Source organism: Equus caballus, chromosome 2 (assembly GCF_041296265.1).
Source record: "Equus caballus isolate H_3958 breed thoroughbred chromosome 2, TB-T2T, whole genome shotgun sequence".
Lineage (NCBI taxonomy): Eukaryota > Metazoa > Chordata > Mammalia > Perissodactyla > Equidae > Equus > Equus caballus.
The window spans coordinates 126,186,216-126,258,304 of NC_091685.1; the positions used below are offsets into that span (position 1 = coordinate 126,186,216).

Below are 72,089 nucleotides of genomic sequence, written 5' to 3' on the forward strand. Positions count from 1 at the left end.
TGTAATGTTTTCAGGCTCATCTATGTTGTAGCATGTACCTTTATTTGGTTTATTTTTATGGCTGAATATTATTCCGTAGTATGGATATACCACATTTTATTTGTCTGTTCCTCACTTGGTAGACATTTAGGTTGTTTCCACTTTGGCATTGTTGTGAATAATGCTACTGAGAATATTTGCGTGTAGACATATGTTTTCGTTTCTTTGGCCATCTAGGAGTGCAATGGCTGGGTCCCCCGGCAATTCGATGTTTGACGCTTTGAGGAACTGCCAAACTGCTTTCCAAAGCAGCTGCACTGTCTGGCATTCCTGGCAGCAGCGTAGGAGTGGTCTGGTTTCTCCACACTCTTGCCAGGCTGGTGACTATCTGTCTTTTTTCTTATAACCATTCTAGTAAGTGTGAAGTATATTTCATTGAGGTTTTAGTTTGCTGTCTCTAATGGCTGATAACACTGAGCAGCCTTTCATTTGCTAATTAGCCATTCGTATCTTTGGAGAAATGTCTATTCAAAATCTTTGCTCATTTTTTGATTGGGTTGTCTTTCTATTAATGAGTTATGAGTTCTCTACATATTCTAGATTTAATTTATATAATTTGCAAATATTTTCATCCCTTCTGTATGCTGTCTTTTTACATTCTTGATAATGGCTTTTAATGCACAAAAGTTTTTAATTTCTATGAGTCCAATTTATCTATTTTTTTTCATTGCTTGTACTTTTGGTGTCATATAAAGAAGGCTTGCCTAACCCAAAGTCAAAAAGATCTACTCTCATATTTTTTTCTAAGAGTTTAATAGTTGTAGCTCCTTCATTTAGGTATATGATCCATTTTGAGTTACTTTTGTATAGGGTGTAAAAAAGGAGTCCAAATTAATTCTTTTGCATGTGGCTAACTAGTTGTCTCAGCACCATTTGTTGAAAAGACTATTCTTTTCCCATTGAATTGTCTTGGCACTCTTGTTAAAAATCATTTGACCATAAATGTAAGGGTTTATTTCTGAACTCCCAATTCTATTCCATTGATCCATATGTCTATCCTTATGCCAGCATCACACTGTCTTACTTTAGCTTTGAATTAAGTTTTGAAATTGAGAAGTGTGCATCCTTGAACTTTTTCAAGATTATTTTGACTATTTGGCACAACTTGCATAGCCATATGAATTTTACAATCAGCTTGTCAATTTCTGCAAAAACCCACCTGAGAATTTGAAAGTGATTGCATTTAACCTGTAAATAAGTTTGGGAGAATATTACCATCTTAAAAATACTAAAAGTCTTCCAGCCCATGAACATGGGATATGTTTCCATTTATTTATGCCATTTTTATTTCCTCTCAACAATATTTTGTAGTTTCAGAGTATAAGTTTTGTACTTTTTCTGTTAAACTTATGTTTAAGTTTTATTCTTTTTATACAATATTGTAAATGGACTTATTTTCTGAATTTCATTTTGAGGTTGTTAATTGGCATTTGTACATTGGTTTTATAGTCTGAAATACTGCTGAACTTGCTGATTAGCTCTAATAGTTATTTTTTTGTGGATTCCTCAGGGTTTTCTATAAATAAAATCATGTTATCTCAGATAGAATTTTATTGCTTCCTTTCCAATCTGAACGTTGTTTCTCTTTCCTCCTTTCTTCTTGTTTTCCTCCCCCTCTCTCTCTCCTTTTCCTTCTTCCTTTTTTCTTTCTTTCTTTTTCTCCTAACTACCCTGGCCAGAACCTCCACGTTAAATAAAAGTGGGGAAAGTGGACATCCTTGCTTACTCCCGACTTTAGGGGGACGACATTCAGTCTTTCACCGTTAAGTATGACAGCTGCTGTGTTTTGTGTGTGTTTTTTGTAGATGTCGTTTACTGGATTGAGGGAGTTCCCTTCTAATCCTGATCTGCTGAGTGCTTTGACCATGACAGGGGGTCATATTTTTTTAAATGCTTTTTTGCTTCTGTTCAGATGATCTTGTGTTACATTGCCCTTTATTCTATTGATACGGTATATTATATTAATTGATTTTCACATGTTAAACCAACCTTTCATTCCTGGGATAAATCTCAATTGGCCATAGTATGTAATCCTTTCCATATGTTGCAGATTTGGTGTGCTAGTATTTCGTCAAGGTCTAAATTCCTTTTGTCCGTTTCCAATACACATTTTAAAATATACCTTTGCCTTGTGTATTTCTGTAAATCTCCTGCTTATGTGCTATGCTCATTCTGAATTAAGTGGACTTTTTCTTACATAAGTTTAAGATATCTCTGTATATTATAGACATTATCATCTTGTCTACCATAGCTATTCCAAATTCTTTTCCCTTAGTAAACTGGCAAAAATGCATAAGGCTTGTGGGTGTGTGTGTGAGGAAGATTGTCGCTGAGGTAACATCTGTTGCCAATCTTCCTCTTTTTGTATGTGGGTCGCCACCACAGCATGGCTTGATGAGTGGTGTGTAAGTCCACATCTGGGACCTGAACCCGTGAACCCCAGGCCACTGAAGTAGAGCAAGCAAACTTAACCACTATGCCACAGGGCCGGCCCCAAATAAGGTTTTGTTATAAAAAAAAATTATATATATATATACTTTCCAAATTATTAATCTTCTTCCTCATTTGTTCTTGCTGAAAAGATGTTTTCTTTCAGAAATTATGTTTAATTTAAATATCCTTTCTTTTAGCACTTTTATGCATTTATTTTTTATAGTTAAAATTTGACCAGTTCCAATTTCAGCGGGAGGCGGAGGTGAGAACCAAAGTAAGGATCCAATTTCACTTTTTTTCCTAACCAACCACCACTTTTCCAAACTAAAATTCACTTTGCTTCCCACTGTACTCACAGAGCCTAAACCAACACATGCCACACAGCAGGCTCTCAACAGAGATTTGAGGAATTAGTGAAAGAAAGCAGACGACTGTGTTTTGTATTAGACTAAAATTTACATAGAAACATAATGAAACAGTAGTAACAAAAAACACATGAACAAACTTAGCAAATGATTTGGTGTTCCCTAAAGATTTCAGAATATGTTAGCTACATAATATCTGTTTATATGTGTGTGTGTCAGAGGAGAGAGGAGTCGGGGACTTATTGTTACTGAGTTTTTGAATTTTTATCATTCATGTTGGGTTATTTTATATATATTTGGGTTATATTATATAATTATCATTTAATTTTTTACTAAAAAGTGTTGCTTGCAAATAAATGGTGACATTTTCCAGGTGCATGTTATAGAATATGAGTGATCAACATATGAAAAAACTGAAACTAAGCAAACTACAAAGAAACATTGAATGTATATTAGTGAAATAGACATAAAATCTGGGTTTTAGCAAAACTTCAGAATGAAGAGATGTAAGAAGTTTTGTATAGGGAGTTTTTCCTGAAAGAGTAGAAGTTTTCACATGGTTTGCATAGGAAATCAGAAGAGGCCTCTGACAAGGAAGTCACAAGTCTTCAACCTGCAAACATAAAGAGGCGTGTCTGGAAATATAAACAGGAGGGTCTCGGAGATGACTGAAGTATAGACATCGAGCCCCAGGAGGAACAGCTCAGGTAACTGTCCGTCTTGAGACGAGAGGGAGTGCATTCTCAGCCTTCGTCCCCAAAGGGCCTTCAATTTCATCTCAATGAGTGGTTTGAAAAATTTTATAGAATGTTCTCTTTCCTCTATATTTAATTTCCTTTGTTTTCTTAGCTTCCAGACACCTTTAGGATTAGAATCATAAGATATTTTTAAGAAATATATATACACATAGACAAATTTAAAAACTTCTTTTTCTTTGGAAATTGAAGATGTGGGAGGGGTAAGCTAATTCTAGGATCAAGTTAGATACTAACTTGTTTTATTTACATCCATCTCTTTGATACATCAAAATACACTGAAATCAGTAGCAGAAAATGGCTATTAATTCCTTGAGATCACTTTTCATGGAATAAAGTTGGGGGCCCTGTGGTCACCCACAGTCTGTGAATATTGCAGCTCTAGTGTTAAAGAGTTCAGCACTAAGCTGGATCATGCTTGTTTTGGAGTGTTTATGCAAAGTTCAGATCATTTGAAGCCGGATAATCATTATGAGATCAGCTGCTAGATTACTTGTCCGGCGTTACTAGTTATGACATCCAAATATTTTTCGTTCATTTGCTTTATTTATTTATAATTGTTTTCCTGTTCAGGTAAAGCTGAAATAAGAATGTAAAAGAAAATATAGGTTCTCCCCATTGCTCTCTCTGGCTGACCTCATGTGGTGTTTAATCAGAAGACTGGAGGCCGAGCCATGGGTTGGAAGCTGGGTTTTCCCACAGCTGGGTGATTTGGGCAGATGAATTAGCCAATTTGTGCCTCATAATTACACTAGCTATAGCATAGATTGTCATGGGGATAAAGCATGTTAGTATTTCTAATGCACTTAAAATGGTATTTGAGACATAGCAGCAAATAATAAATGATCCTCTACGTCTGTGGAACTCTTCAGGAAATAATCACAGACCACCTGCCAGCCGTGAAGAACACCTCCCCAGAACCAATGAGAAACCCTCGGGCTGTTGATAACTGGATGGTGCCCAGCCAAACATGTTTAAAAAAATAAAACCAAACAAGGTGAGAAAATTGGCTCTTATTTCTCAAGTAAGAGCACCAATATAATCTCATATATAAATATTACTACCTCAGAATCACCTCCCACACCAAGCTAGTGGATGGAGACCTTGCGAAGTGTAGATGAGTTGTACACTTTTGAAGAGGATCTATACATCAATATTCCAGTTTCTTTCCCACTCCTAGGTTTGGATTTACATCTCTTTTTTCCTTTCCTATTCTTCTGCTCAAAATGGAGTTTATTTGCTTACTTAATAAAGGGAAACTTTCAAAGGTCTTCTGTGTTTTTTCTATTATTTTGGAAATACTGGTTTTCCTTTTTAAGCATTCCATGTGATCTATGATTTTCTCTCTCTGTCTTTCCCTTTCTCCGTCTCCTTCTCGCCCCCTTCTGAATTTTTTCCCACTTCTTTCGATATTTCTTCTTGCAAAAATTTAAACAATGCAGTCTGTTTTCTGAAGGCTTTCTAAATATTGTCATTTCCCACTTCCCAGGGACACAGGCAGATTGCTCTTTTGTGTCTGCCCCACGAAAGAAAGGACTCGAGAGGCTCACTCTGCTTTTCTGACAAGGTTTTAATGATTAAAGCCAAGTGGCTTAGCTTCCCTTTCTGTATCCACTCAAAAGCTAAGGCTGTGTTTCCTATTTTCAACGTATGCACCCCTTCACAAATGCTTCCTGTTCTGAGGGTTAAGTATCTTATGTGCAATGCGATCCTAGGCGATTAGAGGAAATTTTGAGCTGTAACAGGAGGACATTCACATGGCCTCATGGCCAAGCCTAGGAGGATGGATCAAATCTCCTGCAGTGGAGCCTAAGGCCTCTGAGAAAGAGAGGCAATTCCAGTCATGCTGTCGACAGCAGGGGGCTTGTCACTGCCCGAGCACAGTCAGTGTGGCCAAGGGAGGGTCCTCTCTGGGTAACAGCCCCACCACTCGCCATGTATATAAAGGGCTTTTATTGCAAAAAAAAGACCAGCACCTACAACTTTGGATGAACATAGATTGTAGTTTCTTGAACAGCAGTGTTGATGGTTGTGCTGAAGTCCATGGCCACAGCCCACTCTGCTGACTCCAAGTTATAGCTCAGAAAATTTTGAAAACAGGGTCCAAAGATGCTTCTTTGGTAAAGGTTTCCTTTTGAAAATTTTGTGTAAGGGGCCGGCCCATACTGTTAAGGTCAGTGTGTTCCGAGTCAGTGGCACAAGTTCACAGTTTCAGATCCCAGGTGCGGACCTACACCATGCTGTGCTGGTGACCCACATATAAAGTGGAGGCAGTTTGGCACAGACGTTAGCTCAGGGCTAATCTTCCTTCAGCAAAAAAAAAAAAACAACATAAAAAAGTTTGTGTGAGTAGTGACAGCCTGACTCCCATATGACCCAAGTCCTAAGATGTGGGACAAACTGGTGAAATTGTCTGTGAATTTGCTCAATTCTTTGTATAATGTTGCCCCTGGAAATAACACAACACTCAACTCTTTTTTCTAAGAACTTGTAAAACCAGTCTTCGAATGAAAAATACAAAAGGAACTGGAGAAAGAACTTGTAAAGACCTGAAAGAAGTAGCAGATGCAAGAAAGAAAAGAGCTTGAAAGAAGTAGCTTTCCAAAAAAATAAAAAGTTTTTTCCCAAATCTTGTCTTTTTTTGAAATGTGTAATGGTCTTGATAGGCTCAAAGCATTAAGAATATTCCTGCAGAAGAGTTGCTAATTGGAAATAAAGTGCCTGGGAATGATAATCATACTAGAAAAACCAAGAAAAACCAAGAATTCTACAGTGAAGGACCCCCACAAAATGTTAAAGTGAAACTGCCTGTATATTGAGGGCAAAAATGAATCACTTTAAATTCTTAAAATTCAGAGCAGTCACTAATATAACGGCCAGAAAGTAATGACACACTTGCTTTTTTTTTTTATTTGCAAAACGGCCAGTATTTAGCAACAGAGATTTCTGTAATGCGGTAATTCAGAGAACAGAGAGAGCCACAAACCTTGCTTTCATCTCTCATGTTCAATATGGCCATGGCTAAGACTCGTTTGTAGTAATTGTCTCCTTTTGCAGATTGGCAACTAGGCTTAACAACGTCACAGATGGCACCTCTCGTTTAAGTATCAGGAATTCTGAATGCCTGAATTCAGCAGCTAATAACTTAAATTACAACGTGTTTTAGTCACTCTTTGCTACCTATCCATTGCGCAGCAATATTGAAAAGATAAGTTTTAAACTTAAAAATTCCACCAAAATTATTGAGAAATGAATTCTTTGATAATATATACAGTAAAATAATTGCCATGGAGTAATATACTTAATACAGGAAACATATACTATTTCTTTATGGAGTTTTTCATCCCATCAAATATATTAATATAATTACAGTATAATTAATTAGGATATTATTCTATCTTGTTTATGATCCTAAAATTCCCAAAGATTTTATTGGGATTTGTACCTCCCAAAGAGTATTTTATTAGAACTATAATAACACCTTAAATAATAATTATCAAATCTCTTTTACTTAACAACTTTGGTATATTTCTAGGTAACGTTAATAATGTGAAATTAAAGTTACTATAAATTGAACATCACCTACAGTGCAGATATGACCCGCACGGTCTTCCTGTCTCTTTATTGTCTCTGTAGTTCCTCCACGATTATAGTGCTAATGTTTATTAACTGTTCATGGCCAGGTATTATATACATTAATATTAAGTCTAAAATAGCTTCTGACCATTATCTTGAAATTCGTGAGTTGAAGAAGGCGTGGGAACCACTGTGTCACATGGACACACAAACACATACACACACCATCCTGAATACACACCATTCTCCATTCTTAAGTCACATTCTGAATCCTTATCTCTGGGGGAAAATACCCCTGAAAGTTCTGCATTTTAAATTACACACTTGAGAGAGTAATTCTATGCTGTTGGGATATCAGAAATGTCACATTTACTGAATCAGAATATCATTACACAGATTTTAAATTAACAAACCAATTTGATTTATTAATTTTCCATTCAACTCCAATCTTTCTTATTTTAGTTTTTTAAATTTAATTATTTTATTTATTTTTCTTATTAGCATCTCCATAACTGTGAGAGAAAAATGAATAAGTATCATATTCTCTCTTATTTGAAAGGTTTAATTAAAGAAGATTTTTTAAAATATTAACTAAATTCACAGTGTTTTTCTACTTTTCCTCTCATTTTTAATAATATAGATTGCAGAGCTACTCTTATTAAAAATATGTTTCCAGAGACTCTAGACCCCTTTCGTATGCCCATGTTGAACTTACACGACTTAGTAGATTTTGCAGAGAGCTGTATGCTGAAGATGTAGCCTCTCTTTTCAGGAAATCTGGAGAACCCAAAACCCTGGAAATCTCTCACACTGAAAAGAAACCATATTCTGTATAAAACATGCTTTATAATGCATTTCTGGGGTCATAAAGAAGTATGGAGAATCTCCCAGATTCATGAATAAAAAATAAATTATTTAATAAAACAGATATTTGAACTACTGTCTTTGTGGAAGCATTGCACCTTAGACAAACTCAAAAGAGACAGGCTTGAGGCAAAAGATTGTATTTGCTAAGCCTTTGCCCTTTGGGGCAGTGTAGGAACTAAAACTCTAGCATTGATTCTGGAGATGGGAGAGAGCTCAAATTATCCCAGATTGATAGAGTCTTTTGGCTCTTTGAATAAGCAAATATGAGCCCTTTTTTTGAAGAATGAATGTATTATAGCTCTTAAGATTGCTATCACTTATGATCACCCAAAATAAACTTACAATCAAATATCACAAACACACATAGAAACAAACGAGATTAGGATCCAAGGATTTCAGACATTGGAAGTATTAGATCATACACAATATAAGACAAAAATGTGTGAAACGCCAAAAGAAAAACAAAGAAGGAATCAGAAAGTGAAAAAGAAAAACCTGATTATGAAACGCAATTTTATAAAGCCAGATTGGGGGGGGAAAGGCAAAATAGGAATTTATAATTAAAAATATAATCATTGAGTTGTAAATTCATCGAATGTCTTCTTGTACAGGTTAGAGACAACTAAGGAGAGAATTTAAGAAATAGAAGATACGTAGAGAGAAATTATCCAAAATGAAATACAGAGAGACAAGATGGGAACTTATAAAATGAAAGATTGATATATATTTAGGATAGAAGGGAGATGTCTGGTATATATCTAACTAAAGTTAAGAAAGGAGATCATAGGGGTAAGAGAAGAGAAGCAATGTTCAGTTAAGTTAAGAAGATGCCACAAATGGAGGCATGCATAGAGGCAGCCAAACATATATTAAGACATAAAAAACTAATGAACTAGCTCCATCCTTAGGAATAGTGACATGAAACTGAAGATCAAAAAGCACAGTGAAAAGATTAAAATAGCATTGAAAATAGAAAATCATTTGTCAAACTAAGAAAGAGAAACTAGACTGAGAACTGATGGATCACAGAACAATAGAAACCAGCAAAGGACAGCTTAACATCATCATACTACAAAGAGAAAATAACTCCAGTTTAGAAAAACATACTCAGCAAAATGATATTTTAAAAAATAGGGAGAAAATAAAACATTAAAAACAATTTAGAGATCTTTTTCAACACAGAGTTTATACAAGAATGTATAAAGAACACCTTAATAAGGAGGAGGAGGATTCCAGAAGGAATGTTTGAAAGGCAAGAAGAAATGGAGAACAAATACAGTCACAAGCAGGCTATTCAATGAACACGCTGTTGGGTAAAAGAGTAAGTATAATAATGAATTTTCTTTAAAGGAACAGAATTAAAGTCTATTCACTGACAACATATGAGTTCCAGCTGAGATGATGAGAGTTGAGTTAAGTCAGTGGAAGTGTCCTTGAATTATTCAGGGAGGAATTTCAGATATTAACTAAAATAAGGTCAAGGCTAAACCCAAAGATAATTTTATAGGTAAACTCTAAAAAACGTTTAAAACTATACACTAAAACTAAAAATATTTTCTAATTTTTAAAACAATGGAGAACAAAATGGAATAATCTGAAAGACAAAACAAACCAAAAAAAAGTTAATCAATCCAAACAAAGCAAAAAAAGAAAGCATAACAAATGTGAAACAAATTGGCAGCAAAAGTAATATGGTAGAAATAAGTACAAATATAACAAATATCAGAATAAACATATATGCAATTAATATGGCTGCAAAAATGTCATATTTGACTGAAAAATTCTAACTCTATTCTTTTTTATGATAGCTAAATACCTAATTACCTAAAACTTCAGAGCATGGATTAGTGAAAGTAAAACTCTGGGAAAACTTTTATTGGGCAAATTTTAATAAAATGAAAACAGGGATGCCTATATTAATGTCAGAGTAAATAGGATTAAAGGGAAAAGCACTGTCATACACTGATAATAAGGTTCAAGTCATCGTGAATACATGTACAATATATGTATGTATTAATATATATAAATTCACATTTTGTCAGCACAAATAAAATTGGTTCATTATATATCACGCAAATATTAATAGAACTACAACACAACTACAAATACACTAATCCACCGCTATGATGGGAAATTTACATTCAACTTTCTCTATTAATATAAGGTCAAGATAGAATGGGTATAAAAAAGTAGAACAAGAAATTTAATAAGCATTATATAGAACTCTAATTCCTACAATTTGAAAATAAATATTTGGTAGTATGGAACATATGGACCACTTGCAAATATTGATCCATAAGAGGACAAAATGTGTCTCAACAAATTTTAAAGAATTGTTATCCTGTACACTATGTTGTCCAGTACAATGAAATAAAGTTAGAAGTTACTGACAAAATCTAAATTAAAATTCTCTAAACTAGTAGATTAAAAAATGTTATTCTAATAATTTTAGGGTAAAAATAAATCATAGCCAAGATTAAAAATAATCAAAACTAAAGAATAATATAATGATACATATCCAACTTTTAAAATCAACAAACATGACAAATTGGTGGAAATTTAAATCATTATATGTTCTTATTAGAATATAAGAAAGGCTACAAATTAATGAACACAGAGACTAACTCAGGTATTGGAAAAGGGAAGGGACTAATACAAAAAAATTGGAAAGAATGTGATCACAAAGAGCTGAAATTATTGAAATAGTAAACAAAGAACCATAATTTCTTTGCAGAGATTACTAAACAATGCAAATATAATATTATATAAATCAAGAAAAATTAATATAGACACAAAACAGAAAGAAGAAATAGACATAATAACAATTTCTATAAGGACAAAAAATGTAAGAGAATAACACGAGAAATTTTGTGCTAAAAATAAATGTGAAAACCTAGACAAATTAGATAAATTCCTGGTAAAATATAACATCCAATTTGAATGTGAAGAAACATCAAGCCTGAACAGTTATAGGGTTAATTTCTTTGAAGTTAAAGTTAATTTATTTGAACTTCAGTAACAAAACTACACAAGGACAGTAAAAGAATGGAAAATTTAATACCTAACTAACTCATGAAACTAGATGTAAATATGTTTAAAAATATTAGCAAACAGAATCCAGTAATTTCTATGTATTGGTATATTATGACCAAGTTGAATTTATTTCAGAAGTTCAAGAGTAGTATGATAACAGTAAATTGATAGATTTATTTTACTACATTATAGAATGGTGGAAATTGCAGTCATCTTACCAGATACCATAAGATACATTTGGCATAACTCAAAACCTACTCATAATTCAAACTATTTATAAAATGCAAATATTCGGGAGGTTTCTTACCAGGGAAAAAGCATATCTGCCCAAACTGCAGAAACCGTCACGTGTTGGTGAAATGTGAAGAGTGTTTCCTTTGAAATCAAGAGCTGCACAAGGCTGTTTTGTTATCCTCTGTCCACAGGGCACAGGAAGTTTATGAGTCTCAGGAAGACTAAAAAAAGGGAAAAAGACATAAAATGTGTTAATAACTGAACAGAACGAAATGAATGAGGTGACTGTTTACACAGAAAACCAAAGAGGACCTACAGGTAAATTATTGGAAGTAGTAAGAGAGGGTTTAGCAAAGTGGTTGGAAATAAGATAAATATACAGCAATTGGTTACATTTTACACACTATCAACCACTAATAAGAAAACATTAGTACTGCTAACAGTAATAACGATGATGGCAAACATCGACAAACAAACCCAACACAAGATTTAAAAGAAAACATACAAAACTTTATAAAACCTTATCGAAAGAGATTTTTAAAAGACCTACATAAAAGGAGAGATATATCATGTTTGTGGATAGGAAGAGGTAATATTGTAAAAAGTTAATTCTCCTCTAATTGATCTATATATTCAATGCAATTTTATTAACCTTCCTACTGCGTGTGTGTGTGTGACTTGAGAAGCTACTTCTGACATTTATGTGAACCAGTACAAGGGCAAGAGATCAATAACAGCCAAACTAGTCCAAGAGCGAAACTTGCCCTCTACAATATCTGCAGGAACGAAATACCTCGGACTGAGTGGCTCATAAACAGCGAAAGTTTATTGCTCCCAGTTCTGGAGGCTGGAAGTCTGAGATCAAGATGCCAACACAGTCAGGTAAGGCCCCTCTTCTGGGTGGCAGACCCTCATGTTAAAACAGGCTCACGAGCTCTGTGGGGTCCCTTTTATAAGAATATTAATCCCATTCACGAGGGCTCCACCCTCACGAGCTAATCACCCCCAAAGGCCCCCTATCGTAATACCATCACCTTTGGTATTAGGTTACGATTCAACACATGAATTTAGGGGCACAAGGACACTGAGACCACAGCATTATAAAGCTTGTCATACAGATTAAATAAATGAGGTGTGGTGGAGTCGATTCAGCTAAAACTACTGACAATTACAGCAGGCTAGAGAGACTCGAATCCGACCTGGCCATGGAGACAGGCGTTTTTCTCTGATTTCTCCCTGCTCTGTTCCTATGCCCTGGAAGTGTGCCTGACACAGAGAGGCGCTCAGTAGCTGCTTGTTGAGTGGAGTTTGCAGATCTGTGGCATATGCAGCACTGCCGAAGCTGTGAGAGAGACACAATGATTCCATGAAGGATTCTGGGATGATTGTTGACTTCTGTATAATGGACTCCTTACCAATTATTATACAAAAAGAAAATCAAGATGCATTAGATATTTAAATGTGAAAAGAAAATGTTGCAATTTTAGATTTAAAAAAGTGGGAAAGCACAGTCATGATCCTAAGGAATATTTTTAAACAAGATACAAAATGTTCTAAGTTTAAAAATGAAACATTTAAACATATTGAAATTAAGAAATTCTGTTCATCAAAAACCATATGACAAGCCAACAAGCTGTAAATTGGAGAAAATATTTGAAGCACATACAATTGAGAAAAATAATTACAGATCATATAAGGAAGTCTCATAAATCAATAAGAAAAAGATAAACAACCCAATATAGAAATGGGTAAACTACAGGGGCCGGCCCAGTGGCATAGTGGTTGAGTTTGTACGCTCCACTTTGGTGGCCCAGAGTTTCCGGGTTTGGATCCTGGACGCAGACCTACACACCACCAATCAAGCCGTGCTGTGGCGGTGTTCCACATACAAAACAGAGGAAAACTGGCACAGATATTAGCTCAGGGACAATCTTCCTCTCCACAAAAAAAGGGTAAACTATACAAAGAACAATATTTATAAACCCTGAAAAGCAAATAAAGATATGAAGACATGCTCACCATCCTTAGTAATCATAGAATTAGTAATAAATGTTACAGTGATCCACCATGTCATATCCACCAGACTGACAAAACTTATGATTGAAAATACGTTACAGTAAAGATATGGATGGATGAGAACCTTCATAAGTTGCTAGCACGCATGTAAATTAGTACAATCCTATTGGAAAATAATTTGGCATTATCTTTTAAGTATGAACATTCTTATTCCCTCCAAATCAGCAACACCACTTCTAGATCTATACCATAGGGGACATTTGTGTGTTGCACCACAGATCCCTGAGAGAGTATTCAGAGAACCATCCTTCTTAATAGCAAAACCTTAAGACAACCCAGACTTCTACTGACAGGAGAATGGAAAAATAAAATGAGGAAGAATCATAAAGTGGAATGTTAGATTACAGGGAAATAGTGAACTACAACCTTATGAAACCACATGAATGGATTTTAAAACCTATGGAGTGATACATCACCAAACTACCTTTTATAAGCAAAGAAATGGTGAACACCAGCTTCAGGTGGTGTTACCTGTGTTGGGAAGGTGGAAGGGTGGGATGGAAGAGACACATACCCACTGTGGCCACGGTAGTGAAGATGTTCGGTTCCATAAGTAGACTGGTGGACTTACAACTGTCCTTTTTATCTTGCTTTATAACCTGCATTAGTGTGTACCAAAGGTTACATAATTAAGGCTGTTTTAGAGAATTCATCAAAGCTGCACATAAGGACAAAAATAAAGTGATCTGACATAGAACAAATTCTTAACTACTGTACATATTCAACACACAGACTGTTATATGTTCCTTCCAACTTGGAGATAAAAATAAACTGCCTTTCTGTATTGTTTTGGGAAGGAAATTTCATCTTCAAGTACTGATAATAAAATTTTAAATTTTTGAGGTAATAACATGTTACTACGTCAAATGTCGTCTTCTGAGACGAACACCTTGGTAATTAGTACCATCAAATCAATAAGAAAGCTTACCCTGAGAAAGTGGAAGAGAAAATCTCTGTGATGTTGCTGACGTGAGGTTGCTCTCTCAAGATTCCCACGTCTCCCAGCATCTCAGAAGAGCAGAGTGAACCAGGGCTTTCAAAATGGCATATTTTGATGTCTAGAAAACTGTAATTATTTTCTGTGATAATGTCTGAAAGCAACTTAGTTCTAATTTAAATTAAGAAAAAGATAAATGTAAATATTGTTTTATTCCAAAGCTGTTAACTCAGATTTTCATAAATGGAAAACTGTGAACAATACTAAGATGTAACAATTATAAGATCAGGCCCTCAGGCTTCCAACTGTTTTTAACTTTCTTATTTTTCATTTACAGACTCCCACAGTCCTTTAGAATAGATTCCTTCTCAAAGTCTTACAATTTTTATGTTCAAAAAGGGCTCAGTTAAACTTCTGCTGATTTTAAACATTATTTGACTTATGTAAGCTTGCTAAAAACACTCGGGCTTTTTCCTCGATAGGGCCACTTTTCAGCAGCGTGATCTCCTCCTGGATCTCTAACCTGACCCTTAACTTAGCAATCATGCTCCGTTATTTAATAAGAAGTGTGTTTTATCTGCACTCAGGCATGAGCATATTTTCTAAACATAAAACCCAAGAGAAATACAATAATAGATAAGACAACAGGTTTTACTACTTAAAAATATAAATGGAGGAGAGATGAGGGAGAGATAATCAACGTTTCTGATTTTGGCACTTCAGTTAGTGATGTGGCCACTCACTGCGAGGAACGAGATGAACTAGACGGAGGCGAGACTCCAGCGGGAAGTCGTCACTTCAGTTTGACTGTGAAAACCTCTGAGACGAACCAGCAGCTGACGTCTGGTCTCAAAGATGAACTCTGAGCTGGCGATGAAATTTCAGGGGGCAGGTGTACAGCAGAAGCCATGGATGTGGAAGAGCTTTTCCAGAGAAACGTTACACCTGAGAAGAGCCTGAGAGGACCGGGATGAGAGCAGATGTTGTGAGGGCTGGCTCCTGGGTCCCAGGCCACAGAGAGCTTCACTGAGCAGGTCTGGGCTGAAACCCAGAAACGAGTTTTCATCAAGCAGATGTTCTCTGGGCTGTACGTAAGAGAGGACACATAACAGGGAGGGACCACTCTTGTTTCCTTGTGTTTCCAAAAACCAACACTGCAAAACACATAAAGTCCACAGGCGGAAATTATTTCTCTGAGTCACGAGTATATCTCTGAGGATTTTGGTGAGAAACGTGTGCCCAGTTCACTAAGAGCAGCTTTGTGATAAAGCACAAAATCACTTATTCAAATGAATTACAGTAGAATCACGTGATGAGACGATCAACTTATCCACTCCTCTAATTGTGGTGGACCTAAACAATCTGGTAGAAAGAATCTACTTTAAAAGATTAAAAGAAAAAAAGATAATGCCCCAAGTGCTCTCATTGAACAGCATTCTACTCTACTCTGGTTCAGTTTGAAATTTAACTATTTTGAGTGAATTGGTTTTACCAAGAGAAACACTTCAATTAAGAGAAAATCGTGGGATTAGTAAGAATTGCATCTTTTCATATCATTGCAAACTTGAATTTTCTTATTGGAAAAAAGTGTGTATTCATGATTGTCCTTGTGCTGTTAATAATATGAAAGAAATAGAATGATGAGGTATAATAGGAATTGAATTCACTGCCAAGCAAAAAGAAGTCATGGTGAGAATAAAATATTAATAGACGCTAGATAGAATATAGCTAGATTTTTCATTTTCCTAATAGAAGATTCTAAAATCTGGTATATTTTGGAAAAGTCCTTGATGGAAGCACTCAAAATTACAAAGGACACTTTTCTGTTTAACCTTGTCCCATAACAAGATGAGGACAAGGAGATAATTGATAAAACAGGGGCAGTAAATTCAGAACAAATCGAGGTAAATAATGCCTTATGAATGTGGATAGCCAAACTGTGAAATTCATTGACCACAGAGGTCACTGAGTCAAATATCACGGCTGAGTTTAAAGAACAGCTGGGTGATTTCACAGCCTCTAACAGCTTTGGGAGCCCTGCTCAGCAGGCGGAGATAATGCTGAAGGTAATCAAGCCTCTTGTTTCAGGACGTGAGTTACCGACGGGGGGTTGTCCAATTTCACGTCTTCCTTTTCTCCTCTGCACACTTCTCATAAACACCCACCTTCGGGGCTGACATCCATGGACGCTGGAGCTGTTGTTCAGCACTTTCACGCTGACGCTGATCGACGCCTGCGTCTTCCTTCAGCTTCGTCCTGTAAGGCAGGAGCAGCCGAAACTGGTTTGGGAAATGGAATGTTCCCTGGTCATGGCAAGACAACCTATGCTTTATGCTTCAGCAGCTGCCTTAGGGAATTGCTCTCAGTATTCTTGAGTTGACCAAACTAAAACAGTTTGAAACTGTCAATCACTGCATTTTGGGGGACGACACTTGATAGTGCTAACTTTGGTAAAGTGGTCTTGGTGAAGCTACCCTCCCTTTAACATTTCATTCTAAACGTCTTGTATCTTTAAAGGCAGCATTCCATGGAGCTTTAAACTGTGTTCCTCTTTAGAAATACTATCGACTGCATTATGCTGCCTCTTATTTTTAATCTGTGTCACAGACCAAGTCTTTTTATTTACTTTGTTTTTATTTAATTTAGGTCAAAATTCAAGTTTTTTTTTTTTTTAAAGATTTTTTATTTTTTCCCTTTTTCTCCCCAAAGCCCCCCCGGTACATAGTTGTATATTCTTTGTTGTGGGTCCTTCTAGTTGTGGCACGTGGGACGCCGCCTCAGCGTGGTCCGATGAGCAGTGCCATGTCCGCGCCCAGGATTCGAACCGACGAAACACTGGGCCGCCTGCAGCGGAGCGCGCGAACCTAACCACTCGGCCACGGGGCCAGCCCCTCAAAATTCAAGTTTTATCATTCAAGTCAATTTTTCCAAAGTACAAAATTTTGACAGAAAAATAAATAAAACTTAAAACCACCTATGATCTTAAAATCCAAACTAAATATTGCTGAGTGTATACAGTCGTACACACGCACACACACAAACATATATATATCTTCTGCTAGTTTGGTTACATAAAATCAGGAGCATATTACACATACTATTGTATAACTTATTCCTTAAAAGAGTGATCTTAAATTTGTTCTGGTTTTATATAAAGTAATCTGAACCTGCCTTTTGCTCTAATAACAAATATTTCCAGATTAACTGGTAAAATATTCTTTCCTTTCTCCACTGATTTAAAATCATATCTCCATCGTGTATCAAATTAACGGCAATAATTAAACCAACTTCTGAGGTTTATTGATTTTAATATCTATTTTTGCACTTCACATTAATTTTATATTATATTTAAATATTTAATAGTAAGAATATCTTCTAATTATTACTTTTCTCAAAATGTTTGGATTAATCTCGTTTCATGATGAAATTTTAAATTATTTTATTCATTTTAGAGAATTAAAAAATAAATACAAAAATTTTATTTTAATCTTGTTTAGTACATTTTGTAGCTGTATCATTATTGTTTCTGCACATTTTTTATGTTTAGTACTGAAAAATTCACAATTTTGTATCTATTACGAATAAAATATTTCTTCTATCTTATTTTCTAATTGGATATTGGTGGTATATAGAGAATCTCTTGATTTTGGTTTCATTGATTTTCTCTATTAATTTTGTGCTATAAATTTCTGCTCTAATTTTTATTGTTTATTTTCTTCCACTTACCTTCGACTTCATTTGCTCTTTTTTTTCTCGTTTCCTAAGATGAAGTTTTCGAGCTCTGATTTCAGGTCTTTCTTCTTTCCTCATACGTGCATTCAATGCGCTTTATCTCCCTCGGCTCTCTTTCACTCCGTCTCACAAATTTCGACACATTTATTTTCATTTTAATTTAGTTCAAAATATTTTTAATTTCTCTTGAGATTTCTTCTCTGACCCATGTTTTATTTAGAAGTGTGGTTGTTTACTCTCAATGTATTTGGGGATTTTCTAGTGATCTTTCTGTTATTGACTTCTAGTTTAATTTCTTTTTTTTAAATAAATGCTTCCTTTTTTTTTTTTAAAGATTGGCGCCCAAGCTAACAACTGTTACCACTCTTCTTTTTTTTTTTTTCTTTGTGCTTTTTCTCCCCAATCCTCCCCCAGTACATAGTTGTATATTTTAGTTGTGGGTCCTTCTAGTTGTGGCATGTGGGATGCCGCCTCAACGTGGCCTGACGAGTGGTGTCATGTCCGCGCCCAGGATCCGAATCAGTGAAACCCTGGGCCACCATAGTGGAGCACACAAACTTAACCACTCGACCATGGGGCCGGCCCCTCTAGTTTAATTTCTGTCATCTAACAGCAGACATTGTATGATTTCTATCCTTTTAAATTTGTTAAAGTGTGTTCTATGGCCCAAAGAAATAAACATTTTTAAACTCTCTTTTTAATATTTATAACTGTCTTCTTTTTTTCTTTTTCTTTCATTTTTATTTATTTCTTTTTCTGTTTTTCTTCCACTTTTCTTCTTACTTTTCTTTGTATTTATTTATTTATTTGACAAGTCTAACCATTATTAAAAGCAATCTCCAACCAGTGAATTCTGTTTCTAAATATTCAAGTATTTAACAGTTATTTAAGTCTGGGGCTAAAAGATGAGTTTTACGCCAAATTCTTTCACAAACTGGAGATAAAGTGCTTTAGTAGGTCAGCTCTTTCTTAATTTATTGGTGCCCTTGAGCACACTGAAATTCCACTTTCATAGTGTTGTGATTTTTTTCCTCAAAATACTGACATGCCTTCTCCAAAAAATGGATGAAAAAGTACTCAGACCAACGAATGTGGATTCTATTATTTTATGTCAGATTTTATGACTCCTTATAAATTTCTTACTAATTTCCTGGAGTCAAAAGGAGCCAGATCAAAAAAACAGCGTTGTTTTGGGGCAGGAGCGAAGGTTTTCCCACGTGATTCAGGAGAGACACAGCTCTTGGCACCACCATCCTGTGGAGCCCTAGGAACTTGAGCAACACGTGGGTGTGTCAAATCTGCCTTCCTTCACTGCTCTTCGGGGACTCTCCAGCCTTTGAGAGGCGTTCGTTTGTGGACTTTTCCCTGGGTTCACATTGGGGGTGTAGAGCTGATTCCCATTCCGGGCTGCATTTCTCCAGCAGAAGTGGAATTATCTAGCTGGGAAGAAAATGGAGGAGAGAACAGAAGGTCCTTTTCCCTCTCTCTGCAGCATACACATGTGCAAATGCTCAGTACGAGGAAAACTGTTGTTGATTAGTATGTGTTAATGGCTTCACAGATGGTTCTCAGGAACGAGGTTAATGTAGGTCTTGCCTATTTTAGAGTTGAAGTGTCAGGAAGAAAATGAGTGTCCTCTCTTGCATCTTATCCTGTATAATTTCAAATATAAGTTGTTATTCACATCTATCTCTCATTAAATAAGAGTGTATTACTCAGCAAAAGTCACTCTGTCAGTTTCATCTGGAATTCCCTTGATTTCCTAGAACAATAATAACTTACTTCTGTTTTCTTCTGCAGAGTTCCAAGAGAGGTGGCGTGAGGTGCTCTGGTGAGGATAAGAATCAGTCTAATATGCATCTACTCCAAGGAGCCAATTTCTAGTTTCTTAATAATCTAGGTTTAAAAAGGGAATTATTTGAAACTTTGTACCACATACTTCATCAGTTTTATGATATCTATTATATGAGAAAAGCTTGAAATTGTTTCTCATAAAGCAAGAATTAATTTTCTTTCGATTTACACACTAACGCTGGGTGTACATTTTGAGGCAAAGAATATTCAGAAATGTTTTTATCAATGAACAAGATCTTCAAGACGTGGTGCTAATAAATGAAGTAAAAAGTAATTTTAAGAAATGAGTAAGCAGAATCTACTGACCCAGTAACACACTGGAAAGGAAATGAAGATAGATTAGGATACGGTGGTCTACACCCACATCTTCTTGTACTTCTTTGACCTCAGTCTCCTTAAATCACCTTTCGTCTCTACAAGAAAACCATGGTTAGTAAGCAACATTGGAGGAGGACTGATGAAGTCATGTCTATTCTGCAAACATTTAAAAATTCCCACAAGCCCTAAGAATCTAGATGTTAATGTGGAAACAACTCCTGGGTAAATGTGTTTATTAATTAGTGTGTTAATATCAACCGACTGTGGCTTTCATTGTCTTTTTCATTTCACTCAGGAGCCTGGATCGGATGATTTGTTGCTAGTGGGTTACAAGTCAAGTATGGATGCCTTTCTCAAGAATCAAATAGAATTTGAAAAATGTTTCTGTGATTTTCTCATTTAATGACAACAAAATCATCACTGATATTGCCAGCATCAGCACCAGCACCTGCACCTGCCTCCAAGAGTAGTAACACGCTGAGTGAGCACCGTGTTCCAGCCACTGGGAGATTTACTACTCATGGGTTAGCTCATCCAGTCATCACAGAACCCCTACATACAGGTACTAACGTATCTAGGAATAATTGAGAGGATGGGTAGACTGCAGCCATAGGGACCACAAATTTCACAAACACGAAGTGGATAATATACAACTGAAAGTGAAATAATCTCAGCTAGTCCCTCAAACAGCAGTAGGGAGAAGAGATAAAGAACCTGGATTCTCCCTCACAGTTGTGTTGGGATGCTTGAAGAGTAGAGCTTAAGAAGGACTTTGAGGTCGGCACGTTATTTGGTGGGATAGGTTTACTGACACATGTACACACATTTTCCAGGGAGTAATTGCCTTCCTTCCAGCACTGTCAGAACTGAGATTTTTCTGCAGGAAACAAACAGTCGCTCGCCCTGTGGGAGGGAGGGTGTGATTGGTTTAGGAGTGGGAGCTGAGCAGAGCCAGGATGGCAGGTCCGGGAGACCGGCTGGTGAAGACCATCAGTGGCCATGGACCGCACGGGAGGTGGAGGAGGGACTCTCAGTGAGCAGAGGGAAACTACGCGCTGCATTGCAATGAATAAACCCATAAGGATAGGAGAGAATCTTAAAGGGCAGTTCGCACAAAGAACAGTGGTGGCAGCTCCTGGTCTGGACTCAGGGGGTGGAATGAGTGGAGAGAGAAATTGCAGAGGAATTTTGAAAATCATGTTTAAAATAATGTACGGAAAGGAGATGTAAGTGTATGGAGGCTTGGCGACAAGGACGTAAAGCCAGAATCCACAGCTCACAGTGACCACAGCCCAGCGCTGAGGACCCCCAGGTTGTCTTGTTCAGTTCTGTGAAGTGGGTAAGCTCAGTGGTCCAATAAGACACACAGTGCAGAGGTAATCTGCCCAATGCTGAACTCTCATAAGGAGATCACCCCAGGTGTCTAACCCGAGACACTGTCTGTAACTAGTGAGCATGGACTGTATCACACTCCCAGAAAGAGGAGAAAAAAACAGCAAAGCATAACATAATCAAGACAGTAAGACAAGGGCCCTGTCTGTCTCTTCCTAAGGAGCACTGGTCATTCACTTACAGCCATCCCTCTCCAAAAAGGGTGAGAAAGCCTCCCTGTGGGGGCTCAGGAGAGGCAGCAATAAACCCATAATGAATTTAATTATTGATAATGCTCTCTATACAGCAAATCGACGGCCTTGTCATTGGATATGACTTAGGCAAATACTCTTTGTTGCATCCCCAAGTTTGAGAAGCCTATACTAAAAATGTTGATTCTAAAATTCCAGGAAGAAAATCTTCTAATTTGGTCACAGAAATAGAGCCCACACTGGTATGCACAGCCCGCTGGTGATCTGCTCCCCATCCCCAGCATCCGGACACAGGAGAGAGAGAGCAGTTGGATGCAGACAGTCTCTGCCACCTGGGAGGGCTGAGTCCCTCTCATATTCGCAGTCCACAGATCGCACGCAGCAGCCTTTTTCTGGGAATGAGGAATTACAAAAGCTCTTATTTAGATGATGGAATTTACAACCATGAAACAAACAGCTCAAATTGGTTGAAAGGTTAGATAACTCTCAGGCCATCTTCCAGGAAGACCAAGCCATTAACACTCCCAATCAGGGAGAACTTTACAGCATAAATGTCCCCCTGAGTAAGAAAAGTTATCTGTTTTCACTGTATTTCCTGGTTCAAAATTATATTAAATTACCTACGAAATGTTAGTGCCATTTAAGTGATGACTCATTCCCCCATTTTGAATCTAAGCAAGGTTGGGGTATTCTTTGCTTTTTGGAAGGGTTATTTTTTCCTTTTCATTGGATTTATCTTGTTCGTTTCAGCACAGTAAACAAAGTCTCAGCAAGACTTTCAGCTTGTCTCTTCAGAAAGAACTTTTTCATCAGCTGGGGAGAGGTGAGCGAATGTTCGCTCCCTGACGTTTCACTGGGAAAGAAACGGTCAGGTGACACACTTTCTCCTTCACTCACGGAAATTTCACAGGGGCCTTTTCGTCTGCTGGACCTGGGAGATGCAGAGCTGAGGCGGGAACGCAGTCTCTGCAGTCACTGAGTGTGGCTTCCATTCAGGGAGACAGATGTCAAGCAAGTGTGCGTGCAAATTATTTCTATAACAGTTGAAGTACACGTAACAAAGAAGGCCACTTGTTTCCAGCACTGGACACTGACCCGGACCCATCAGCGGAGCGGGGCGTAACCTAAGCCAGGCGAGGCTTCACTAAGGAAGAAATGTTTATGTAAAACTATGGAGGATAAGGATCTAGAGCAGAAGAGGCGGGGAGCAGCCATGGTCTGAGGAAGGAGCTGTGCAAAGGCCAGGAGGATGGGCAGGAGGCCACAGGGCTGGGGCTGCCGGAGCGCAGAAAGCAGGGGTGGTGACGCTGGAGGCGGCTGGGCCAACAGCCTGGCCCCCTCCTCACAGGACCTCCAGGAGTGCAAGAGGGAAAAGAGGCTGATCTTTGATCTACAGAGCCCTGGGGGCGGGGGGGCAGCCATCTTAAAAGCATAGGCACTGTTAACTGATTGCAAGAAAAAATTATTTTCCTTCTAGCCCCACTTTAATTTTACTGTTAATCAAACCAGTGTTGAACTCAAAACAGAAAAAAGAAATTTAGTTGCTAACTCTGTTGTGTTTTTGTAGGAGTCAATTTATATAAAGTGCTTGAAGGAAGCTTGAAAATGTTGCGCTTTCCGTGCCGTAGAATTGTAGGCATCTTTCTCACGGCAAAAGGGATAAATTAAAGGGCTGAAACCTGAAACGAGGACGAGATCACGAACGCCAGTTGCCTGGGTTTAGAAATAGTACCACTCAGCGCAGAGCAGCTTGAAGAAATGCAGTTACTTAAATTAGGACGCACCAGTAGACTTTAAGATTTTAGTGTTTTTTTTCCATTAAAGAATGTTTAAATGATGAAGGTGGAAAACGAATCTTACCGGAAAGCTGGCTTTGACTGTAATTTCGTCCTGAGCCTACAGCCAATCCCACGAATCGTCCTTCCGACCGAACGCGCTTGCCTTTTATTCCGTCTCGTTAGGTGTAGTTCCAGGTGAACCCAAGCTCCGTGCGCTTGGCGGGTAAGACGAGGAACACAAAAACACCGACTCATCCAAAAACTACCTCAAGGGGCCGCCCGGTGGCCGAGTGGCTAAGTTCCCACGCGGTTGGGCGGCCCAGGGTTTCACCATTCGGATCCCGGCACCGACCCGGCCCCGCCCACCGAGCCAGGCTGAGGCGGCGTCCCACGTGCGACAACTAGAAGGACCCACAACGAAAGTATACAACTATGTGTATGTGGGGGGGGGGGGGCTTTGGGGAGAAAAAGGAAAAATAAAAACTTAAAAAAAAAAACTATGTCGAACACGTATGGTATGTTGATCGCCTCCAGGTGGTGTGGAGACGGATAAAAGACACAGCGTCCACCCCAAGACACGTGGGGGACCCACACCCCTGCACGTAAAATGCAGACGGCGGGATGTTACAGACGCCACGTGGAGCGCAGCATCCTCAGAAGAGGGAACGCTCGACCCAAACGGACAAGGCGGGGAGAGGCCTCGCGGAGAGGCGGCGTGGGAACCACCTGTGAAGACAGGACTGAAATGTTGATCAAGTCTAGGCAAAGCGGCCTCTGCTGACTGTCTCGGGCCACGACGCGCCCTACGCACATTTCCTCATTCACTCCCCACAGGGTTCCTTGACATAGCGCTGCGTTCTCCACTCCCCGAAGAAGAGACTGAGGGTCAGAGAGACAGCGGTTTCTCCTGGGCCGGAACCAGCACGCTGGGATTCCGGTGCGTCTGGAACGAAGCTGGCATCTTAGGCGGGGGTCCAGCAGGGAACAGACGTGGAGGGCCCACGCCGGTCCCGGAATGCCGGGCGTCCTGTGGGTCAGAGCAGAGCGTGGTCGGGAAGCAGGTGAGAGCCCGGGGTGGCGGCGGAGAGGGGGCCTCACAGCTAGGAAAGCACGCAGAGGCCACATCCTGGAGCCTCGAGTGCCGGGCAAGGGCTGTGACCCACACTCGAGGGAATGTGGAGCGATCAACAACCGCGATGAGCGAGCCTGGGTGAACGTGAGTTCAGCCGCGGTTAAGGCGCTTGCGCAGAAGGCGGATTGGGAGGGAGGAGAGCGCTGCCTCGGGCTGGAGAAGGATCCTGGGGTCTGTGCGCCGCGCAGCAGAGGGAATAGAGAAAAATATAGACAAGAGACAGAGGGAAAATACAAGGAGGAAATGGCAGCGAGCAGCTTTGAAAGGTTTTTAATTCAAGAACCCATTATTTTTTAATGTGTTGGGAGACATAAAAGGTCTCTTCGCAGAAAAAAAAATCATCTACTGGGGCTTTTCCTTCCCATCGAAGGAGTCTGGGTTTACAGAGTCGTCGCCTTTATTCGGGAATGCCCAGGCCGTGCGTGCGCCTCCTGCCCGCCCTGGGCCCTGCGCGCCGCGGGCGGATGGATGGACGGCTTCTCCTCCTGCGTCATCACCACGACAGCAGCGGCAGGATGCACCGCCGCGGATGCGGGGGCAGTAACCACGCGGCCCACTCAGGGAGCAAGAGGCAGTGTTTTTTTTTTTTAAAGGAAAACTGGAAAGGTGGAGAGGGGAAAAGAGAACTGAAAAATTAAATACTGCCTCTTCAAAGGCTCCGAACAACGGCTGCAGGGTTGGCAGGAGGCAGGGCGAGGAGGCAGAGAGCACGGAGAAGCAGAATGCTGTGGATAATACTGACTCACTCTGGGAATCACAGACAGAGAAATCAATTTTAAGATTAAAAAATTGAATTGGTAATTTCTGACCCACGCTGTGATTGAATTATGTGGATCGTGGATCTTAATTAGGGCTGCACGCCCATCAAGTAAAACCCTCGGGTGTGTAGGAAGCAAAAATAGCACTTAAACCCTTTGTAAAAATAAAAGACTCTAAACCTGACTTGAAAAAATTATTTTTCTAAAATCACCTTATTTTTAGTTTTTATTTTTCAGACCATGAGAAAATTCTGAGTTCTGACTGTTAAGTTAAAATATTGTTGCAGCATATGAGTTGAATACTGGTCAGGAAAATTAATAATGCTATAGGTCTCAATTTTTCTATTTGAAACATTGACAAAAGCCAGATTAATATTTTAGGATAAAGGCTGTGCTCTTTAATTCAGTCTCCCCACCATCCCCTGAGCCGACTCGGTATCTCCCTTAGCTAGAGATCCCGGATTGCTTAATTTTCAGATTTACAGCTGTGGCTTGTAAAGAGTTTCTCTTCCCTCCCTTATACACAGATGGATTCCCCTTGGGTGCTGGTATCTTAATCATATAATCATTGGGGTTGGTAGGACCTAGGCTGGGGCACTAATCTATCCTGGTGACTCACAGCTGGATGGGTTTATTATTACTAAGTCATTCCTGATCAGTGGGGGTTGGGTTTCGGCCTTGAATCTCTCCAACAATGGCGATGCCGAGCCTCCTCTGGCAGCTGATGCCACTCCTAACTATTCACATTGTTATAAAGTTAGTCCTTGTGTTTAACCTAAATTTTCCCTTGTAGGGTTGAGGCCTAGTACTTCTTGTTCTGTCCTCATTGACTAATGAGAATTGGTCCCTCTCCTCTTTATAACATCCCTTAACAAATCTGCAGACGGTTATATTTCCCCTGGTCTCCTCTTCTCCAGGCAGAACATGGCCACTTCCCACACCATCTCCACCGAGGTCTTACTTTTCCAAGCCCTCTGTCATCTTTGTGGCTCCCCCCTGGCCTCCCTGTTCTGTCTACCTCTCTTCTGAAGTGTGTGCTACAACCCAAACGCAGCCTTTCACTGAGGCCAAAGCAACAGACGGCAAAGTAGGATAGTAGCGTTTTGCTGTGTATGACAATTTATCTTAATTATTGCCTTTTAATAAAACAGCAGAAACTGAATGGGTGTAAGTAGAGTCTCCCCAGGTCCTGCTAAAGGCATGAGGTGAGGCGGTAGCCAATCCCTTGATATTTGCTTGTGATCCCTTAAAGAGGCCGTTGATGGAGGAGTATCGTTCCACAGGAGAAGCATCCATGAGATGCTCTGAACTTGGATTTTCTTCAAGGCTCAACTATCCGCTATTCCCAAAATCAGCAACAAAATAAACTGCAGAACCGCTGCCCGCGAGCGCTGTCCCCCAGGCCCCTTCCGGCCGCAGACCGGTGCTCGGGGCTCGGGCCGTGCGCCGGGGAGCCGGGCTCACGGTGGGAGTCTGTTCGCCGTGTTACTGCCTTCGCTAACCGTGTTGATAACGGCTGCCGCAGACAGCGGCCGCGTCCGTCAACGTGTCTGCCGGGCGTCGTTCTGTCCCGACGCTGAGGCCCGCGGCGCGGACGCCGGGAGCGAACTACTCACGGCACTGCGGCTCCGCCTCGTCGTGCGGCCGGCGGCCCCCCTGGAGCGCGCCCTGGTCACGGGCCGCGCAGTCCCGAGTGTATGTGGGTTCCTGCTGAGACTCCCCGCCTCCCTGGTGGTGAGGGCTGCCCGCTCCAGGCCTGCCCCTTGTGTGCCCCTCCCCCAAGCTTGCCGAAGCTCAGCTCCTCTGGGGTTTAGTTAACCAACCCAGCCTTGACCCAGGGAGCCAGGCCTTCCACCAGCGCGCCCCGGGGCCTGCCTCTCTCGCAGGCACCTGCCTTGACGCCGCACGTGGTCCCTCGGGCGAGTCACGGACTTTCCTTCAATTCCCTGTGGTCTGTCGTTGAACCCAGCTCACCACCGGACGCCCCGGGCTCCCCGGAACAAGTGTTCACTCAGTGGGGTCACAACCTGGCTACATCCCGTCCTCACAGGTGTGAAATAGCTCCTACTGATGGTTTAGTTGGTATTCCAAGAATTTCTGATGACGTTGAGTACTTGCCTTTTCAAGTGTTAGCAAACATTTGAATCTCTTCTGTAAATAGCTACCAGAGTATTTTGCCCAATTTTTCAGAGTTGTCTTTTTTCACAGACATAGGTGCTAGTCCTGCATGTGTTATATGTGTCTCAAATATCTTCTACGTGTAGCTTGCCTTTTATCTCTCATTATGATATATATTGATGAAAAAATCTTAATTAGGAACTTTGTGTGTATGTGTGTGTGTTTTGAGGAAGATTAGCCCTGAGCTAACATCTGCTACCAATCCTCCTCTTTTTTGCTGGGGAAGATTGGCCTTGAGCTAACATTCTTGCTTGTCTTCCTCTGTTTTGTATGTGGGATGCTGCCACAGCACTGCTTAATGAGCAGTGTGTAGGTTGGTGCCCAGGATCTGAACTGTGAATTTAACCACTACACCACTGTGCTAGCTCCGTTCATTTTCTTTTTAAGAAAACATACCTAGACATAGGCTGTTAAGATATCATTCTGTATCATTTTCTAAAAGTTGAGTAATTTTGACGTTCATGTCAGGACTGTACTTTACCTGAACTTGCTTTTCATATATGGCAGGATGCAAGACTGCAATCTCATTATTTCACAGCGGACATCCAGTTCTGCTGCCGGTATTTAGAGAACAGCCCACTCTTTCTGACTGACCTTGCAGTCAGGCCTCCGTCACAAATGAGGTTCCCGAATATGTTTAAGAGGGTGTTCACAGTCAGTATCTAGTTTCATGGGTCTCTTTCCAAATACTACACTGTCATAATAAGGACAGCTGACGCCGTGTTGTCACTTGGTCCCTGCTGTCTTTCCTCTGGTCCTATTTCATCAACAGGATCTTGGCCTCTGATCTTCTGTATGTATTTTAGAAATCTAAATGAATTTGGGGAGAGCTGATATCTTTACAGTATTGAATTCTTCACTCTATGATTATAGTATATATCTTTAGTTAGTTTTTTAAAAAATTTCACTCAATACAATTTTATGATTTCATGACAAAAAGAATGGTGAACTAACTCAAACTGTTCAAAGCTCCCATTGAGAACAACTAGAAAACTGGTGATATAAGTTTAAAAAAATATGTAGATATTGGAGAGCTACCAGGGGTTAAGAGAGCAAATTCTGAAAAGGAAGAACTATGGCGTAAGATAAGCCAACATTTTCTGAGAAATCCAGGAAAACAGCTAATAAAAAAAGGATAAAGAAATGAGAAGTAGTTAGTAAGTCTCATGGAACCAGAGGGAAAATGTGCAGACAAAAGAGTAGAAGTTGGAAAACTGATTCTAGTTATTGTGGAAGTTTATCTTAATACATTTGCTGCATTCAGAAGCATGGCATACAGGCTGAGCTCCTAAGAAAGTCACGGTGGGGTGGTGGTTCTGGGCTCTTGTACAGGGAACGACTTAAGTTGGGGGTTCTTCAGCACCTTGCAGATCCTGCTCCGCTGATCCCAGCCTGTGCAGCTCTGACAGGAAGTTTCCAGTTCCTCAGGTCACTGCCCCCTCCATGTGATGTGCCGTTCTCTCGGGTGCTTTCAATGTGTTCTGTACTCTGGTGTGCAGTGGGTGAGATGCTGTACCTAAGCAGTGTTCAAGTGGAGTTTATACTGTTTGAGGTTCAATGTGTTCTGTACTCTGGTGTGCAGTGGGTGAGAGGCAATGTTCAAGTGGAGTTTATACTGTTTGAGGTTCAATGAGTTTCTTGAATTTGTAAGTTTCAGTCTGTAATCAAATTTTGGAAGTTTTTTTTTTACCATTAGTTCTTCAAATATTAATTCTTTCTTATTCTGTCTTTTCTCTCTTTCTGTGGCTCCAAGTACTCATATGTAACTTTTTGTTAAGATTGTTTTTTAATCCCTGAAGTTCTGTTAATTAAAAAAATTTTTTTTCTCTTTCTTCTTCATATTGAATGTCTTTGAATCTATCACCAGTTTCACTGACTTCTTTGTAATTTTAATACTCTTGCTGGCTTTATCCAGTGGACTTTTTATTTCAGATATTATTTTTCTGAATAATATTTCCATTTAAAAAAATATTTTCTGTTTCTTTGCTGACATATCCTATCTTCTCATTCATTATGAGCATGTTGTCTTTAACTTCAGGGAGTACAGTTTTGTTAGCTGCTTTAGAGTCTGTCAGTGATCATTTCAGCATTTGGACTACCTTGGGGCTGGCATCTCATCATCTTTCTCTTTAGGAATGGCTCACATTTCTTGACTTTCTGCATGTTGATAATTTTGGATTGACACTGTCAGTAATAAATTGAACAGCCCCTGAATTTTATAAGTATTCTTCCGTTGAGTGTTATTTTTATTTTAGCCAGAAGTTAACTTAGCTCGAACTTTAAGTTCCACCATGCTCACTGTTGGTGGAGTCCCATATCTCAGCGCACGATGCCTTAAGTCTGCTCCACTCTCGTGTGGTCCAGGAGTCGGCGAGAGATGTGAGCATTGTTTATGCACAGAATTTGAGCTTCTCTTTTTTGGCATTCTCTTTTCCGGTGTTCCCCGCATTGGGCAATGTTTTCCTAAACCTCTCGCACAGACATGTGCTGACCTTTCTCCTGTAGCTTTGGTTTCCCTCTGCATTGTCACCGCTGCTGTCTGAGACAGGTCACGGGAACAGAGAACTTCCTGTGCACTTTTAACTTACTCCATCTTCAACTCTTTTCTTAAGTCTACATGCCTTGATTGCTTTCCAGAGCTCTTGGGTCATTGATTTTTGCATTTTTCCAGAAGTCATAATTACCTATGGAAGGTTCCGGAAGTCACTGTCCTGAGACAGCATCAGAACTCTCTTCCTCCACCCCCCCATGGAACCCAGGCATCCGCTGCTGGACTTCCCCATCTGTTCAAACACGGAGTCCAGTTTTCCACTCTGTCCTTTAGCATGCATGTCTCAGTTACAGTAAAGCCTTTGTCTATTTATTCAGCACCTGGGGCTCTCTGGATCTCTTCCTGTCAACTCTTTCTTCTCTCTTAATTTGCAGCCATATATCCTTCTGTGTTTACGTGTATCATAACTTGATATTATGCTAGACTGTATGTTTCAAAAAAGGACAGGCTGGAAAAGGGCATGGCTCCTTTTCTGGCAGGCTGCCCACCAGGAGCTGAGCCCCTGGCCGCTGCAGCAATGGGCCTGAGCTCCATCACAGCTCTAGCTAGATTCCCTCCACTGCATGCTTCACAAATCTTGAGGGCAGGATCAGGATTTTATTTTCAGCAGCTCTCCAGTCTCAGCACTTGAGAGACCTCGCACATCTCTTTGTACTTTACAGCCCAGAAGCCAACTCCCAAACTGGTGGGAGACCTTCCTCTGTGTTACAGCCTAGCTGCCAGCTTTTCTGTGCCACTGGGGGGTTATTGTTGCTCCCCAGACCTCCCTGGGGCTGGTTTTTATTTAGGACTCTCTCCACCCTGCTGCCCTGCCCCTCGCCTTCGGAGGCCATTTCCGTGTGCTTGGTGAAGGCTTGGTGGCCCCAGAGGGGTTTCTCTCAGTGGCCCTGGCTTGTCCCCAGCCTTCAGAGGTATGCTGCATTTTACTCAGCACTGTGTGCCCCAGAGAGACTGCCTTCATCTCTTGACCTGTCCCCTGCATAGACTTGGGGAAATGCACTGAAGAGAAGAGATTTTTTTTCAACTCTCTTGCCTTCTCCCTGAACTTTGCTCATCCAGTGAAGGCCTGTGGGGGTTGCTGGTTGGATGCAGACTTACTATGTTCCTGGGCTCCTTCAGGAGCAGACCCTTCATGCCAGGTACATGCTGACATTAAACAGTGCCAAAGGAGGGCTGGTGTCTCCACACCCCCTCTCTAGAGAATGCTTCCTCCTCCTGTCTGGAGGCAGTCCTGAGTCTCTTCTCTCCTAGGAAAGACACACTTTATGCATCTTCTGGAATGTAGTTATTTTAGAGTCTTTGTCAACTCTGCTCAGTTATGGTAAAACAAAACGAAGAGCTAAATGGTTTCTATAACATCTAGCTTGTTCTTGTTGTTAGGATAGAAACAGCAGTTCCATATGATTCTTTTATATTGTACCTGGGAGCAGAATTGTGACCATGTGTTTCTAGTTTTCCTGTGTTGTTTTTTCTGGTTTTATGAGGATGTACAAAGAGATTAAGAATCTAGTTTGTGCCACCACCATGTTCCCAAAATTCCTGCTCAATTTCCTTTCCTAATTAATTGTAAGAAATGTTCAAATATTGGAAAAAATCAAACTGCTACTTTTCATATTTATTGCAAATTTTTGAATAAGCTTCAAACTTGGAATGGAAAGTAACATGAATGAAAACTACATATTCCCAACATTATATATGGAAAATTGATGTCTTAATTTTTTATTAAATGTTATGAGCTTTAGAAAAACTATATTCAAGATTAATTTGAAAGTAGCTGATATCCATTTAGATTTAATTTAAAATAATTTATGATATGTATCTATTTCAATCCCTTTATATTTAATAAAGCATTTAAAAACATAGTACATCAAAGCATGCAAAGAGAAAAGAAAATAAAAGAAGCTTCGTGAACTAAAGCTAGAAGTAAGGAGAAAATAAAACATACATGCCAAAAAATCCCACAAATACTTGATAAATAATATCGATATTAGATATAGAGCAATATCTAATGTTGCTTAGATAATATGTTCTGAGATTTCTACATGTAATTATTCAGTTATCTTTTTCATCTCTTAAGGAATAGCAAGCAGAAAGGGACAGATTGGGAGAGTCTGGCATTTGAATGGTGTCTCATTTATCAATCTATTTGCTCTCAACTCCAAACTCACCCCTTATCTCGCTGGAGACACTGGAGCCCTTCTCCTACCCCGCTGGCGTGATGTTAAGCTTCCTCATTAGGGGGCCCCTGGTGCGTGATATTCTTGGCAGGCTCCCATGCCTCCCTGTGGTCGGCTGCTCTGCCAGCCCAGAGAGTGGCTTCCGAGTGGGTTCCACTCCCAGTGCTAACTCCTGGGGCACGGCTCCCCGGCATCGATGCAGGTGGCTGCACAGTGAGTGCTGAGGTGTGAGACTCCTCCATGAGTAGCTTGCCAGCAAGCACTGGAGATGTGGCACTCCAGTGACTTCTCCACCGTCCAGCAGGCCACGGCTGCACTCTCTGCAGGGGTTCTGAATCTTAGCCCTGGACCATGCCTTTCCCAGACAGTTCCTCGCTTGGGTGCTCTGCAACAGCCCTGGGGGAGTGGCTGCCCCACGTAACTGCTGTTCCTGTGTTCTCGAGAATGTGCTTTGTAGCTGGTCACACAACTCCAACCTCCTGTTCAGATCAAGGAGTAAATTCCATCTCGTGCTGGGACCCTAGGTAGTTCAGGGGGTTCTGCCAAAGCGTGGGGCAGGCGCTTGGGAGATGGTGTCCACTCTGGTCTGCAGAACTCAAAAGGAAGAAGAGTATGTTAATAAACAACGTTCCTAGAATGTTGTGGACATCTAAGATGGCAATATTGAGAAGTCATGAGAATTAAGAGAGATACTACAAACAATCTGGAGATGGGGAATCTAGGAGCAGTTCATACTCAGAGACACAGGCAAGCAGCTTCAGAGAAGTGTTTTAATGAGGATTAGGGATCAAAGAACTGGATTAAACACAGAGCCATTCCCAGCCACTAAAAGTAGGCAATCACCCATTCTTAACATGGCTGGAGAATTCGTCTAGTTAGCAAGACGTATTCAAGCACAAGGGGAAAGTTCTGGGCACAATCATTAGAATTACAAGTGATTTTTACTTTCTATTTATACATTTATATATTTTTTATATTTCATATAATTAACATGTGTTACAAATGTAATTAGGAAAACATAAATTTAAGGAAATTTTTTAACAAATGGCCTGAGGTATAAAAATTTACATTCTGTCTCATAGCAAGGTAAAAATGCAAGAATTAGGGCTGACATCACAGCCATTGGGTACAAAGAGCAAGGATGCCTTAGTGCTGACAACAGCAGTGTTAACATAGACAACGGAACTGTTTCTACCGAAGCTACAGATGGACGAGATTAGGCTGGTGTGTGGAGTTACCAGGTGTCTCCAGAATTGTGGTGGAGGAGGCACAGTGTGGAGAATAATGACAACCAGGTACCACACCTGACAGTTTCTCCTTATCAATAATCCTTATAATAAGCTGGCACAGATAATGAGGGAAAAGATATACTTACCAAAATGGCCCTTTTATACCAGCAATGAACCCAAGAATGTGAATCAAGGTTTCCTGTAATACATAGCGTTGAAGGAAAAAAAAGCCATTTGTCCAATTCCCCAGCCTGCCAACTTCATTTGACTTTTTTCCAACTTTTGGAATACTGTCCTAGAAATCCTGGATCTACTTTACTTTTATGCCTAAATATTCTGGACTTGCTACATTAAAACGGAGCCATAAATACCTTCTCTGGCAAGCCTGAACTTTTCAGCTGGCAATAAAATTGACAAAAGAGATTGTGATGTAATTATTAATCCATCGACAACCATGTATTTTGTCTGTCTGCAGGTGCTAGGACCAGACACTGTGTTAAGCAGGGGAGCCATAGCGCTGATCCCCAGGAATGTATAATCTTTGGAAGAGATTAGTCTGGAATATATAAAATTCAATCCAGACTTAAAATAAAATGATCTTTAGGTGGTTAGGGAGAAATTTAGGGATTACTGAAGTATGATTATTTCATAGAATTTGGTTATGTTTTGAAAACTGTTTCTGTAATTATTTATCTGAAAAATTCCCAACAGCAGCCATGAGATGAGCAATAGGCATCAGAGGTTCTTTTCCACCGTTCGCCTCCTTAGCTCTTCTGCAGCTGCTTCTGCATCTGCACCATCAGGTCTGCGAGGGGACTGCCCGGGTCCCCTGCCTGGTCACAAAGCCCCTGGTTTTGTAAAGCCAATCAGTGTCTCGTTACAATTCCACTGATTCTCCCATAACAAAAGGATGTTCTCCAAGGTCACTCCAATCTCCACCGAATGAGTTTAGATTGCAGTTTTTATGACTAAAAGTAAAATAAGTCTCTGCCTCAATAGATATCCTATTGATATTATTATACATGAGGATACATGTGTACATCATTATACATCATTACACATGATCAACAAGTGGGAGGAGGAGGAAAGGCCAGGTGTCTCAGGAAGTCTCTTCTGGTGAACTCCCCAGTCCTCTCAGGAACACCTTGCTCCAGAGAACAGAAAGTTCTGTTATCAGTCTACCAGGCCGATGACCATCTAACTAATTTAATGCCCTAGAAATCAAGCAAAACAGTACATTATATTGATCTTTTTCTTGGCCCAGGAGTGTTTTTTAAATGAAATGACCAAATTGACTGACCCGGGTTTTTTTCCATCTTATAAAAATATCCAAAATAAAAGATGGCATAAAATCATGAAGTGATTTTCACATGGAGAGAATCAGTAAACTTAAAAGTGACAAGGACAAGAATTACAAGACTCACCTGACCTAGAAGTTAGCACATTTAAGTCAGTATAAATCAGCGAATAGCCTCTACATAGGATATGTGAAGATGGCCCTCGTGATGTCTTAAGAAGCAACCATTACATCAGTCAAGCTCTGCCATCCCTCTCATTGTCCTTGATGAGGAAAGGATAGTTGGCTACTTTGATTTTCTCTTTAGGCAGAAATAGAGAAGCCACAGTGTAACGCGTGCGCCCTAGTTAGCGCACTCTGCAATGGCGTATTAAACTAGAGGGGGTATCGCGCGACTTCCCTTGAACGGCCTGTGGAGGTTCTGCGTCCTTCTGGTCCTTTTTCTCAGAGCATTGATTCTTCCACTGGCGGGAATCCAGTCCAGATAACACAGATTTTAACCTAATTCTCTCTAGAACCTTTATATTTTAAGTTTGGCCCGAGGACAAGCAGCATCGTTATCACCTAAGAACTTTTTAGAAACGCAGAGTGTCAGGTCCCATCTCAGACGGATTCAGTCATAACGTGCGCTTTCGCAAGGTCCCTGGGCGTTCTGAATGCACATCTGTTTCATCGTATAGGACTTCCTTCTTATCCTCACTCATTTAAAAAACAACAGAGCTTTCCACTGACAGACGACGACTGGGCATGGCGTGCAGAGCACACAGGGCGATGGAGACAAGAGCTAAATCGCGTGGTTCTGAAAGCACAGCCCCAGATCTAGAGGAAGACTGGCCCACATCCCCAAGTGGGGTTTTGTCTTTGCTGTAGTGGAAGTGCAGAATCCTGGACAACTCTCCAAGTCCTACCAGCATGTTCCACCGATTTCCTTCAGATGCAATGAGGGAATCTTTGTGCGGGAGCTGAGCTTTGGCACTCTAATCTTCCAATATTTTGAGAAGAATGCAATGCCCTGAGAACAGTGGGAGCCAGGCTCTTGTAACAGAAGATAAACTGTGACACAGGAGACATGGATTCTGGTCCTGAAACTCCAACTACCTGGCTGTTTAGTCTAATACATGCCTCATATTTGACTTTATATTACATATGCTAAGACCCTTGACTAGCACTTAATAGGCATACAGTTACATTTTTGTTGAAAAAAATTAAATAATGAATCAATCTTAAGCAATACATTTAATCTCTCTGGGTTTTAAGTTTTATCAAATGGTTACTAAGAGGGTTACTTTTAAGACCTCTTCTAGACCCAGCTTTCCAGGATTCTGTGAATTCTGCTGTTGTTTTGTGCAGTGACATTTGGGGGGAAATTATTATTATTGAATTAAATTGTGAAGTTTTAAAAGTCTACGTCTAAGTGATGCATAAATAGCCAACTGCAAAAGGAAAACTTACGACTATTTGCCTTTTAAAAAATGTTTGTTTTTTTTCCCATTTCCTTGTCTAGTTTCTTTTTTGATCCTTTGATCATGTGTAGACAGACAGAACTAACACGTATGCTACAGGTGAGTGATAATTAAGACTTTAACCTGTGGGAGCTGTGGGAGCAGGCAGCGGCCCAGCGGCTGTCCCCTGACGCGGGGACCTGAGCAGGTCGAGCCTGGCCGCTGCGGGAGGGGCCTGGCTGTGGCTCAGTCGGTTAGAAAACGCCTTTTCCCTCAAGGGCGGAATGGCCCCTAGCGCTGCCGGGCGGTCGCGGGGACCTCCCTCGGTGCTGCGAGAGAGAGTTCGGAGGAGGCAGAGGCTCCAGCGGCCAGCAGTCGGGGTTTCGGAAAAGCGATGTCCACCGGGTCCTCGGGGGCCTCAGCTGCAGGCGCTTCTGCGCCTGAGCTCCAGGCGGAGGTCGCCAGGCCTTTCCCTCCGGGCGCGGAGGGTCCCCCGGTCCCGGGCCGGGGAGGGGGCGCACGGTCCCCTCCTGGTTCTCCTGCGGGCGGCGCTGCCCCGCGGCGCGGCGTCTCCAGGCGGTTCCTGGGCCGGGGCAGCGTGTCTGGAGGTGGGCGGACTTGGGGGAGGCGGCCTTCCCCGGTGGCCATCTATGAGGGGCAGGAGCTGCTGGCTGGGGGAAGTTCTGAGTCCGCCTGCTGAGGCCTGGCTCGGGAGAGACCGACAGAGTCGAGCTGAGCGATCGCAGCGTGGGCACCTGGCACAGGGGCTGGCGAAGTTCGAGCACCCCATCAACCAAGTATGTAGCTTCTGGGCACATGGATCAGGCTGAGTGTAGGGACGTTTTGTGGACGGCAGCCTTACAATCCTCGTAAAGTCCATCCTCACAAACCTGGAAGGCAGGTGGGCCTGGCTTGGTTACACTGGGAGGGCCGAATGTAATTTGAGGCTGGTATAAGTGGCTCCTTTAAGTCCTGCTTCCATTGACACCCTTTAAGGTAGAGAAAGGTGAGCTCTGGGTCAGAATCCACGCCACGTGGTGCGCTGGCCAAAGCCCTGCTAACAGGGCCCACCTGAGCCAGGATGAGGGGGATGCGTACCTGTAGGTCCAGCCAATGATGCTCTCATTCCCCTGTGGCCTAATATGGGCCCACTCTGCCGGCGGGTGTGGCGTCTCTGGAGGAATAGTTGTGTCCAGGGCTGTGTCTGGTGCTCTGGGAGGTGGCTCAGGCAGGGCCTTGGAACAGGTGTGTGATCTGGTTAAGGAGTCTTCAGTGTTATTGCTGTGTGCTTCCCGTGTTTGCTGGTGTGTGTGTGCAGAGCATGAGTGACCATAATTAGCATAGGTGAGTTGGCTCTTTCTTTCCAAATGGAGGCACCCCAGAGAGGGTCTCCTGCATCATGAAATCATCCTTTGTCGTCGTCCAGACCACACGGCAAACCACTGGCCACTGCCCAGGAGTCTAAAAATGTGAGCCCTTGGGAGTCTCACTTTGGTGGCCTCTTGTATGGAGCCAGGAGCTCTGCCGGCTGTTCTGCCATTCGGGCTGAGACAGGAGAGTCCTCTTCACCTGGGGATACGCTGCTCACAGGATGGTGAGCGGCCGCATCCCACAGGGATGCATGCTGTGCAGCGGTGGCTCCGCCTCCCTGGGGAATGCCCACTCCCTTTCCGTGTCAGACAGTTGGTCTCAAGGGGCCTCCAAGACGCTGGAGGGGCCGGCAGGAGGGGTGCCACCAGCTGTACCTCAATGTCAGTGGGCAAGGGTCTGGGCCTGGGGGAGCCACGTCCTCCTGTAGTCTGGAAAGACCCCTGACATCTGGTTTAGCTCTTTCGTGAAGGTAGCAGTTCTGTTTTAACACCGAGAGCCCGGTGGCCATGCCGATCCTCTGCTGCACTGAATCCCTGACCTGAGGTGGGACCGGGCTCGTGTGAGCAGCAGCACAGCTGCGAGGCTGCTAAGAACTGTGTCTGCAAAAGGGTCTGGTTTGCTGTTAGTGCCGTGGAGTGCATTCCCACTCCCAGTGACCCTGTGGGCAGCAGAGCGGAGCCCTGCCGGTCTTTCTGCTCCACCCTCCCACCTTCTGGCGCTGTATCAGATGATGCTCTGCTGCTATTCACAGGGTTTTCACAGCCAAATTTTTCTGAAGTGAGTGGAGGTCCTTCCTCCTAGTCTGTCTAGTCTGGAAGCTCCGCTGAGACCTGTCCACCATGGGTGACCCTGCTGGTATCTGAAATCCTGGTGGCACAGCTTTCAGTGTCCCAGCAACATGCAGCCTCCATAGTACAACAACCGACAGATGGGTGGTGTGGTTGCCTGACCGGGACACTAACCCGGGATGCAGCAATAAGTGGGAAGCCTTAACCACTAGACCACAGGGCTGGCTAAAGGGCTCAGTGGGCTGCCAAAATTTGGTGCTCAATGATGTGTCCTGGGCTGCTGTCTAGGTTTGGTCCAGAGACCCCACAGGGCACAATCAGGCATCACCAGTGACTCGCCTCTGAAGTTTGCACCAGGAGGGACTGAGGGCAGGGCCTGTCCCTCGGTTATGTTAGTGAAAACTTCTAAAGGATGTATGACACATGTAGGGCAGCTTTGGAGCACCCCAGTGGGAGAGCAGCTGCAATGAACACTTGGAAGATCTCATGTGAAGAGCTCTGTAAGCTGAGGAAGAAAGAGGCCTTAGGTGGAAGCATGCCTGCTGGGTTTATCAACCCCCAACCCCGGAGGAGACTGGGATGTCTGGGGCAGAGAGGGCCAGTGGAGAGTGTGAGAGGACGGTGGCACAGGAAGAGAGGAGAGGCGGGGTCACAGGGCCCTGGGGGTCATGTGAGGCCTGGGCTGACCCCGGTGGGGCAAGAACCCACTGGCGGAGGTTCGGCAGAGGGTCCAAGGACGTGGCTCTTACTTTAATGACCACTGTGACACAGGACAGACTTCCGGGAAAGGAAGGCAGCAGGAAACAGGCTAACGGTATGGCGTCTACTCGGGTGAGGTGCGTGCTCTGGACAGGACCTGGGCCCTGTGAGGCGGAGCACGAGTGGGATGGAGAGGCCCCGACCGAGAGGAGGGCAGGGAGGCTCAGCCCCCCCCCAGCCGAGGGTCCATGGAGGAGGGGGTCACGGCTCTCCTCCAGGCTCAGGGGATGCGCTCACGTCCCTTCTCCATGCCCGGGCACAGCGCAGTCCCAGACCCACGACACAGCCAGACATGGGCAGAGAACCAGAGGCAGACGGGGATTGGGCTGCTGACTGGGCACCTTGTGCGACTTCAGTCCAGCTAGAGAAAATAAGTTGCTTTTCTTTTACACCTGAACTTGTTGGTGGACTTACGTCCGATATGTATGTGTACCGGGGTTGTGCGTCTCAGACCTCAGAGGCAGTCTGCAACTAGTCATACCGAGGGTCACCACGGCCACTGAGATCAGAGGAGGGTTGCTCAGTGGTGAAGACTGAAGAACGATGGATGATGGAGAGTTATTGCTTTCTCTGTATTACAGCGCTGTGTACAAGGCTCACGTAAGAGTTTTGTAATTTGAAAAGAAAAATGAAAAGTTAAAAAAACTAACTGCAGTTTTCTAGAATGTGTTATAATTGTTCCATTTCTAGATTGACCTTTTTAAGAATTAGTATTCTATGATGGGCGTCACATACTCTGCAGATGTGAATACATTCCAAGTTACTTATTTTTTAAAGTAAATATGACTCGAATTTTGCCCAGTTACATGTTTTTCTCATTAACTTCACTGCCCTGAACATCCTGTCCCTATTGTAATTGTTGTCAATGACTGAGGCAAAGTAGCTCTTGAGAAATTCACCCTCACCTTGAGGCATTCTGCTTTTTCTTCCTCCCTGAAAAGCAGGGGGCCCACTGTCCCCCTTTGCGGATGTAATCTATTCTCATCTCCGACATGTTCCCTTTCTGTCTTCCGTTAACGCTGCAATGGCTCTTCTATTTTACGTGTCCCTGGGATGCCCTTACTAATTATTTTTTCTCTCAGCATCGTTTCTTTCAACTCACATTTATTCTCTTTAGGTGATTGCCTGCCTTCTTTTATTCTGTTAGCTTTTTTATCTGTTCATTAGATAGAGAGGAAATATTTAAATGAATAAAAATTAGGGATTTTTCCAAGGAGAAATTTCTTTCTTCTTTGTTTCTGGATAATAAAATGTAGGTCTGCATAGTTTTCTTGAAGGGGTATCTACCTTCAGTATGTTCTGTCTTTCAAGTCAATAAGACAAGTTTTTCTCATTTTGTACCCCGCACCATCCCAGTGACTAAAAAATTCTATAAGAAATGCTCAAACAGTCATCAGGGGAGCTGTAATTTTGTTGTGAATGAAGGAAAAAATCAAGCCATAAAAAATGTTTTTTGAACTGCTTGTTGTCAGTACGCTGTGAAGTTTGGGTTCCCACACGAAATGCCCTCTAGGTCCTTCTGATACTTGAGGAGGGAGGAAAAGAAGAGGTGAGAAGAAGTGAACGTGGGACAGGCTGGTAGAGAAAGGGCGTTCTGCCATCCGGCCACAAGGAGGGCAACATCCAGGCTGTGAGGAGCTGAGAATCCAACCATCTTAGGTAGACTACAAACACGGGTTGAAACCTTGCACCCATAACTGGCACGTATGTAATTTTATCCACATACAATTTCCTGCCTGGAATTTATTCTTTTACTTCTCTATGGTTATTTACTTTCATTTGGGAGCTTCTGAAAAGGCTACGCTTTAACCTTAATACATAATAATAGTGAAATTACGAATCCTGTGAAGGGCTAAGTAGGAAGACACTCTCATGGAAGGGATATGTATATTTTTAAGTAGACTTTAATTTCCAGAGCAGGTTCAGGTTCACAGCAAACTTAAGTGAAAGTACAGGCATTCCCATATCCCCCTGCCTTCCCACACACAGCCTGCCCACTGCCAACATGCCCCACAGAGTGGTGCGTTAGTTCCAATCAATACACCCACATTGACACAGCATCGCCCGCAGCCCGCAGTCCGCAGTGTACTTCCATCAGGGCTCACTGGCTGTCGTACCGCGGTGCATTTGGGCACGTGTAACGGCAGGACCCGTCGTTACGGTATCACACAGGGAAGTGTCACTGCTCTAAGACCCCCGTGCCCCGCCTACTCTCCCTCCCTCCCCAGCCCCTGGCCACCACTGACTTTTACTGTCACCAGAGCTTCTTTTCCAGAATGTCCCGTGGTTGGAATCATACAAATGTAGCCTTTCCAGATCGGCTGTTTTTATTTAGTGAGATATATTTAAGGTTCCTCCATGTCTTTTTGTGGCTTGATAACGCATTTCTTTTTAGTCATGAGTAGAATTCCATTGTCTGGATGGATCGCCGTTTGTTTATCCATTCACCCACTGAAGAATATCTTGGTTGCTTCCAGGTTTTGGCAATTACAAATGAAGCTGCTGTGAACATCTGTGTGCAGGCTTTTGTGTGGACGTAAGTTTTCAACTCATTTCAGTAAATACCAGAGTGAGAGTGCTGGCTCATACCACAGGTAAGACTATGTCTAGTTTTGTAAGAAACTATCAAACTCTTTTACAAAGTGGCCGTCCCATTTGCATTCTCACCAGCAACGAGCACGAGTTCCTGTTGCCCCACGTCCTCGCCAAGTTTTGGTGTTGTCAGGATATTTTACGAGTGTCACCTGTGTGAACAGTCGTTTCTCTGTCAGGGGGGAGGAGGGAGAAGAACGAGGTGGTGTCCATGCTGGAGAAGCAGCCGTGGCCCTGTGCTGACTTGCCTCATTTTAAATTCATCCCCACGAACTCCACACGGGCCCGTGGTGCTTCTGGACCATCCCACAACAGTTCTCTGGAAGAGGAAAGTCTCCTCTCCCCGGTGAATATTTAACACCCTCCTCTCTTCTCAAACTCCCAGCACATTTCGTATCCCTCTCTCTCCAGGGAGGGCCTTGCCTCTTAGTTTTCTGATAGCTTAGAAACAGTCAGGAGGGGAATTCTGCATGCTGGGATTACCCAGTGTGACACCCATCTCCATTTGAGTGCACGTACCTCAGTTCCTGTCTGTTTTGAGGTGAACTGTCTGGGCTTCTATAAAAGGCACTGGAAGCCCTTTCACATATTTAAGGATCTTACTTCTCTACATCCCCATTCTCTCTCTTCTGAGTGCTCGGTTTTTCCCATTCTAAGTCTTTATAATTGGTGTGTGTATATATATATATTTCATAAGTATATACATATATCTATGTATATAAGTATATATTTATATTTGCATATGTCTTTACAAGTAGTATTTTATATATATATATATATATATATATTCCATCTTTAAAATCAAAATAAAACAAAGCTCCTTAGCCCCACATGCCATTTCAGCTACTGCTCCCCTTTGTAGCAGACTCTTGATAGAATTGTTAATAGTAATGGTCAGTTTCTTCTTTTCTTCTCTTCTTTTGTTGTCTCTTGAACCTACTCCAACCCAGCTTCTGTCCCTGTAGCTTCACTAAAAATGTTCCTATCAGAGTCAGTCACCCCCACAATGCTGAACCCAATGGTCAAATTTCAGTCCTCTTTCTCTGTAAAGTATAGTCAACATTTGATCCAGTTAACTGATCCCACTTTCTTGAAATGCTTCTGCACTTGACTCCTGCATTTCATTTCTCTCTCAGCTTTCTCCTTACCTCACAGCCACTCCTTTTCAGTCTCTTCTGCTGTTTATGCCACATCTGTCAGACCTCTTAAAGTTTGCATTCTCTTTCCCAATCAGTACTCACTTTTTTGGTGGAAGTGTCCATTCCCAGGATTTGAGACTCCTTCTTTATTATGAGGACTCCTGGATTTGTATCTTTAGCTTTATATCTGGGACTCCTGACCAACGCTGTAGACTTGTATATGAAACTGCTTCCCTGACATCTCCACGTGGATGTGCAGTGGGCACCTCCAACTTAACGTGTCTACAGATGAAATGTTTATTCTCTCTTTGATTATTTCAAACTGCTTCTTTTTAGTCCCAACCGTCTCATTAAGTAGTAACTCCATTTTCCTGATGCTCAAGGAAAAGTTTTTGGAGTTATCTTTGGCTCTCCTCCTTTTCTCAGACTATTCATCCAATCTGTTGGACAATCTCATCAACCATTTTTGAAATGTATCCTAAACTTGGCCATTTTTCACCATGTACTGCCACCTCTCTAATAATAATAGCTGATATTTATTGAGCCCTTACTGTGAGCCAGGCACTTGTCTAAATGTTTTATTACAGCAATTGCCTCATTTAATTCTTATAACAAACCTATGAAGTATGTGCCGTTATCATCAGAAGCGTATCACAGATGAGAAAATGAAGGCACTGAGAAAGTCAAATGTTTGACCTAAGTACCACAGACAGAAAGTGAAGGGGCCTTGGAGACCTTGCTCTCCGTCTCCACGGGGAAAGGCATCTCAAACTGGAGCTGTCCAACCGAGCTCCAGATTCCTCCCCCAGACAAACTTGCTTCTCTACAGTCTTCCACATCCCAAAGCTGGACGTTCCTCCATCCACTAGCTCAAGCCATAATACTCATAAACATCCTTATCTCCCTTTTTCTCTCACATACAAGGCTGAATCCATCAGCGAATTTTGCAAGCTCTACCTTCAAAGTCTATCTTACTTTTATTATTAAACCCACTGCTCCCATCTTGTTTCAAGTCAGACAGTTGGAGCGATTTTTAATTAGCCTCAATTCTTTTACCATCAATTCCTTTCAGTCTATTCTCAGTAGAGCATTGTCTGTGGTTCTTGAAAATGTGAGTGACAGTGTGTGATTCCTCTGCTTAAAACCTCCCAGCAGTTTCCCATCTCACTAAGAAAATCACCTGCAACTGAGCAACCCTAGCAAATCCCTGCTCTGTCTACACTGTTTCCATCCCTCTGATCTCATCCTCTTCCACTTGGCCCCACTCGTTCTTCTCCAGCCTCACCGTTCCCTGTGCTCATCAAACATTCTCCTCCGTGCTTTCTGTAGCCTCGGCCTGGAGTAATCTTCCCCATATGCCTCTGGCTACCATCCTCACTAGCTCCCCATCTCCACCATGTTGTTGTCAGACTACAGAGAGACTGCCCCTGACCACACCGTGTGGAACAGCCTCCCATCCCAGTCCTGTCACTCTCTGTCCACCCACCGCCGCTAGTTGTTTCTTCTCAACCACTTCGTTTTCCATCGTAGCACTCACCACTGCCTGGATGGTGTATGTTTGTGAGATACTTTCTAGAATATAAACTCACAAGAGCTATTATTTTTTTGTCAAATCATTTGATTTTTTATTATTGCCTGGCCATTAGTTGTCATGCAATAAGTGTTTATTGAATAATAAATACAGTATTTGCTGAAATATCTTCCCAGTCTCCTCCTTTTATCTCCACTGAGTATAAGGGTCCATGTAATCTGGAAAAGGCTGCCTTTCCCTCTGCTCAGTCCTAGAAAAGTTCTTTCTTCTGAGTGAGACAGTCCTTCAGGATTGCTACAGGGACCGTCTTTGGTGGAGACAGTCATTGGAATGGGCATCAGCCTGCTCTCTCACCGTTCTCCTTTCACCCACTAGAACACGTCACAACAAAGGGCAGAGCAAATGATCTGGAGAGTGAAGGCCCAGATCCCGTGTGTGAGGCTCGAGGAGTCGTGGCATGTGGGTGCCGGAGGTGACATATTTTATTAGTAGATTGCTGAGGACACCCGAGAGCCGCTCCCTTAGCTCAGAGAGAAGAGCTTGTATTTCGCAAAGGCCATGTTATGAGGGCAGTTCCTCATTGGGGTTGAAGGAGTGCTGAAGAGGTCAGTGGACACAGGTGTGTGGCCAGTGGACGTGGGCACAGGAGACGACTAGGGCTGTTTGCCTCAAATCCTAACCAGATCCAAAAGGTTGGTTCTCTGGTCATTTCTCCAGGAGACACAGCCCTTACAGGACAACATAGTCATCTACGTGCTCATTACCTAGGATGCCAGCAGGACACCTGAGAAGATGAAGGTGGAACCCAGAGGGAAGCGACTCAGGGGCTACCGGTCAGCTCCCGGCAGAGCGTCTCGGAATAGCCTGAGAGTCCTGGGGAGTTTCCTTCTCCCTACTAACCCCAATCTTTGCTTACTCAATCGTTCATCAAATATTTGTTGTTCACCTATTATGTGCCTGTTACTCTTTCAGGCACTGGAGAAAGAGAAAATAAAATATGAACAAAATCTTCTAATTTCATTAAATTTACTATTGGGAAGAAATAGACAATTAAAAATAATTATTTATGTAGCGTTCTAGAGGATGAAAAATGCTAAGAAGTAAAGCAAAGCCGAGGTGGAGGGCTGGGCTGAGTGTGTGAGGAAGCTGCTGTTGGAGGGGAGACGCGGAGCGAGGGCAGGAGGCGGGAGGGGGCCGTGGGAGCAGAGGCTGGAGGATTCTCCATTTGTGGCACAGCGGCCGCTCAGGCTGATGTCTCACCAATTTGTGACTTTTCTGTTTGTAATCACACAATAACTTCTAGACTGAGACAGTTCTTTAATGACAACAGTGTGAGAAAAATCGTATTAGAAGTTTTACTTTCATTGTTCTGGAAAGCAAAATCTTTTGATTGTTACATGTGGAAAATATTGGTTTCTGGAGACTTCAGATGTGTAGAACCAAGGTGTAAAGTAATATATTTATGGATCATTTTCTTTGTTAAATTTCCATAGAATGTGCTTCTAATCATTGTCAAGCTAAAATGAGGCTTGGTTTCACCGCTGACGTGACTGTGTTACATGAATTCAGGTTTGTATGTTTTCAGTAATTTATATTCTTTCTGCTTATAAAATGAAAGTGAACATTTAGGGAATACATTAAAAATACTAAAGAAATTTGCTTCTGATATATATGTGTATATATATATATACATATGTGAAGTTTTAAGAGGCGTCAAGTCTGCACTAGCCCTGTCTCCTGGCTTTGCTTTCCCGCGTGGTGACTCTTTCTCTCCCGTGATTACAAAAGAGTTGCCCTCAGCGCTAGCTTTGTATCCTGCTTCCCAGCATCCCCAGTAAAATAAAAAGAACACGTCTTCCCTGTTTGCTCCAGCAGAGGTCTCAGAATTAGGTCTCGGGCTCTGACTGACCGCCCATCTCTGAAGCCAGCCCCGTGGCAAGGAACGCAGGGCTTCAGCTGGTGCTTAAATGAGCCCCCTCAGAACTCTGGGGCTGGGGTGAGTGGCCCTGGGCCCGAGGGAAGCAGGGTGCTTTCATCCGGGGTAATGTGTGCAGAAACAGAAGCTCCTAGTGTGCCCTGGTACATCACACACAGATCACAGACACTCTGTCTGTCTCTCTCACACACACACACCCCACTACCACCTCCTGACCAGCATCCCTTTATGCTCTCCACTTTTATTTCTGGGAGTGGAAACATCTAATTACATGTCAAAAGAAAATCTAATATAAGAATGAGGATGGAGAAGGGAGAGCATTCTTGTGTGAGTCCCTCAATATCTCGGCCCTCACATAGTGAAGGAACCTTGGCCGTAGTTTTTGCTTTGTTTTGTCTGAGTTAAGAGTACATAGTGAGGAACTGGATGTTTTTAGAATTTCCTTTTACACCAAAGAGTTAGATAATGGAGATTTCAGCCTGAACCGTAGATTGACATTGCGCACCAATCGACGTAACCACTGCTGTGTGTCCCCAGCAGACAGACAGAGGCTGAAAGCCCACAGGAGGGGAGGCTGCCTCCTTCCTCTGCCTCTTCTCGTTCGAGTTTCCATTCCCTTTGCTCTCTGAACCATTCGTTCCTAAGGCTGCGAAGTGGAGCAGAGCCCGAGCCGTGCACGGAGGGCGTTCCCAGGGCGGGGACAGAGGCTGCGTGGGAGATGGGTCACAGACAGGTGGATCAACCAAAGAAGCAAAGAATGGTGAATGGGGACCAGCGTCTCTGCCGCCAGAGAAAGGAGAACAAACATCTGGAGGGAGACAAAAATGAAGCCGGTGGTGATGGACTGGAAATGGAAGAATTGAAGCATCAGCTTCCATGGTTTCTGTGGACGGATGGACAGACAGACAGGTGATAGACAGACGATAGAACAGGTGTAATGTGCGTGTGCACACACTCGTATTTCCCAAGCTCCATCTACTGAGAGGGCTGAGGAGCATGCACGTTGCCCAGACATTGGCTTCCAAGTACCATTCCTCATCAAAGGGATCAACGACACTTGGAGAGGGCTGATTTCACATCTTGGGCAGAAAAGTGGAAGATAAGCCTAGAACATTTTATTATGCCAGAAATTTAGGCAAATTTCCTTACTTTTATGGCTTTATTTTGGTTATGTAAAAAAACAGATTATGAGAAATAAACCCTTAAGAAATTTTGAGTGATGGGGCATCAGATCATCAACTCATTCTCAAACACTTTGGGAGAAAAAAGCCTTTTGTGCTGTGCTTCCAAGTTTTGTGTAAGTCTGAGATTGTTTAAAAAGTATTGAAATCAAAGAAAGTCTATTTGTACAGGAACTAAAGAGAATATTGGAAATGACCCAAGTGTTTCCACTGCTGGGAATGACTGAGGCTCCTGTGCTGGAAGCAGAGGGAACTCTGATAGCAGATATTCATACAAAATCCCCGTGAGAGGACTTCTCTTAAGGGAAGGGGAGTCTGGGGCTGGGGTGGGGGGCGTGGACCAGGGCAGGAGGCGGCCCAAGCACAGCAGGACACCTGTGGCTCAGATCAGTTCTCCTAGCCTCTTGGATCAGTTGTCTTTAGAGGATAAGAAAGTAAGGACTGCAAGTAAAATCTGATAAATGATTTCTCTGAATCTCTGAGAAACCTGCTAATGCCACGAACTCTGTTTTTCTCCCTCTAACTCAGCCCAAGTGTGGAAGTCAGCCTGGACTCGCTGCTCTTGTACCATAAATTCAATGACTACATCCTGTCAAATCTGCCTCTAAGTTTTTCTCTGAACCTTTCCATTTATTTCTATGCCTACTTTCTTCTCCTAGTGAAAGCTACGTTCACATCTCTTTTGGGCTCCTGGCCCCAATTCCCATGTGTGTGTGAGGGGGGCTCCCACACAGCACCAAGCAATTCTCGAACACCAGCTGAGAGTCCTACAGTTCAAGCCTACGGAGACAGCATCAGATTCCATGGGTTACGTGTCAGTCCTGGGGCTGCCCCCTCCCCACTTCAGAGGCCAGTTGCAAGCCGAGGTTATCACCTGTGCTTCTGACCAATGGGGTACAGATTAGGGGTTCCAACAATCCCCTCCTTGGACTTCAGATGCCGGCCACAAGTCCAGGTTGTTACCTGTACTTCTGACCAACTGGCTATTGATCAGAAGTTCCCACGACCCCTCCTTGCGTTCGGTTGATTTGCTGGAGCAGCTCATGGAACTCAGAGAAACACCTTCCTTACAAGATCACCAGATTACTACAGAGGATATAACTCAGAAGAGCCAAATGACAGAGGTGCACAGGGCAGGGTGTGTGTGGGGAGGGGTGGGGGGCGCCAGCCCTGAGCTCCCTGAATGGGGCCTTCATGGAGGCTTCACTACAGAGACGTGACTGATTAAATCAGTGGCCATTGTCCCTTGATTCAACCTCCAGCCCCTCTCCCCCGCCCAGAGGTCAGGGCTGGGACTCAAAGTTCCAACCTTTAATCATGGGGTCAGTTTCCCGGGCAACCAGCCCCAGCCTTAGGTGACCTAGGGGCTTTCCAAAAGTCACCTCATTAACACAACAAAAGACGTCTTTATCCCTCTGGTCACTCAGGAAATTCCAAGAGTTTTAGGAGCTCTTTGCCCACACTGGGATGAAGACCCAAACACGTTTCTTACTAAGACGCACAGCATGGCATTGTCTCATGGACATTTCTGCAGGGCCTCCTCTGTCCACTCTTGGCTCCCTGACCACTTATTCTCCACCCTATACCCAGAAGTCTCCCTCCACATGCCGTCACTCCAACCTCGCAAGGGAGTTGACCCAATTAGAAAAAAGATCCAAATCCTTACCAAGATTCCTGAGGCCCCATCTAATCTGGATCTTGTGTACCTTTTCAGATGCATCAGGCTCCCCATCTCCTGTGCTCCAGCCGCACTGGCCTTCCTTCAGTTCCTTGAGTGCACAGACGCTGCTTCTTCTGTTGTCTTGGGGTCTTTGTGAAGATGGTCCATCTGTTGAGAGTAAGACTCTCCTAGAGTTGGTGTTTTTTATCCATGTCTGTGTGTTATACGGGCCTCTGCTTAAATGCTCTTTCTCAGGAAATCCTGCAGTTTAGATTACTTACCTTTGTGAGCTTCCCTGGTGCCTTTATTTCTCTTCTAAAGCGTATCAGCTCCACCGAGGCATGAATTGGGATGAAGAAGTTCACTTTGGTATTGCCTTAATTATTTACCTCAGTGGCTTAATCAAAACTAGCTGAATAAATGTTAAAAATTAATAAGTTCAAAATGCAAATATAACAGTCCTTTTTCTTTACCGTACAGCTTCTACACTATGCTGGTCCTTTCCGCTGGATCTGCAGTGCTGAGCATCACGCCCCACTGCTGTCGGAGGAGCTGGGGACACTGGACGGCGAGCACAGGACGGAATTCACAGTAGAGTGGCCGCAACTGCAGTCTGGGCAGCAAGAGACGAGGTGGCCCAGGAGCCACAGACACAGGGGCGGGGCTGGCACATGCCGCCTGCAATGTGGACGGTGGTTATACCTCCAAATCCTGAGGAGAGGTGTGGTGCGTCCCGAGAACTCAGTTTACGAGCTGGAGGTATGGGGAAGGACCGGAGTAACTGAGTCCATAGAGATGGGAACCAACCCTGAGTTCTGCTCAAAATACTGTGGGCTCAGCGAGCCGAGGAGTCGAAAGAAAGATTCCTTGGGCTCTCAAGGTCTGGCAGTAGTGCTCTTTTATTCAGAGAATAGTATGGAATAGCATGGGGACAGGGCCCATGGGCAGTCAGAGCTGCTGCAGTGTGTTGAGGGTTAGAGCTAAATTTAAGGCATAGGTATGTGAGTTATCTCTTTACAAGACAAAGGAAAGAATATGTAGAAAAGTCATTAAAATGGTATCAGTGCAGGTGGGGTCTGGTTATTGAGTAGACCTATAATTTTTAGATGGGAAATCAAACCAGATTAAGTAAATGGCTGAAGCCACCACCTTAAATATTTTTAGCTAAAGACAAAGGAGGACTTTGGGGGTGGAGGGGGAATCTATCCTGGGAGATTACCACACAAGTGCAGTAAACAAGATGCAGATTTAAGTCCTTGCCTTTGGCATTGATTAAGTTTCTAGAGATAAGGTCATCCCCCCTTCTTCCTGTACAGAGAGGGAGACACCTTTACAGATGGAGATTTCCTTTACAATGTAAACGTCTCTTAACAAAGGGTAAGTAAATTCTTCTCCTCACAGCCTCCTTCCTGTCTGCAGTTTTTAAAAGTAACCAGCGCAAAATAGTCCTCATCAGTACTATGGCTGCATGTGAGGGTGGAAACAATTCAAGTTACATTTTTCTCTGGTTTTGGCGCTCTACACGGTGCAATGGGATTGCTCTAATCCTGTTTGCGTTGCACTTACTAAAAGGAGATTTCTCCCAGGTTCTGACAGTAGGCTGGCTGTCATTTCTAGTTCCTAGTTTTCCAGGTGCTGTGTTTTTTAACCATTTTTTTCTATCATTGCAATTTTAGGTGAAATTGCATATGGCAGACAATGATTATTGCTTTTATTTTACTCATTACATAAGCGATACAGGCTCACTGTAGAAATTTGGGGAGAGAAATAAATGAAAGGTAAATAAGAATCAATCCTCTTATGCCATCCACAATGGTTACAATTCTTAGTGTTTTTATCCACCTCTTTTACCCTAAACATACAGTAAGACTGGGAGAAAATATTTGCAAAAGTCACATCTGAGACTGTTATACAAAGAACTTAAAACAAAAATAAGAAAACCCAATTAAAAAATGAGCAAAATGCCTGAACAGACTCCTCACCAAAAAAGATTTACAGATGGCAAGTAAGCATATGAAAAGGTACTGAACATCATATGTCATTAGGGAACTGTAAATTAAAACAACAAGGAGGTTCCACTACACACCTATTAGGATGGCCAAAAGCCAAAATACCAACCATAATGAATGCTAGCAAGGATGTGGAGTGGTAGGAACTCTCGTTCACTGATGGTGGGAACGTAAAATGGTGCAGCCATCTTGGAAGAGTATTTGGCAGTTTCTTATGAAACCAAACATAGTTTTCCCATTTAATCTGGCAATCACACTCCTTGGTTTTACTCAAATGAGTTGAAAACTTATGTCCACACAGAAACCTGCACATGGATGTTTATAGCATTTTAATTCATAATTTCCAGAACCAGAAAGCAAGCAAGATGTTCTTCAGCAGGTGAATAGATAAGTAAATTGTGCTCCGTCCAGACAATGGAATATTATTCAACATGAAAAAGAAATGAGCTAGCAAGACATGAAAAGGAAACTTAAATGCATATTACTAAGTGAAAAAAGACAATCTGAAAAGGCTACATACTGTATGTCATCCTGGAAAAGGCAAAACTCTGGGGACAGTGAGCAGATCAGTGGTTGTCAGGGTTGGGGGAGGGAGAGATGAAAGGGTGGAGCAAAGAAGACTTTTAGGGCAGTGAAATTATTCTGGATGATACTGTGATGGTGGATGTATGTTATCATACATTTCTCCAAACCTGTGGAATATACAGAAGCCAGAGTCAACCATAATGTGAACTATGGGCTTTGGGTGACAAAGACGTGTCAATGTAGGTTCATCAGTTGTAACCAATTTACCACTGTGCTGTGGGATGTTGATAGTGGGGAGGCTGCACATGTGTCAGGACAGGGGGTATATGGGAAATCTCTGTACCTCCCACTCAATTTTGCTGTAAACTTAAAATTACTCTAAACAATAAGATCTATGAAAAAAAGGGAGGGCTGGCCCTGGTGGCCTAGTGGTTAAATTTGGCGCGCGCTTCTTTGGCAGCCTGAGTCTTGTTCCTGCACGTGGACCTCCACCACTGTCAGTGGCCATGCTATGGTGGGAGCTCACACACAAAATAGAGGAAGAGTGATACAGATGTTAGCTCAGGGCAAATCTTCCTCAGCAAAAAGAAAAATGAAGTTCTGATATGTGCACAACCTGGACAAACCTTGAAAACATTGTACTGAGTGAATAAAAAGAGATCCAAAAGGACACATACGGGATGATTCCACTTACATGAGGCATCAAGAAGCCAATCTATGTTCACAGAGTAGACGAGAGGCTGCCAGGGACTAGGGAAGGAGGGGAAGGGTGTACCTCTTAATGAGCAGGGTTTCTGTTTGGAGCTATGGAGAGGTTTGGAATTACGGATCATGGTTGCACAGCATTGTGAATGCAATTAACATCATTATATTGTACACTGAAAAATGGTTACAATGGCGAATTTTATGTTATATATACTTTACCACAATATCATTAAAAACAATTTTTTTCAGTATACAATTCAGTGGCTTTTAATATATTCAGAAAGTTATGTTACCATCACCAAAATCAGTTTTAGAACATTTTCATCACCCCAGAAACCACATCCCAACAGCAGTCCCCTCCTTTCTTTCCCTCCCCACCCCTCCCACCCCAGCCCCAGCCAACCGCAAATCTACTTTCTGTCTCTATGGATTTTTCTACTCTATAGATTTTCTAGACTCTAGGTCATTTCGTATAAATGGATTTGTCACTGACTTCTTTCACTCAGCGTAATTTTTTCAAGCTTCATCCATGTCATGGCTTGGATCTTTTGAATGGCCATATGATAGTCCATTGTGTGTACATGCCACATTTTATTTATCCACTCATCCATTGATGGGTATTTGGGCTATTTCCACCTTTTGGCGACTATAAGTAATGCTGCTATGAACATTCACCTACGAGTTTTTATGTGGACCTGTTTCCATTTCTCTTGGGCATATACCTAGGAGCGGAATTGCTGAGTCATATGGTAATTCTATGTTTAACCTTTTGAAGAACTGCCAGACTGTTTTCCAAAGTGGCTGCACTAATTACATCCCCACCAGCAGTATGTGAGGGTTCCAGTTTCTCATCCTCACCAACACTTGCTGTTGTCCCTTTTTTGTTTTTTGTTTTATTGTGTCCATCCTAGTGGTGTGAAGTAGTATCTCATTCTGGTTTCATTCTGCATTCTCCTCATCACTAATGATGTTGAACACCTCATGTGCTTACTGACCATTTGTATATCTTCTTTGGAGAAGGCCTATTCAGGGCCTTTGCCCCCCCCCTTTTTTTTTTTTTTGGTGAGGAAGATTGGCCCTAACATCTGTTGCCAATCTTCCTCTTTGTACTTGAGGAAGATTGTCCCTGAGCTATCACCTGTGCCAGTCGCCTTCTATTTTTTGTATGTAGGACACCACCACAATATGGTGTGATGAGCAGTGTGTAGGTCTGCACCCAGGATCTGAACCTGTGAACCCCTCTCTGCCGAAGCAGAGTGGATGAACTTAATCACTACACCACCAGACCGGCCCACCTTTGCCCATTTTTAAATCAAGCTATTTGTCTTTTAATATCAAGTTAGAATTCTTTACAAATTCCAGATACAAATCTCTTATCTGATATACGATTTGCAAATTTTTTTAAAAAGACCACTGGAAGGACAGTTCAGCCTCTGACGTGGAATACAGAATATTCATCAAGGCAAAACCGTAAGGAGAGAGGATGCTCACCTAGAGATTTTTAGTCCTCTTTTCCTCGTGTATGTTTTTATTGCGTTGTGGCGTTTTAACCACACAGCCTGAGCAATTTTGACAAAACATGCATTCTGTAACCATCACTCAATCAAACTATATAATGTTTATATCAGATATTTCTAATCAGAATTTCTTTCTGAAACTTTCCAGTCAAACACCACCACCACCAGAAGCAACCACTGTTCTGGTTTTTTATCACAATTGCTTTAAATCCTTTCAACATCCTTTGTTAGCATATCAGTGACAAACTGGATTTGAAAGCCGTTAAGGTAAGATTGAGTCAGGAACAAAAAAGAAAAGCTGTGGAGACACAGAAGAAAAGCCCCTACCTCTGGATGGTCCAAGGCAGCATCATCTGGGTTGTGGCACATTAAAGTGAGTCGAGGTGAGAGGGAGGCAGAGGGAGGGAAGCCCTGTGGTTAGCGCTCCTAATCTACTGTACCACAGGACTGCTGACTGTAGGACCCAGGAGCAGCTCAGAGCCAGCTGGTCAAAGGCAGCATCACGGATGCAGGGTATCCGTTCACAGGCTTCTGAAAGGGCTGCCAAAGCCAGGGCAAAACTGGGGGAGGTGGTGATCCTGGGGGTCTGTAGGGCTGCCCGAGCCACTTTAAGTCCAGTGAGCTGACGAGGACGGGAGAAAGCACCACGCCAGCCGAGGGAAACCAAGCACAAGTTCGGCAGCAAAGGGCAGCGGGCAGACATCTGCAGGGAGCAGGGCTGCTGTTCTGGAGAAGATGCAGCCGCACCAGCCCACAGAGGCGCAGAGGCTCCGGGACGGGCATGCTGCCCTCAGGCTGCAAACCCCCGTGGTGCTTCTCTCCTTCCAAACGCCTCATCTTCTGGGGTAGGAAGCTGGCCAAAGACATCCCTCTGGGAGGCCCCCTACAGGACTGTGTAGGTTATCCTCTGCGGATTAGACATTCGTTTCATTGTCTCCCCTGCTAACCAGCGATGTGGGGGCTTCCAGGGAAGTCCAGGTTAGCTGTTGGCAAAGAATAAAATAGTTATGTTTTCTGTGAATGCTGAGGAGCCTTGTAAGTTAAATTTGTGGCCTGCTGCCATCACATTAAGGTCTGGGTTGAATAAAAATTATGAACCCTGTCTTTAAAAATTGGAATCATATCCAGCAAAGATGACATAACCAAACTAAACTGCTTTTACACTCTTTTCTGGATCAGCGTCTGTACCAGAATTTTTGTACGTTCATACCAGTCTTAGGCTTATACCCTGGCTACTTCCACTTAAAATTATGCAATGAAAATTTTACATATTTAAATATTCTCTAAAAATATGTTTTTAATATCTGTAAATTATTCAAATGGACTTACTGAAATGTCCTTACATGTTCTCCCATGTTTGTACATGAAATCAAGTTTTGCAGTTAATAAGAATAATACAAGTGCATAGCCAATTTATGCTATATCTCTAAATACCAATTTAGTATGTTTTTCCTAAAATTGAAATTTGTGAGTCAAAATAGATGAAGATTTTAAAAGTGAGTACTGCCAAATTGCTTTCCAAAAGCTCTGAAATTTACAGAGCTTCTAGTAGGAAAGAAAGTGCCAATCACGAAGAGCATCTTTGCCAGAATTCTATAATGTCATTGTGTGTCTCTGCTAATTTGACAGGTCAAACATTGTATCATCTTTAATCAGAATTTTTTTTTTATCAGTAAGCAGTAAGATGATAGATGGTTACTGGAAGGCACCAAGGAAGATGTGCTTTCTGAATCTGCAGTTCCTAGCGATGCCATTACAACTGGATTACAGGCACTGGCTTTAACCTAACAGTGTTCTACTGTTCTCTTTACTTACAACAAGCCATGGCAAAATTTTATAAAATAGAATCCTTTTTCTTTTTGAAGTCTAACATTCATTGACCCAGATTCTAAGTCATTAAATGATACATTTAAAAAAATTGGGCTTGATGTATTTTAACTGTCTATCTTTTGACGTAGTTTGAATATTATTATTCTTTTATTTAGGGAACTTTTTTTTAATGCAACTTGTGTGCCAGGAACTGTGTTACGTGCTGAAATACCTGACACAGTCTCTGTTTTCAGGAAATACACAATCTGGGGGGTAGGAGGCAGCAGGGGACCTGTGAATATATAGTCACCTATGTATAATTCTATTAATATTCATGAGAAGAAAAAGAGAGTAATTTATAAGGACTTACAATTGAGTGGTGAACTGAACCGCAAGAAGGCAGTTTACCTCCGTGTCCCCAGACCCAGCAAATTTCCTCGTACACAGATGACACCACACATAGCATATGGTGCCGCATCAGAGGTCATGGTTGACCATAGGGATAAATATAAAGCTTTTGTTAGTGTGCTTACAAATGACAATATTTTTATGTTGTCAATATGCATATAAATAATAATTATTGGAGAAGGCACAGATATCAGTCAACTATCAACATGCATGCGTTTCCTATGATATAGGCACACTTGTCAGGCGCCCCCCCCCCCCCCCCAGCCCTTCCTCCCTATAATTGACCACTGAGAAAAGCCAAACACAATTTTCTGAGGGACAACTTGAATTTATCAGATATTTAGGGCTATTCAAATGGAAAGCGATTTCACAAATTACAAAAATAATATCTTTATTTCCAAAATTGCATTTGTTCTCTTTTACATTTTATTAAACAATCTTATTCACTCCTTCACAAATGTTTTTGAACTAGTGTCTCTTTTATCCCCAAAGCCACGTTTGGTGACGTCCTGGCCAGGGTGCTTCACCTCTGCCTCCGGTTCTCTTGGGTTCTCTGCCTTTGTCTGTGCTTTCATTGCTGGAAACCATTCTAGGCCACAGGCACCCACCAGGCGTCGCTTTGAGGCGGCTGACTTCACTTGTCCTGTATTTGTGATTCCTGCAACTTGACCGCATATTACATCACTTAACTGCATCCTTTTTAAAAAAGGTATCCAGCGCTCATGATTTTAGGTTATAGCTCAAGAATAAAATGAACAATAATTAACTTCACATTAAATTCCTATTCTTTCTCCTCTCCTCTCTCTTTTTTTTAACCGATTCCATCAGGGAGACTCTATAAGCATCCAGCACTGTCACTAATTGAAAAATTTTCCATCTAATTTGTTTTCAATCAATAAGACTTTATTTCCAAAATAAAGTTGAAAAGAGAGTACCCTGTAATACTAAAGGCCTTGTAAGGATTTTGGTGTCAGATGGTTTCCTCTTTACAACATCATAATTTAGGGGAAATTTTGCCTTACATTAAGATTTAAAATATTGTTCTGCTTGGAGAAGATGAACATTGAAATTTACCTTAAAATGTAGATTTAGCAGGAATTTTTCAGGTGGCCAACAGGCAGTTCAGGAAGAGAGGCTTGTAACTTCTTGGTAAGGTCCTGGAAGTGGTCAGCCATAGGGAGGACCCATGGGGTGCTATGTCAGACAAGGTGTTGTTAGGGACCATGGGAAGGGTTGCAAAGTTTGCAATTGTCATTTAGCTTTTCTCAAAAATCTTCAAGTATGAGCAATGTAAATTATGCAGAGTATCTTGTTACAAACTCTATATTGTAAACTCCTTAAAAGAAGAAACTTCTCTTTTTTCCATTACTTTTTAAATTTAATTTTTTAATTGAGGCATAATTAATATATGACATTATGCCAATTTCAGGTGTACACATAATGACGCGATATTGTGTATATTGTGAAACAAGGAAGGACCTTCTCTCATGTGTCTCTGTTGCACCAATGAGTTAACCAGATGCTTTCATGTCCTCGTTTTCAAGAACCAGCAGAGCCTGAGGGAAAATTGCCCCAATTACTAAATCGATTGTTATAAACTCTGTCCTGATCTTCACCTGCAAGTCTTCTGTGTGAAACTATTTTAATTCTCATGGACAATAAACTCTGTAGGACGGTCCCAATCTTATGGTTGTGCTCGTGGTTTATTGCGTCCTGTGTTAAGTGTTGCTGGAATAATAAAGGCTGTTAACTACGGCTCTACTGAAATGTTCTTTTTATTAGTATACATTGCAATGTTTTTTCATATAGTCTTCAAAGATATTAACATATAAAGGTCTATTAAAATCCACTTGAAAGGGCAATTTTTATTACTTACCAACATTAATCTAAACTTCTAATTGTTTTATTTTTATTAATGTCCTTAAATGCTTAAAACGTAAAAAGTTAGCCTCTTTTTACATTGGTTAGAATAATACTGTACATACTAAAGTCATAAACATAATTATTCATTCCTTTTTTTTGGAAATATCTACTTTCATCATACACTGTATAAGTTATAGAATTAGATGCTGATAGTACAAACAAATTAAACATAATTAAGATATGATGAAGATATTCTTTTCCAAATTTCCTGTGACAGAATATATAAAATTCAGAGGACTTCATTTTGTTTTTAAGTCAGAAGACACCAAGACATGTCAGAATAGACATCTTGCAGCACGACATGAGTAAAGATGGGAGCCATGCAAAGTTTGGATACTGAGAGCTGACAGCGGGCTCTCTTCCATTTTTGTTAGGAATCTGAATTCAGCCCATGTTCACTTAGAAGTTCGTCTCCTTCCCAGAGGAAGCAATTCTGCATTTTCAGGTCCTTCTCCACCCTTTCCCTCCTTTCTCTCTAAGGTCTGGTGGAACGTCAGATCAGAAAGTGCCATCGTCCTGCTCTCTGCAGTTACCACCGTGGTGGAGCACAGGTCATGGGCTCGAGGCTCTGAGGGGGACGGACGGCCTGGGCAGCTCCCCCACTTCCTGCCCATGTGAGTGTGGGGGCTTCACTTTTGAGGGAGCTGTGTGTCTGCAATGTTCACAACTTTGTCAGACAAACAAATGAAGAAAGAGATTTATGACAATATACACTAATAAACAATGTATACTATATGAGACATTATATACTAATAAAATAACAGTCTTTATTATTCCAGCAACGCTTAACACAGGACGCAATAAACCACTAGCACAACCATAAGATTTGGACCGTCCTACAGAGCTTATTGTCCGTGAGAATTAAAATAGTTTCACACAGAAGACCTGCAGGTGAAGATCAGGACATAGTTTATAATAACCGATTTAGTAATTAGGTGATTTTCCCTTGGGCTCTGCTGGTTCTTGAAGGCAGTGTGGTGTTAACACAGACTCTGTTAGAGGAGGCCGTGAGTGTCTTCCACCGTCCATTCCATGTGAATGTGACCTGTTTCTTATTCCCTTTTTTGACAGGAGTAGAAAAGATGCTTGCACCAAACCAGCTATCACAGGGATCAGGCTGGAGTCCCACTGACCCATGGCGCCACGTATTGCTGCTCGCTTCGGGCTCCTCAGCGCACGATTGGTCCTCACCATCACAAGCAGCCACTAGAATGATGGAGGAGAGGAATGCATCTGCATCTCTGGGAATTCACAGCAGCCTCTATTGTTGCTTCTGTGCCCAGTGATCACCACAGGAGGGGCAATCGTAGCACCCATCTCCTGATAAGGTCAAGGCAACCGGGAGCTCAGGCCTTCAGTGATGAAGATCTGGCTGGGTGCACCATGAAAGCCGCCCAGGCCTGCTGAGAGCTGGGGGAGCCTTCGGGAAGCCTGGCTGCAGGTGGAGGGCAGGGGTAATAAATACCAGTATGGCCTCAGGACCAGTTGCTGTAATCGAGACTATAACTTTACCTACTAACCTCCCCATCATAAGCCTTTTTGATTTTCTCAGAGATTTCAACCGGCCACCACCTTGAAGTGTCAGTAGCAAAATGCTCTTAATTTCAGCATGACTGAATCTGAATAGTGCAAGGAGTGGCCTAACAAATGCATGTTCTTATAGCAGAAAGAAAAAAGATGCTTTCCATCACAAAGCTTACATTTTAGCAGAGAAAGGCATGATTATTATTGACTGTCTGCCTTTCTCTGCTAATATGTAAGCTTCCTGAAGAATAAATTTATTTTTTCTACTAGATCTAAGTATGGAGTGTGATTGTCACTTAGTATTTTCTGAATGAATGAATATAGACACTTTCTTGCTTATAACCTTCCAACAGCTTTACATTGTTTTAAAATAAAATCCACAAACTCCCAGCAACGGTGCAAGAGGTCCTAAATGATCTAATACTTGCTTATGTTCCCAAAATCATCCTCTCTCTCTCTCTCATGCAAACACACTGACGCTCACACGTCTCTCTCTTTATCTCTCTACTATTGCTCTGCCATACAGGCTTTTTAAAAAAATTTTCAAACGCACCAAACGTATTCCAACTTGAAGCCTTTGCGTGTAGGTGTGCTACTAGGTTAGGTATGTGTAGATATGTTAGGCTACCTGTGAATTTTTTTTTATTATAATGAAATTGTTCCAAAATGCTGGTTATGAAAAGATAGTGTTGAGTCTAACAGTGAGAACCACTGATGGAGGAAGAACTCTCTTGACAGTGATGTGGTTCTTCAAAACGGTAAGTGTCACTGATATTTCTCGATAAAATAAACTATAATTTTCCTTGATTTACAAGACAGTGTCATTCTTGTAAAACTTCCACAAATATTAAATCCATGCCAAAGATACTTTGAGTTTATATGTAAAATCTCATTATGTTCTTGGCTTGGATTTACTTCTAGGCTCAGATAATTATGAAGAGATATTTCATACACAGGCATGTCCTGCAGGGGCATTTGAAAGTCATAGGAAATGCAGACATAACCCTTCATTGTGCAGGCTGCCCACACACTGCAGAATGACCACATGCCAGGCCGCCATCCTCTCAGTGCCAATAGTGCAGCTGTCCAGCAACAGCGACAGACAAGCACATCCTCCAAGAGGCAGGTCCCTTTGGAGAATTGTCGCCCAGTCTGTGCAATGACTTGTTTCCTTTCTTTATACAGGTCTCTGCTCAAATTTATAACTCAGAAATGTGGCCATATAAGTGAGGTAAGCTATGAGTTGTGAAAAATAACTCTCTCTTTCTAAAGTAGGAACATAGGTCTAATATAGATGTCATATAGAGCTAAGGGTCAGTCCAGATGCAAGTGTGGGAAATAGTAAAACGAAGAAGGCTAAGAGTTCCTGGTGTAAGGGAGTCGAGCCCCGGAGAAAAGAGTGTTGTCGTCATTAAGTCCCATAACCACCCATGAGATTCGATCTGCTTGTAACTTGAGTAAAACTTCTCAAAGGATATAATTAGCCTTCATAATTGGATAGTCTTCTCCTGAAAGAAAAAAAAAGTATTGTAGCTAGGAGACCTAATTTTGGAATCAGACATGCTACAGTACAAATCCCCTTAGCAAGAAGCTAGAGTTGGAGAAATTCTAACCTGAAGAAAACAATTTAGCATAGATTATAAAAAATAATCCTGTAATCAAACTTCATTAAAGTTTGTAGAGGGCAATTTGGGTGGAAATAAAAGCATGAATGTTGCTGTTTGATGTTCCCAGGATTATCCTATGGGACTTGCAGAATATAAATCAGTGAACTCATTTCATTCATGTGTGAATGTGTTGGATTTGTGATGTGTCAAATTGTCCAGACTGAACCACACTCCTGAGAATTCCTTTTCAGGTTAGAATGGGCTACAGTATTTCAGGTTAGAATGGGCTACAGTGTTTCAGGTTAGAATGGGCTACAGTATTTCAGGTTAGAATGGGCTACAGTATTTCAGGTTAGAATGGGCTACAGTGTTTCAGGTTAGAATGGGCTACAGTATTTCAGGTTAGGATGAGCTACAGAGTTTCAGGTTAGAGAGGACTACAGTGTTTCAGGTTAGGATGGGCTACAGTGTTTCAGGTTAGAGCAGGCCACAAAGGTTTCTGATTGGAGTGGGCATCAGAGGAAGCAGCAGCTGTTTTGCCGCAGCCTACACACATCTTCCCCAATTATTTGATCTAAAATGAACCTGGGTGTTGCTGTGAAAGTTTTAGGTAGGTTTTCTGATAATGTGAGTTTTATGAATGCCCCCTTTGTTGGAATCTAAGTAAGAATGACATTCAGCCATTCGTTCATTTATTAAAATAATAAATGTTTATGGAGGGACTACTGGGTGTTAAGTACTCTGATAAGTCCTGGGTTATGGCAGTAAAGAAGAGAGATTACTTTTTATTCTTTCATGGATATTTGAATCATTGCGGTATATACACACTACATAAATATTCTATTTGAAACATTGGTGACATTAAAAAACTAACATTAATTTAATTTCTTTGCAAACAATTAATTCTTAAATCCTTTACAAAGCATTTTGTGATTTCCCTAAGATGAAATCGTTTCCCTCACTTCTGCCCTGACTATGACAGCATTTACTTCCTGTTGTAACTTGTATTTATTTGTGTATGAAACACATCCCCACATACTTACTAGGTTTTAAGTCCAATGCAATCTAAACTCTATAAGTGAAGGGATTTTGGTTTTGTCACAACTAAATCCCCAACACATGGAACGGTGCCTATCACAGAAAAGTGCTCAACAACTGTTTGCTGTTGAATGAAGACCGTCGCCTCCATGTTCATGTCCTTCTTTGAGGGAGAATCCGGGTTGTACATCATAGCGTCCACCACAGCCATCTTAAGCTACTTGGATCCATTTCTTCATATACATCCTGGGAGAAGTCTTTTTAGATTTTTGAGGGAAATATAGAGTAATGAGGTTGATGAGATGAGCTGCAGCCTCCACTGCTGTAGCTCCAAGGCTCTCAAGGACACTCGCCATGCTCTTCTTTGCTACCCAACTTCTAAATGTCCTTGACCTTCATCCTTCTGTTAGTCTCAGTGTCCTTACTGACCTCCCTCTTTTGGGAGTCTGGGTTCCTGGTCTCTCTGCCTTTTCTAAGTCAACATTGCTGTACTTGTCTCTATAATTGAGCAAACAAGTGAAAAGTGTCCAGGTGTATCATTGAGTTGCAAAACATATTCCTTCTTGCTCCAGGATGCAACAGCAGGCCTAACCCATCCTGGAGACCAGGTCAGCTGCCTCTACAAAGACGGTGCCTTTTTCCTTTTCCTGCTCTTCTCTTGGCTGGAGGACCCCAAAGTTCTCAGGTGGCAATTTTACAACTCATGGCTCTTTTTTGTGTGCCACGGTGGAAGTGTTCCCCTTTGGGAACCAGAATGTTCAAACATGCAGAGCCCAGAGAGAAGGCACAGGAACTCCTAAACCCGAGAGTGGGTGTCTGAGAGTGATGGCTATCAGAAATACCCTTGCTTCTACTGCCAGATCCATGTTGTCTTCCTGCTAGGGACATGGTGTGCACACAGGTCTTTGGTTAAAAGTGTATATCGCATTCTGAAAGATGGTTTTCTCATTCTTTCACAGTGTTGCCTCTGAGCTGGCAGCTCATTTGCACCATTAACGAGGCGTTCCAACATTCTACTAGGTGAAGCTCCTGGTTGTTTCAGCCTCAATGCCACCAGTAGATGAAACCACAATCATAGTCCCAATTCCATGACTTCTTTGCTGAATAGCAGGAACAATGATTATATAAGATCCCATGCTGACAGATCAAAGATTTTGCAAGCTCTGGTACAGTAGGCTGATTGAGGTCTTGCAGGTAAAAAAAAAAAAAAAAAAAATAAGCCTGTTTCTGGACTAGTCTGTGTCTGTCTGAATAAACTGCTGGCCCTTCCAGGGAGGAAGAAGCACAATGTAATAAATATGTGACTGTGTGACCCATGCTTGGCCACAGGGGGTGGTCCATGTAACAGACTAGAATTTTTCCTTCTTTGTTAGCTGGTCATAAATTATTCCCAATATTGCCAAAGATGGGAGTTCAAGGTTAGGCACTGGTGCAAATGTAGTAGATGTTATGACAGCTTCCGCTACCCGTTCAGGAAGCTGCCCTATGCCCTCCACTTGTATCTCTTTCGTCTTAAAATGTAGTGTTGAGAGCCCTCCAACATTCTAATTTGCTGTGTCTGACAGAACCGAGCTTGTGATGGCCACTTGCTGGCCCATGGTGCGGCCCTCCAGCTCTGCCAATGCCCACTAGCAAGTCAGGAGTTGCCTTTCAAATGTGTTCTACTTACGACCACAGATGGCATGCCACAGATGGCCCCAGTTCCTAGGTGTTGTGCTTACCCCAAAAGGCCATGAACTGCACACGGCGTCTTCTCTCTCTACCGATGGCTCCAGTACCAGAGGATTTGCTGAGTGACAGCCAGCATACTGCAGAGCCTCTGTCACTCAGTATGTGGTTTGGAGTAGTAACCTCAGATCAGTAAAATGCTGCTTCAAGAACCTGAAGAGGCCCATAAGGGACTGTGCTTCCTATTTTGTGGGGGAAGGCGGAGATGCAGTAAGTTGTCCTCTATTTTAGATGCGATGTCCCAGCCGACCCTAGAGCACTGCACCTTTTAAAGTGTGCAGTCGCGGAGGCTCCCGAAACTTCATGGAGTTTATCTCCAACCCTCCGGTCCACCTGTGTCTTACCAAATCTTCTAACATGCCAACCATTTCTTGTTCACCTAATTAGCTTGATGACGTCAATATGGTGGACCCAAGTGATGTTCTCCATGATCCGAATGGTTCAGATCGCTCATAGTGTCTCACAACAGAAAGTAGGGATGTTAACACAGACTTGGTCCAGGGGCCTGTGACTGTCTACTGCTGCCCATTCCACGTAAGTGGGACCTGTTTCTAATCCTCTTTGCATCGGATAGAAATAGAAAAGATGCATTTGCCAACCCAAGATCACGTGTGTGCCTGAAACGTGGTTCTCTGCTCTGGCAATGGTTTGGGGGCCTGACTCGAGGCTGGTACTCAGTTTGGTTTGCTGTAGTTTACTCTCACTCTCCAGGATGTATTGGCATTGGCAAGGGCCAGACTTCTGAATTAATCAAGATAAAATGGCTACTGCCATCTTTGCATCATTTATTGAGATATAATTAACATACAGTGGATGCCCCATTTGTTGTATTTGACAAAGGCATACACGAGTATAGCCACCATCACAATCGAAATGCGGGATCTTATCACTCCCCAGAATTCCTTTACATTGCTTCTTGGTCAGCTCTTTGCAAATGCAAACCTAGGCACAGGCAGCTGCAGTCTGCTTTCCGTCGCTTTTGACTAGATCAGCCTTTCTTAGAATTTGTTTTATATCTGGTTCCTTTCACTAAATGCATGTCATTTCACATCCATCCAGGTTGTTGCCAGTATTTCAAATTTCCACAACGTTATAAGTTCAATATATTTCAATTAAAAAATAGCAAAACATAATTTATTTTAATTCCTGAATAGTGTTCTGTGATGTGGATACACCACAATTTGGTTATTTATTCACCTGTTGATGAACATTTGGGCCACTTCCGGTTTTTATCTATTAAGAATAAAGCTGCCGTGAACATTCATAGACAAGTCTGTGTCAGCATGTTTTCATTTTTTTTTTATAAACATCCAGAAGCAGTATTTCTTTTGACTTTGACTTTTTTTCAGGGGAGAAGACTGGCCCTGAGCTAACATCTGTGCCCATCTTCCTTTACTTTATATGTGGGACACCTGCCACAGCATGGCTTGATGAGTGGTACCATGTCTACACCCAGGATGCGACCCAGCAAATCCCGGGCTGCCAAAGAAGAATGTGAGAACTTAACCGCTGTGCCACCAGGCCGGACCCAAGCAGAATTTCTTTTTACATGATGAATATATAATTAACTGTCTAAGAAACTGCCCAACTGTTTTCCAAGGTGTTTGTACAATTTTAAATTCTCATTAGCAATGAACAAGAGCTCAAGTTTCTGAGCTTTCTGTCCAAAACTCAGAGTTTTAAAATTTCAGTCACTGAATGTGAAGCAGCATTATACTGTACTTTTAACTTTTGCTCCCTAATGACTAATGATGTTGAGAATCCTTTTATGTATCATTTACGTGTCCTATTTTGTAAAACCTCTGTTCAAATCTTTTGCCCTTTATATTAAAAATTTGGTTGCTTGTCTTCTTATTATATACTTTGGATAGAAGTCCTTTGTCTGATGTATCTTATTCCAGGCCACATTTTGCCTTTATGTATTCTTTTTTTCTTCTTCTTCTTCTCCCCAAAGCCCCCGAGTGCATAGTTGTATATTTTAGGTGTAGGTCCTTCTGGTTGTGGCATTGAGATGCCCTCTCAGCATGGCCTGATGAGCGGTGCCATGTCCGCATCCAGGATCCGAACCCGGGAAACCCTGGGCCACCGAAGCAGAGTGCACGGACTTAACCACTTGGCCACAGGTCCGGCCCCTTCATGTTCTTAATAATGACTTTTGAAGAGGTGACCTTTTAAAGTCCATTTAATATTTTTGTTTGTTTTATGGGTTGTGCTTTTATTTACTAAGAAAATTAACCTACCTCAAATCCATGAAAATTTTTGCCTATATTTGCTTGCAGAAATTTATAGTTTAGTTTCTATATTCAAGTCTATAATGAATTTTCATTGCTCTGAAAGAGATGGGGGCGCTCAGTGCTTCACTGTTCTGATGTGTAACCTGCCTTATGGACAAGCAGCCATGTCAGGACAGAATATGGAGAGACAGGATGGTTTCCTACAGACAAAGGCGTCAGGCAGCATGCATCTTATCTCCCTACGCACAGAACACATCATACAAGAAATTGGGCTGCGCTCTGATGAAGGAACAGTGAAAATTGGTGGAAGAAATGTCAGCAATCTAAGATATGCAGATGACGTCTTACTGGCAGAAAGCATCAGTGACTGGAAACGACTTTGATGAAAGTGAAAGAAGAAAGAGCCAAAGCAGGACGGCACTAGAACATCAAAAGACAAAATGACAACTACAGAAGGACCTCACAGCTGTACGTAGACAGTGAGGATACTGGAATTGTTAAAGGTTTTGTTCACCTTGGTTCAGTCATCAATTTAAATGGAGATTGAAGCTAAGAAATCAAGAGAAGACTGAGACTCAGAAGGGCAGCAGCGACAGGATTAAGAAAGATCATCAAGTGTAAGGAAGTGTCATTAGAGACCAAGGCCAAGGTGATCCACACTCTCGCCTTCCCAACTACTCCATACAGGTGTGGAAGCTGGACCCTCAAGAAGACTGTCAGGGAAGAAAATGACTCATTGGAAATCTGCTGTTGGAGGAGCCCTGGACAGAGGCCCTCAACTGCCAGAAGGAGGAACGAGCGGGTCCCAGAGCAAAGCAAGCCTGAACTGCAGCTGAGGGAAACATGGTCAACCTGAGGCTGTCCTGCTGTGGGCATCATCAGAGGCAGGACTCTTTGGAAAAGACAGTAAAGCTGGGAAAAGAGGAAGGGCAAATATGAGATGGAGTGACTCCACAGCGGAAGCCGTGGGCCTGAGTCTACGGAGCTGGGAGGCTGCTGAGGACAGACGTCACTGCCAGCCTCATTCTGGGGTCACCAGGAGTCGGAGCAGACTTGATGGCACATAATAACAATAAATTTTAAGTTAATTTTTGTGCATATTATAAGGAAAGATTTGAGGTAGTTGTTGATGTTTGCAAAGAGCCCTCCGGATGTTCCAGCACTATTTGCGGGAAAGTCTGTTTGAATTGAAGTTACCATTGAATTTTCTTGGAAACTTTGTCAAAAAACATTTGATCATATATATTTGTGTCTATTTATTAGCTCTTTTTCTGTTCTATTTGTATATATATCTACACTTAGAACAATTCCACAGCATCATAATCACTGTTGCTTTGTGGTAAGTCTTAGAATTTAGTCTAAGTACTCAGATTTCGTTACTTTTAAGAATTCATTTTTAATATTTCAGCAATTTTGGATTTTTCGATGTACTAGCATTGCTTGTCTTTTGTCAGATTTGTCTCTAAGTATTGATTCTTTTGGGGCTATGTAAATAGCAGTTTTTTAATGAGACCTTATTTTTTTTAAGAGAAGTTTCAGGTTCACAGCAAAGTTGAACAGAAAGCACAGAGATTTCCCATATACCCTCGTAAATGCATATCCTCCTTTGTTGTCAACATCCTCCAACAAGGAGGTACATTTGTTGTCACTGATGAACCCACATTGGCACACCACAATAACCAAAGTCCGTAGCTTACATCGTGGTTCACTCTCAGTGGTGTACTTTCTGTGGGTTGGACAAATGTATCCTGACATGTGTCCATCATTATAGTAACATGGAGAGTAGTTCACTGCCCTGAAAATCCTCTGCACTTCGCCAATTCCTCCCTCCCCACCCCCAACCCTGGGACCACTGATCTTCTTGCTTTTCCATAGTTTTACTTTTCCAGAATGTTATAGAGTTGGAATCATACAGTATGTGGCCTTCTCATATTGGCTTCCTTCACTTAGCAGTAGGAATTCAAGGCTCCTCCATGTCTTTTCATGGCTTTCTAGCTAAATTCTTTTTAGTGCTGAATAATATTCCTTTACCTGAATGTACCATATTTTATTTATTCATTCATCTACTGAGGAACATCTTGGTTGCTTCCAAGATTTTGCATTTATGAATAAAGCTGGTATTAACATCCTTGTGCAGGTTTTTGTGTGAACATAGATTTTCAACTCCCTTGAGTAAATACTAAGGAGCATGATTGCTGGATCATATGGCAAGAGTATTTAGTTTTCTAAGAAACTGCCAAAATGTCTTTCAAGTGGCTGCACCATTTTGCATTCCCACCAGCAGTGAATGAAACTCTCTGTTGCTCCACATTCTGGTCAGCACGTGGTGCTGTCAGTGTCCTGACTTTGGTCCACTCTAACAGGTATGCAAAAGAATCTCATTTTAATTGGCAATTCACTAATGATACGATGTGGAACGTCTTTTCACATTCTTATTTCTCATCTGTATATCTTCTTTGGTAAGCTGTCTGTAAAGATTTTTGGTCCATTTTTTAATTGGATTGGTTATTTTCTTACTGTTGAGTTTAAGGGTTCTTCATACATTTTGGATAATAGTCCTTTATCAGATGTGCCTTTGCAAATATTTTCTCCCAGTCTGGAGCTTGTCTTCTCATTCTTTTGACATTGTCTTTCACAGAGCAGTTGTTATTTTTAATTAAGTGCAGCTTATCAATTATTTCTTTCATGAATCATATCGTGGGTGTTTTATCTAAAAAGTCATTGTCATATCCAAGTCATCTAGATTTTCTCTTATGTTATCTGCTCAGAGTTTTAATGCTTGCATTTCACATTTAGGTCTGTGGTCCATTTTGAGTTAGTATTTGTGAAGGGCGTAAGGTCTGTGTCTAGTCTCTTTTTTTTTTTTTTTTTTGCAGGTGGATATCCAGTTGTTCAGGCACCATTTGTTGGAGAGACTATCTTTGCTCCATTGTGTTGCCTTTGCTGTTTTGTCAAAGGTCAGTAGACTATATTTTGGGAGTCTGTTTCTAGACTCTGTTCTGTTCTGTTGGTCTGTGTCTATCCTTTCTCCAACACCACCCTGTCTTGATTACTATAACTCTCTAGTAAGTCTTCAAGTTAGGCAGCATTAGTCCTCCAATTTTGTTCTTTGCTCACCCCATTGTACATTACATACCCAGACCTTAATCACCTTATACCTGGAAGTTTTGTACCCTCTGATCACCTTTAAATATTTCCTCCCCAAACTTACCCCCTACACACACATATCCTTGGCAACCACCAATCTTCTCTCTCTTTCTATGAGTTTGGGTTTTTAGATTTCACATGTAAGTGAGATCATACGTTATTTCTCTTTCTCTGTCTGACTTATCTCACTTAGCATAAGGCCCTCAAGGTCCATCCATCTTGTTGCAAATGGCAGAATTTCCTTCTTTACATGGCTGAATAATATTCCATTGTGTATACGTACCATGTCTTCTTTATCCATTCATCCATCAATGGACACTTAGGTTGTTTCCATGTCTTGGCTACAATGAACATGGATATGCAGATATCACTTCAAAAAACTGATTTTGTTTTCTTCAGATAAATACCCAGAAGTGGAATTGCTGGATCATGTGGTGGTTCTATCTTTAATCTTTTGAGGAACTTCCATGCTGTTTTCCATAGTGGCTGTAGCAGTTTGCAATCCTACCAATAGTGCACAAAGTTCCCTTTTCTCTGCATCTTCACCAGCACTTGTTATTTCTTGTCTCTTTGATAGTAGCTTTCTGACAGGTGTGAGGTGATATCTCCTTGTGGTTTTGATATGCATTTCCCTGATTAGCAATGTTGAGCAACTTTTTATGTACCTGTTGGCCATCTGAATATCTTCTTTGGAAAAATGTCTATTCAGGTCTTTTGCCCATATTTTAATCAAATTATTTGCTTATTTTTGTTTTTTGCTATTGAGTTGTATGAATTCCTTACATATTTTAGATGTTATCCCTTTATCAGATGTGTGGTCTGGAAATATTGTCTCCTATTCTGTAGATTGCCTTTTAATTTTCTTGATCATTTCTTTTGCTGTGCAGAATCTTTTAAGTTTGATGTAGCCTCATTTCTTTATTTTTGCTTTTGTTGCTTGTGCTTTGTGTGTGTGTGCGTGTGTGTGAGGAAGATTGTCCCTGAGCTAACATCTGTGCCAGGCTTCCTCTATTTTACATGTGGGATGTCACCACAGCATGGATTGATGAGTGGTGTGTAGGTCTGCTCCCAGGACCCAGACTTCTTAACACTGGGCCATTGAAGCGGAGCATGTGAACTTAGACACTGCGCCACTAAGCTGGCCCTTTGTTGCTGTGCTTGTGGTGTCAAATCCATAAAATCATTGCTAAAAACAATGTCAAGGAGATTTTTGCTATGTTTACTTCTAGGAATTTTATGGTTTCAGGTCTTACATTTAAGTCTTTAATCCATTTTGAGTTAATTTTTGTGACTGGTCTAAGATAGGTGTCCTGTTTCATTCTTCTGCATGTGAATTTCCAGTTTTCACAGTACCATTTATTGAAGAAACTATATTTTCTCCGTTGAATGTTCTTGGCTCCCTTGTCAAATATTAGTTGATCACATATGCGTGGATTTACATCTGGGCTCTCAATTCAATTCCATTGGGCCGTGTGTTTCTGTTTTGCCCGTACCATATTGTTTTGATTCCTATAGCTTTGTAATACAGCTTGAAATCAGATATTGTGATGTCTCCAGCTTTGTTCTTCTTTCTCAAGATTGCTTTGACTATTTGGGGTATTTTGTGTTCTCAAACAAATTTTAGAATAGTTTTTCTATTTCTGCAAAAAATGTCGTTGGAATCTTGGTAAGGATTGCATTGAATCTATAGATGGCTTTGGGTAGTACAGACATTTTAACAACATTAATTCTTCCCATCCATGAACATAGGACTTAAAAATTTGTTTCCTCTTCAATTTCTTTCATTAATGTGTTATAATTTCCAATGTATAGATCTTTCATCTCCTTGGTTAAATTTATTCTTAAGGATATTATTATTTTTGAAGCAATTGTTAATGAGACTGTTTTCTTTATTTCTTTCTCAGATAATCCATTGTTAAAGTATAAAAATGCAAATGATTTTTGCATGTTGATTTTGTGTCCTGCAACATTACTCAATTTTTTAGTTCTATCAGTTTCTTAGTGGAGTCTTTAGGGTTTTCCATTATAATATCATGCCATCTGCAAACACACAATTTTGCTCTTCCTTTCAAATTTGAATGACTTTGCTTTCTTTTTTTCTTGCCTGATTGGTCTAGCTTGGACTTCCAGTACTACGTTGAATAGGAGAGGTGAGAGTGGGCATGTTTGTCTTGTTCCTGATTTTAGAAGAAAAGCTTTCTTCTTTTCACCTTTGAGTATGTTAGCTGTGATCTTATCATATATGACCTTTATTATATTGAGGTACATTCTTTCTATACCCAGTTTGTGAGGTTTTTTGTTTAGATTTTTAAAAATTTTTCCTTTATCTCCCCAAGCCCCCCGGTGCATAGTTGTGTATTTTTTTTAGTTGTGGGTCCTTCTAGTTGTGCTGTGTGGGACGCTGCCTCAACATGGCCTGATGAGTGGTGCCGTGTCCGTGCCCAGGAATCAAACTGGTGAAACCCTGGGCTGCCGGAGCAGAGTGCACAAACTTCACCACTCGGCCACAGGGCTGGCCCAGTTTGTGAGTTTTTATCATGAATGAGGTTGCATTGTGTCAAATGCTTTTCTGCATCCTTTGAAATGATCCTATGATTTTCATCTTTCCTCTATT

General features: G+C 41.7%; 1 long non-coding RNA gene across 3 annotated transcripts; it reads right to left on the reverse strand.

Annotated features, from left to right (window-relative positions):
• Positions 1-3,856: 3,856 nt before the first annotated feature.
• LOC138923110 (uncharacterized) lies at positions 3,857-23,975 on the reverse strand. 3 transcript variants are annotated; one of them, XR_011436321.1, is made up of 7 exons: positions 16,481-23,975; positions 14,307-15,271; positions 13,893-13,977; positions 12,502-12,644; positions 11,376-11,523; positions 7,884-7,978; positions 3,857-5,899 (listed from the first exon to the last, which is right to left on the reverse strand). It is a non-coding gene; the product is annotated as an uncharacterized lncRNA (long non-coding RNA). The 3 variants fall into 3 exon arrangements; XR_011436320.1 differs by having other exon boundaries at positions 14,307-14,444; positions 15,059-23,975; XR_011436319.1 differs by having other exon boundaries at positions 14,307-23,975.
• Between the last annotated feature and the right edge of the window lie 48,114 nt (positions 23,976-72,089).